Source organism: Castanea sativa, chromosome 8, assembly GCF_040712315.1.
Source record: "Castanea sativa cultivar Marrone di Chiusa Pesio chromosome 8, ASM4071231v1".
Lineage (NCBI taxonomy): Eukaryota > Viridiplantae > Streptophyta > Magnoliopsida > Fagales > Fagaceae > Castanea > Castanea sativa.
In genome coordinates, this window is record NC_134020.1 from 8,989,199 (window position 1) to 9,061,287 (window position 72,089).

The 72,089-nt window shown below is 38.1% G+C and overlaps 2 protein-coding genes and 2 pseudogenes across 2 annotated transcripts; 3 read left to right on the top strand and 1 right to left on the bottom strand.

Moving 5' to 3' along the window:
* Positions 1 to 4,434: 4,434 nt before the first annotated feature.
* On the bottom strand, positions 4,435 to 5,044 carry LOC142605832 (uncharacterized). The gene is made up of 2 exons (XM_075777263.1): positions 4,618 to 5,044; positions 4,435 to 4,574 (listed from the first exon to the last, which is right to left on the bottom strand). Exons 1-2 carry the CDS (start codon positions 5,042 to 5,044, stop codon positions 4,435 to 4,437), a joined length of 567 nt encoding a protein of 188 aa, XP_075633378.1.
* A 13,966-nt stretch (positions 5,045 to 19,010) lies between these two features.
* LOC142605833 (serine/threonine-protein phosphatase 7 long form homolog) lies at positions 19,011 to 20,534 on the top strand. The gene is made up of 3 exons (XM_075777264.1): positions 19,011 to 19,109; positions 19,235 to 19,556; positions 20,374 to 20,534. The coding sequence occupies exons 1-3, from the start codon at positions 19,011 to 19,013 to the stop codon at positions 20,532 to 20,534; spliced, it is 582 nt and encodes a 193-aa protein (XP_075633379.1).
* Positions 20,535 to 23,312: 2,778 nt separating this feature from the next.
* LOC142605834 (DNA-directed RNA polymerase II subunit RPB1-like) lies at positions 23,313 to 30,288 on the top strand (annotated as a pseudogene).
* Positions 30,289 to 35,505: 5,217 nt separating this feature from the next.
* LOC142605835 (mitogen-activated protein kinase kinase 3-like) lies at positions 35,506 to 37,400 on the top strand (annotated as a pseudogene).
* The last annotated feature ends 34,689 nt before the right edge of the window (positions 37,401 to 72,089 follow it).

The following is a 72,089-nucleotide window of genomic DNA, read 5'->3' on the forward strand; positions in this document are numbered from 1 at the left end:
TTAACCGTCCGGCCGGCTTCCAACCTCGCTCATTGCCTTTTTTATGGGATGGTCCGTCGTGACGTTGATGACGTGAGCTCGAAAATAATGTCTCGCCTTCCCGGAAGCCGTGACTAATGCGAAGGCTAGTTTCTCCATCATCGGGTACCGTCCTTCTGCCCCTCTCATCGCGTGGCTTGTGTAATAGACCGACTTCTGGACTCTTCCCTCTTCTCGGACCAACGCTGAGCTTACTGCGTGTGGGGACACTGCCAAGTACAAATACAACTCTTCCCCAGGTACAGACGGACTCAACAACGGGGTTGTCATTAGATACGCCTTCAGGTCTTGGAAGGCCTTTTGACACTCGTCCGTCCATTCAAAAGCCTTCCTGAGGACCTTAAAGAAAGGTAAACATTTGTCAGTAGCTTTCGATACAAACCTCGTCGAGGGCGCGACTCGTCCAAGAAGAGACCGGACTTCTTGATATTTCTCGGTGGCTCCATGTTCGCATCGCCCGGATTTTATCCGATTCGCCTCAATTCCCCGTGCGACACCATAAACCCTAAGAACTTACCCGACGAAACTTCCGAAAGCACACTTGCTCGGATTTAACTTCACGTGGTACCGTCGCAATGTGTCAAAAGTCTCTTCAAGGTCTTCAAGATGTTTATCCTCGTCCTCGGCTCTTCACCAAGATGTCGTCCACATAAACCTCCACATTTCGCCCGATTTCGAGGACTCGAACATATGGTTAACCAGCCTTTGGTAGGTTGCTCCCCGCGTTCTTCAAACCGAAGGGCATAACCTTGTAGCAATACAACCCTTGACTTGTGACGAATGAGGTCTCTCCCGATCCACTTCATTCATCCGAATCCGGTTGTACCCCGAGAAAGCGTCCATGAAGCTAAGTATCTTGTGACCGCCGTCGAATCCACTAACCGGTCAATGCGTGGCAATGGGTAGCTATCCTTGGGCAAGCTTTGTTGAGACTCGGGAAGTCCACGCACATCCGCCACTTGCCATTGGCTTTTCTTTCGACCATGACTACGTTCGCCAACCAGCCCGGGTAGTGAACTTCTCGGATAAACTTCGCGGCGACCAACTTCTCGCACCTCTTCCTTAACGGCATTATCTCGCTCGGGAGCAAAAACTCTTCTTCGACGCACCGGCTTCGAATAGGGACACACATTCAGGCCGTGGGTAATGACGTTTGGATCAATTCCCGGCATGTCCTCATGACTCCATGCGAAGACATCGAGGTTTTTCCTCGAAACCGACCAAAGCGTGCTTCGCCCCCTCTTCCATGCTCGCCCCAACTCCGGTAGACTTCTGCTGGTCATCGTCCAAAGGGACGTCCTCTAATGCTTCGGGCTCACCACAACCCTTTTTCCGTCCATGCTCATCGTCCGCATATGCTCGTCCATGGCCGCATGGCTAGGTAGCATTCTCTCGCAGCCACCGGTCTCCTTGTACCCGGCCTACCCCGTGCTCGGTCGGGAATTTAATGGACAAGCTGTAGGCAGAGGTTACCGCTTTCCACTGCGTTTCAAAGTTGGCCTTCCAATTATTGCATTGTATGACGATGCACAATCAACAACAAGGAAATTCACCTCTTTGGTTATCTCGCGGATACGTCCCAACGATTACCGGCAACATGATGGTGCCCACAGGTTGCACCTTCATTCCTCCGAATCCCACCAACGACGAGTTCACCGGTCGGCTTCGGCCTCGTCCTAGCTTCATTTGTTGGAACGCGGGGTAGTAGAGAATGTCCGCAGAGCCGCCATTGTCTATCAATACCCTCCCGGTCATGTAGTCGAGATGAGTAGGGTGATGACTATCGCGTCATCGTGTGGATGGTGAATTCGTCCGCTCCTCGTCCGTGAAAGTAAATGTTACCGTTGGTCAACCTCCTCGTCCTAGTAGGTCGTTCGCACCGTTGGATGTTCTGCACCACCCTCAGTACGTCTTCCTTGATTTGGACGACCGCACCGTTGAGCTCCCTCCTATAATTACCCTTATTTCTCCAAGGGGGGCGTGATGATTCTTCCACCTTGGCCTTCATTTTCTCATCTCTCTCGGTCTCGTCCAAGGAAGTTCCTCAATTTCCCTTGTCTAATGAGATTTTCTATCCATGTTGCTTCAAGTCAAAGCACTCGTCCGTATCATGCCCACGGTCCCTATGAAAACGGCAAGACTTCGCTCCTATTACGCTTGTCGGGGTCCCCCTTCAATTTGTCCGGCCACTTCAAGGACGGATCATCCTTGATCTCGCATAAGAACCTCGCTCTAATGGCATAGTCGTGGGCGTGTATTGCCGATTCCTTGCAGGAACCGGCCTTCTTACCATCCTTATCTTTTCTCTCGTCTACCCGAACTTTCTTCGACGAGGTCCTTGGTCCCGGTAGCGATGGTGGCCCCCTTCCGAGCGCTCTCGCCCTTTTCTTTTCTTGGCTATGATGGCATCTTCAAAGATTCATAAAATTCTCGGGCCGAATGGACAAGCTCGGCCATAGTCTCGTGGTTCCTCGTAGAGCTTATGGATAAACAAGTCGAATTGACCCCATCGTGGAAAGCGGCTAGCAATAGCTTGTCATCCATCTCGTCCACCGTTAAGGCTTCTCTCGTTAAAACGGGTGATAAAAGATCGCAAACTCTCATTGTCCCCTTGCTCTATGGTCGCTAGAGGAGGAACGCTGTGACGCCGTCCTCCAATGAAGTTGTTGACAAACAAATTTACTCAGCTTCTTCAAATGATCCCACCGAGTTCGGGGAATCTTGCAACCACACTCGCGCCGATCCCTCGAGTGTGGTGGGAAAAGCTCGCACATGATCTCGTCTCGGGGACCCCCGCATGCATGGTCATCTTGAAAGTTGCAATGTGATCGCAGGGGTCGCGATTTCCATCGTACGAGTCTAGAGAAGGCATTTTGAACTTCGGGGGTAGGTGACCGCCGACGGAGGCCGTGGAAAGTGGAGTCTCGTTCGTGGACCATATCATCTACCGGGTTTGTTCGCCTCATGTTTTCCCTCATTTCATCCATGGCTTTTCTCATCTCGGTCCATTTCTTTTTCTAAGTGCGGCACCCTTCTTGAAGCGTACCCCTTGTTTGATCTTCGTACTCCCACATTCTCCCCTCCTCCTTCCTAACTCGGGGCCCTTCCCTCCATGTGTACTTGACGCCGCCTCCCCGAAGTTGATCTCCTTATTCAATTCCCCGGTTCTCGACGCGCGCTCGCCATAGCAAATGCCATGGATTGTATGTGTTGCATAGAAGGCGGTTGCACTACATGTATCGATCTACTCTCCCCGTGGGCCCTGGCCGGTAGCCCTTGATCTTGTTCGAACCATTCAACCTTTTGTCTGGGATAGAACAACAAGTTTATTCTTTCCCACAGACGGCGCCAACTGATGATGCCAAGAAAATCAGTAGGTTGGATGCTTCGGACTTGAAGGGACTACTGGTTCTTTCTACGGCCTGAAAAAGAAAGAAAAGCGTATCAAAGGCGACCGGGGCTGCCGGCCAAAAATCCTCCGATGGTAAAGTTAGTTTTTCCTCTAAGTAATCTGAGTTCCAACTTTTTTGGAGTAATAAAATGAACATACCTTGGCCTTGTCTGAAGTACTTATATAGTGCTCTTATAGACGGTTATTGAGATGGGAACCTCTCCCGGATTCGAGGCCGAAACGTAACCGCCATAACCGTCCAGAGTTACATTTCTATTTCACAACGGATACATGACCGTTATGCGTGGGATAAGGGATTGTCACATTTTATTCGGAGATTCTCCCAAGTATGGTACCCTCGTCCTGAATTTCCTTCGTCGTGTGCACCTGCTGATTCCAAATGTAAAATCCTAGTCCATGGATCTTCATGTGGACGAGTCTTCTCAGGGTAGGCTGTGCGCACCCCACCCCACGGACGAGGGATGTAACTTCGCTCACCCTCTGGACGTCCTTGTTCGTTACCCTCGTCCTGAGGATAACTTCTGGACGGCTGCCGAGGTGATATCCATCCATGGACGGGTTGGGTGGTTTGAGTGTTTTCATCCCACATCAAAAACAATGCATGGAACCAAGATCAAAAGAACTCTAGTATGTGTGGAGAACAAAGGAAGTAAACCTATCCCTACTATATCCATGACCTAAGTATCTTGAGTAGTCAAGGCGTACACTCTACCCTGCACCCTTTTCCTATCATCATTATTCTTAACAGACTGGGGTGTGGAAGAGGAACCCAAGCCCTTGGTAGTTGGGCATTCTCTAGCAAAGTGTCCGGGTTGCTTACAAGTGTAGCACAACTTTTCTCCCAAAGTACAAGGTTGACCCTCATGGTTCTTACCACAACGAGTGCAAGGCCACTTCTTACCAAATTGAGGAGAGGCACCCTTGCCTTGCCTATTATAATGACCCCCATTACTGGACTTCTTAAAGAAACCCTTCTTGGAATTTCACCATCGACCTTTTACATGCAGAAAACCAGAGGGTTCTTGCTTCTTTTCACCCTTCTTGGAACTAGGATTGCACTTAAAGTCCTCTTTAAAACTCATTGCCCGCTTCACAGTCTCAGTAATATTGCCCACTCTAGAGGCTATAATGTGGGGGTGAATCATTAAGACTTTTCTGAAACTTACTTACTTTCTTGGTCTTATCCAGAATCAAGTAAGGAGTAAAGTGAGAGAGCTCAACAAACGTTGTAGCATATTCTTCTACATTCATAGTCCCCTGAATCAAATCAAAAAATTCTCTTGCCTTTTGGTCCCTCACTATAGCGGGGAAATATGTCTCATTAAAAACTTCCTTAAACTTCTCCCAAGTAATAGAAGTATTCTCTCCCAACTCCATCCATAACAAGCACTCAGTGCCCATCCACCATCTCTTAGCAGAGCCCTGAAGAGCAAAAGTGGCATACACCACCTTCTGCATATTAGTGCATTTGAGGGCTCTCAATAATTTTTCCATCTTAAGTAACCAATTCTCTACTGCCATTGGGTGAGACTCACCATTAAAAGTTGGAGGGTTTTGCTTATGGAACTCCCCAAAGGAACAACCTTCCCTCATTCGCTCATCACCTTAGACTGCTCTAGCAATCATAGCATAGATCCTATTTGCCACCTCATCAATCTCACCACCATTAGGAGTGATAGATCTCTCATGCTCTTGGCGTTGCCTCGAACCATGTTCTGGAGTTGTAACCTCATCTACATGCCTTACTTTACATGCTTTCTTTTTAGGAGGCATAGTGTATAAAGGTACTTATACCTATACCCAAGAAACAAAGTAAGTAAATCACAAGGCAACATAGAAGGTTAGCATAGGCAGGCCAGATAAGGATAAAGGAATTGCATATGGAAGCTTCAACAAATGCATCAAACAAATGATTCATTAAACCCCTAATGATTTGACTTATATTAAAATCAATTCCAATTTCAAAGTCTACAAAATCATATCCTGAGCTCTGATACCATAACTGTCACGCCCCGAACCCAAGAGGGTTTTCCTTTTGATAATGGACCCTTTTATAGAAATATATTGTCACACCCCAAACCCAAAAGGGTCCAAACATGAGGAAAACATCTCAAAGGTACCTATAGGGTTTTCCTTTTTGACAATTCAATCCAAAATTCATTATCAAAGCACCGACATCAAGAATTATCATAATAACTTCATTAATGATACTCTGAAAGTAAGTCAGAACTCTATGAAATAATTACAAGGACCATTGGCCACAAAAGAATAGAGGTCTGAATAAATATAATTACATATCGTTTAACTTGTCTCATCAGTGGAAATAAAGAGATAACCACTATTAGATACAAAAGAATGAGTCAAGCCTACTCTAGGATATACATCATCTAAATATTTCAATCACAAAAGTCTAGCCTCCATTAGTTGTTAGTCTAACTACTGCTAGCCACAAAAACTTTTCTCAAAATGATCATTTCCTACTCTGAAAAAGTTGTAAAAGAATGGGATGAGATAGAACCCAATAAGTAGCATAATTAATGAGGGTGGAGGAAATGCAAGTTTCATGATGATTATATTATAAACATGCACTAATTTGGAATTCCAATTTGATTTTTGAAAAATCAACATGACAAGATTGATTTAAATAGTTTATCACAAAGCTTTTTAAAATGTTTACCATGAAACTACGTAATATCTATATATACTATGAGCAGTAACAATACCATTCCAAAATTTAAGAAGTTTAGCCCAAGGCCACAATACAAGCCTTCATAAAGGCGTTAAGTATGTCACAAAGACATCAAGTTATGCCACGAAGACATCAGGTTATGCCACAAAGACATCAGTTATGCCACAAAGACATCAATCTGCCACAAAGATAGGGTGCCAAGACACCAATGTCACAAAGACTACAACATTTGGCTGGATAATCATTGGATAATTACATGTCATAGCCCATGGATAAAAACATAAAGAGCTCACAGTTTACATAAAATCAAAACACTATTCCATTTCAAGTAATTTCACAGGAACCTTTGAAGTACCCAATATATTCACAAGTTTCTCAAATTTTCCAAAATCATTTCTTGTCAATAAGATTTTCTATCAATTTTCCAAATATCACAAGTTAAGACAAAACATCTTTAGAATTTGCAAATAATGCAATAAATCCATAAATCCATTCCCAAGAATTTCATAAAAGATGCTTATCATTTTCAAGCTAACAAATCATGCATTTCCCCATTCGCATTACCAAATATGATGCACTGTTCATAAATAGTCATATATAATAGGGTCACATCACAATACTTGTTAGGACATATGTGATTGGATGTTAGGAGCATATGTCAACATTTTATGTAATTAGCTAATCCTTTGACAAAACGCACTTTACTTGTAATTGGGTAGATTTAGGATGTGTCTAATACTTCAAGAAACAAGAGTTCAAATCCAAGTATTGAAGCCATGCAAGTTTGTCCAAGATTCAAGTGTGAAAAGTGCTAATCATTAAAGCTTGACAGCTAACATCTATCGAGATTTAAAGAGCTGTTCAAGCCCGTGGCTCGATAGTAGCTTGACAGCTAGGGTAACTGTCGAGGCTTATGAAATTCAGTTTTTCTGGACTGTTTTTCATCCAATTCGTGATTATGTGTTTGGGCTTTCTTTTCTCACAATCCTAAACATATATAAGGATTATTTTAAGGGCTGTTTTAGGTTACACAGCTGATAGCACAATTGCACAAGAGCATAACTCCATAAGTGTGACCGAAAACCTAGTTGGCCCTAGTTCTTGAAGAAGTTGCTGTGTTTGTACACCATAGGGTTTTGTGACCAAGCAACTTCATGATCTTCATCTGTAGAAGAGTAGAAGAATTTTGCAGCCAACATCCTTTTCAAGTTGGTGATTGAAGTCACGTACTGGGATCCGCGCAATTGGTTAGTCACATACTAGGAGCCGCGCAATACAAGGAGAGATTGTCACTACAGAACAAGTCCAAATGGGTATTGGGGTAAGGGTTCAATTGTAGGTTGGTATAAGGTACTGGGATTCCTTTACTTGTAACTGCTTGTTTTGATAATAGTGGATTCTCGGGAATGGTGACCTTAAAATCACCCGGTGGGGTTTTTGCCTTGGAGGTTTTCCCTATTCGTAAACAAATCACCGTGTCAATTTAATTTCTGCTGCATTTAGTTATTTGGTGATTTGTTTGTGCTACCACGCTCATTGCATGTAATTGAACCTAATTAATTGGTTAATTTATCACAAGGAGTCAATACATTTTTGGCCTATCAATACTTTTAAGAAAACATAGTTCCACAAATAATTTTTTAAAATCTGTTTGACCCAAAAACAACATTTATGCAACATGATTATTTTCCAAAAAAAATCCATTGAAAAGCTACTTACCTTACAACTCGCAAAAGCCTATATCCAAAGCTCCAAAGGAGGTTAGCTAGGATCTAAACCATGTCAAGCAAACCTATCATGATAAGTATCAAGCTTGATATTGCATCTAGCTATGAATTAGAGATCATTAAATAAGCAATTAATTAGGCAAGCCTAAGTACTTAATCTCACAAGTAATGTATCCCACTTCTAAAGTTACCCAACAATTTAATTTACAAGGCATAGACTCTCATTTTTAAATTTAAGTCATTCAAGATATTATCTCCAACATCAAAACTTCAACACCTTATAAGTACTTCCCGCAAGATTTACACCACATCAACAAGAGACCCAGGATGCCAAAAATCATAATATCTTCCAAGACAAAAAATTTGAATCTTTAACTAGCTCCAAATCATCAATAAAAATTATATTCACCATTTAAATTGATTTTTAAGGGAGTAATACCACGGTGGAAGTCAAGAAAAAAAGAGAGCCCATCACTGAAACGCTCAAAGAGAGGTTCTCAAAGGAAGAAGAAAGCGAGAGGGATTGGAGAACTCCTATCAAGGAAGCCCTGTTATGGGATGAAGCTATAGAAGGATTGAAAAGTGAAAAGGACCACGTCCTAATAAAAGGAGAGCTATACCGCAAAATGCCAGGAGGAATCTTGTTTAGGTGCGTAAGGCACAGAGAGGCCTAGAGGAAATTAGACAAAGTGCACAGCAGAACTTGCAGGTTCAGTAGAGAGGTCAGTTTGTACTACAAATTGTAGAGGGCGGGCTTTTACTGGCCAGATATGCACAAAGAAGCAGATCAGATTCAGAGTCAATGTAAAGCCTGCTAGCTTACTATGGACAATGAAGAAAGTTACGTGGTGTTTATTATGGAAGATTGGAGAAGTGCATTCATTGAGAACCTGGCCAATGACACCTTACTGCAGAAACACAAAGAGAGGTATAAGCTTAAAAGATTGGTAACCTGCTACTTCTTGCACGAAGAAATCCTTTTCAAGAAGGGATATGATGGGGACCCACTATGGTGCCTAGGGCCAAAGGAAGTCAAGGAGATATTAAAGAAGGTACACTTAGGTGAATGTGGGGAACATCAAAGAAGGAAAAAGCTATATAGGGATCCTGTAGATGGGATATTACTGGCCCAGCATGAAGAAAGATGCAGTGAAATTTGTGAATAAATTTCATGGATGTGAAGTGCAAGCAAATTTGATCCACACTCATCCTCAAAACTTACAGGAGCATGATCACCCCATGACCATTTCATACCGGGGGGCTCAATTTGGATTCTTGTGTCCATAGAATATTTTACTAAATGAATGGGGGACGTGCCACTTCATAGAGCCACTAGAGGGCCCGTGGCAAATCTCATCAAAGAAAACATAATTTCAAGGTTTGGGGTACCCCACAGGGTTATAAGTGACAACGAAACACCTTTTGTAAATAAGAAAGTTAAAAAAATGTTAGAGTATTACCAGGTAAAGCATCATTGATCCTTGCCATACTACCCATATGGGAATGGGCAAACTGAAGCAACAAATAAGACACTCATCAGCAAATTAAGTCATGAATAAAGTGGAGGATGGGTCACATACCTAGCAGACATGTTATGGGCTTACCATAGTTCACCCAAGTCTGCGACAGGATTTTCTCCTTTCTCGTTGGTATACCGGGTAGAGGTTGTTAGCCCAGAAGAATTGAAGATACCCTCTTTAAGGGTCCTACAAGCACAAAAGAAAGAAAAAGAGAAGAACATCTTCGTGGTTGAAAGGTGTGAAGATTTGGAAGGGTTAGTTGAAGAGAGGGAGGAAGCCCTAGAGCACAGCCGCAAATATAGGCAAAGGATGATGGAGGCCTATGGCAAGGCCATAGAAGAAAGGGTGTTTACAAAAGGTTAACTGGTATTGAGGAAGGCAGACCATGTCAGAAGAGGATTGGCGGGTCCATCTAAATTCTCACCAAAGTGGGAAGGACCATTTGTGATAAGGGAAGCCAATGCAAGTGGGTATTATCGCTTGGCCAAAATGGATGGAAATGATCTCACAGACCCTAGCAATGGAAAATGGCTCAAGTGTCATTACACCTGAGAAGTTTTACGTAGTTTTTATTTTTATTTTTTATGTCCTACTTTTCTTTTCCTTTTTGTATTTCCTCCAAGTGACTACCTTTGCAAGGGATGTTATGTCACAAGAAAGTGATTTAGTCTTTGTAATCGTGATGAAAGAAAAAGATCAGAAAGTAATACATGAGGTATTAACAGAAATATGTGGTATTATAAGACATGATAAGTGTTGTAGCCGAAATAGCAATAAGTTACACAGCAAAAGTATAAGTTATACTAGACTTAGTAGAAATAGTCATAAGTATCAAGCAAAATAAGCATATTGTAAAAAAAAAAATAAATAAAAAAGAAGAAGAAGAAGAAGAAGAAGAAGAAGAAGAAGAAGAGAGAGAGAGAGAGAAAAACTATAGAATAACTGAGGTAACCAAATACATGGTAGATAATCAAAGGCTAGTAATAAGGGGCTTTTTCTAGAAGTGGTCAAGAGCAGTCACACTAGAAAGGAGGTGCTCACAATGCGCCTTCAAATCTGCTGTCTCCTTCTTCAAGCTCTCAATACGGGCATTAATGGCATCAACTGTGGGCTGAATCTTCCTCCTAAAGAAGACTCAAGCAATCTCACACAAATGCTCTAGCAGAAATCCCACTTTGAAATCAACATGGATTTACTCTTGAACCGCTGCTCACCATTGCAGAATCTTCTCGGTAGAAATTGTATCCACTTTGTGCTGAATATCATTCATAATACATCTCAAAAACCTGAGGAAATGCTCTTTAGTAGAATGGCCAAGGGGAAATATCTGCATAAAACCCCCATGGTCATGATGAACAGCTTGCAGATGCTCCAAGCAATCCTGAGGTACCCTGAATCCATGAAAGTCCACATAGGGAGGCCTAGTGCCCTAAAAGTCCACCAGGTCAAGATCATTTCTCTCCACTTGCTCGAAGCAAAATAAAAAATGAAGTGGCCTCCTTCACGGGGTCAGTGGTAGTGGCAAAAAGCTCTTGCTCCCAAATACAACACCCTGGATACATTCAGTGGGCAACAAACCTAGAGACCAGTAGCACGTGAGCCTTAAGCAAAGAAGAATAAAGGAATGAAAATAATGAGTACAAGTAAAAGAAAGAAGACGGAGAAAAGAAGAGGAACAGTAAAAGGTAAATTTACCAGGGCTAGTAGGAGTGGGGGTCGTGGGCTCTGCAAAAACAGTCGTAGCCTTTGGGTCCTTAAGGGCTTCGGTGACTGCATAATATGGTGACATACACGGTAAGAAAGGGAATACACCAAAAAGAAAGTGTATGTATAGTAATAAGAAGAGGAAAAAAAAAGAAGAAGAATAAAAGGTAAGAGAAAAGAGCTTACACCCATGGCCTCAGTGTTATGATCTTCATTAGAAGTGTCCTCAGAATCAGATTTCCTTGTCTTCACAGCTAGCTCGTCATCAGAGTCCTTAAGGATCTCCTCGGATCTCTTATCAGAGGATAACTTCACATCAAGCATCTAAGTGGCAGAAGTAAGGATGGAAGATGAAATGACCACCAACAGGGATCCACCTCCAACCACCCAAGAAAGAGTAGCAAGAGGATTACTAGAAGAAATGACTGGCAGAAATGACTAGCAGAGGGGTAGCAAGAGGAACTCCCTTGGTCTAGGTTGCCATGGGAGAAACACCTCCCTTTGAGGGAGTGGAAAACTCAGCAGAATTAAAGGCAGACTCCCCAATGACATTCTCCTCAATCGAGATGTCCTCCTCGACAGAAATAGGCTTTGAGGGAGGAACTAAAGACTTGGTAGAAACCTCCATGGTAGCAGTAACTGTGGCGGAAGCCATAGCCTCTGCAATAATATCAGCACCATCAAAGAATCCCTCCATGGAAGTGCCAATATGATGTAGGACACAATTTACTGTTTAATTATTGTAATTTATTATTTTTGGTATTTTTATGTAAAAACGTTATTTTAGGTTTAGGTGATTTAATTCCTTGTTTTTAGGTGCATTTAATGCTTTTTAGGTCAAATTTGATTCTAGATATGGTAAGGTATCAATTAGGAGTTATTTTAGAATATATTTTCTTGTCTGTCAAGTTTTATGGAGCCCTTAAATAGGTCCTTAAGTCTGTAAACGTTTTTCATATAATATTATTGAATAAAAATCAGAAAATGTGAGGCTTTGCTCTTCTTTTGGTTCTTCAAGAACTGTGAACTTGTCAGGGATTCTTCCTTGTGGCATTCAAACTTTATACCTTTGGTTTGTGATTCTTTATAATCATTGGGTCAAGGTCAACTTATACCTTTGGTTCGCGTTTCGATTATAAACGTTGGGTCAGGGTTTCTATAAAAAATCTGAATTTTAGCTTTCTTGGGCAAGTATTCCAATATTTTTGTTGGGTCTCAAAGTGTGTCGATTGAGGTTCGCATCATTTGGTATTAAATATTCCAATATTTTTGTTGGGTCTCAAAGCGTGTCGATTGAGGTTCACAGCACAATAGCCATAGGAACCTCCTCTCTCTTAGGGACAGTGCCCTCAGTAGAAACTGTAGTCATGTTAACGGTGGGCTTAATAGAAGTCTCTTCGCTCATGGGAGAGTAAACAGATATGGGCTCAACGTTGATCTAAAGATAACAAGATGGAAAAGAGAATCAATAATAAAAAAGGGAAGAGGAATGATGCAAGAAGGAAGAAAGTAGAATAGATTAAAAAAAAAAAGAACTCACCTCAACCTCGCCAAGTATAATGAGCTGAGTGACCGAAGTGTCCTCTTTATACTTAGATTGCCAAAGAAGGGAAGGATGTATGTGTATAGTTAGCCGCATAAATAGACATCAAATAACTTAAATAAAGACAAGGGAGAAATTAGAGATAACATACTCTCCTCTTAGAAGCGGTAGATGAAATTGGAGGAGATGTCTTTATCTTACTGCCACAGGTTCTACTAGAAGGAAGGGTATTTGAAGGTTGCCTCGACAGGGAAGGCCTAGATTTAGCCACTGTAGACCTTCTGGTAGAATGGGTCCTGGCAGAAGAGGGGGGAGTGCTTTCAATGATTATGCTACCAATAAGATGAATGCCCTCCTTGTAATGGACTATCTTTAAACAAGCCTCAGGAGCATTTGTAGTAGCAACTTTACCTTTCTTGGTAGACTTGGACTTGGTAGATTTGGAGGCTGAGCCCTTCTGCACTAGTAGAGGTAGGTTCACCACCTTCACCTTTTTCTCCTAATCAGAGGGGAACTCACTGCATACAAGAACCACCCCTTTTCCTCCTCCCGCAACTCAAATATGGCAGCCCTGTTTTGCTTCCTGGCATATGCGATCACAAACTTGGTAGGAAGAAGCAACTGAGGATTTGGAGAGATTATAGCATGCAAACCTTGAGGGGTAAAAGGGAGAACTTGCAGCTACCCAAGAGGTATTCACTAAAGGAAGTCATAACGGCCTACTAGTAAGTGTGCATATGAGTAGTACAAAGGCACAGGGACGCAAAAAAGAGTGAACTAAAGTAGTGGAGTCCAAAACTAAGGTAAAGTCATCGAGCACATCCTAGTCGAGTCCAAACCATCTCCTCACTCTATGGACAGAGTAATGTATATACCTTAGCCCCTCTTCAGCTAAGTAAGGCAGCCACTCAGCATTGGTAGCAGCTAGATAAGTGATCCTCCTCTCATTGTAAGCAACCGGGGGAGTAGTGGTGCCAGCAGTGCCCATGAAAGGCCCCATCACCAAATAGGCACAAGTAAAGCTAGAATCAAAACTTCTGCAAGCCCTTTATGAGACGCCTACTCCTTTATCAAAAAAACTCCACAACAGGATGGCTAAAAGGTTTAAACTCGACCCAATGGTATGCCAAAGGGAACTCATTAACAAAGCTCCCGCAGAAATTGGTGATGACCTTGGGGTAGGATTAGAACTTTTCGTTGGCATGGCGGATAAGCTTACACTTAGCCAAGTGCCTAGCACAACACTTCCAAATGAGGTGCTGTAGATTTGTGATATGAATAGAAGAAGTAACTATATGGCATGAACCTGTTTGTCTCTAATCACTATGCACGATATCAAACTGAACATACAAATGGCCCATGAACAAAGGGCCTAACGGCAAACTCACTCTGATAGAAATCTTTATGGCCAACTAGAAGTACACAAGGTTTATAGCATAATGGGGATGGGAACCAAAAGAAAACTTACGTAGCTAAAATACAATGAAGAAGGCATGCCAAATTGTAGTAAAAGCCTCTGAGAAAGCCCCAATCCAATTGGAAAGCTTCATGTTCCCACCGCTAAGCCCCTTCCTCAACTTCGCCTCTACGGCTTTCTCTTTGGCAAAGAGTTGGATGTTCGAAGGGTCCATGTCACCAAGAATGGGAAGTAATAACTAATTTGCCACATCCTCTAAGGTCATGATGAGTTCACCGTAAGAAAGAAAGAAGGTATGGGTAGCAAAACACCACCAGCGGACCAAATGGTGAAGGTTGAACGAGTCGCGGTAGTTGTACAAACACCACAAAGAGATAATAGCATTCAAGACACTAGCCCGTTGGAGTGCCTCCATGAAACCCATGTCAAAAAGCTCCTTGTCAACCCTCTCCTTACAACCCAATGACGTAATTGACGTAAATTTGAAGAGGATAGGGATAGGTAAAATCTCCCCATGACGAATGGCAAGATCAAGGATGGAGGGGAGGACACTCACTATCGGGCCACGAGTCATTTCTTCATCCTCTCTCACCATCTGCGAGTGGCTCATCAACAATGGCTTCCTTTCCCTTACAATGAAAAGAGCCTTTGCTTTTCTCCAATGACATTAAAAAGGGATTGAGTGATGTGTACGATTAATGAATGTGGGAGAATGAGTAAAGAAATGGTGAGGCGAATAAGGAAAGGGAAAGAGGTATTGTGAAAGAGAGAGTAAATGGATTGAGATAAGATAAAAACACTTGGAAGGGAAGTAATAGAATAGTCGTCAAAAGAGGCAACACATTAAATGAGGAGGAGGCATTGTTTCAGAATAATTGATAAACAAAGAAATTTGAAAAGATAAGTTTGTTCATCATAGAAAGTAAGCAAGGTGGGGACTGTTGTTTAAAAAGCACGCGAAAGAAAATTGCAGAGGTATTCGTATATGAATTTCATAAAAAATTCACATGCTTAAGTGGTAGAATGTTGATACCCATTTTTGGCAAAAGACCAAACAACAAAAAAAGCCCAATGGTGAAGCAAGATGACAAAGGAAAAGGATGAAAGAAACACGATAGAAGCAAATAGGCCACAGGAGCCCAAGAAAAGAGGTATATGGGAAGAAGTGATAGCTAGCAACCCTATGGGCATAAGAAGAGGTAAAAAAAATGGGCCATAAAAGCCCAATGAAAGAGGTAAAAGCTCAACTGGCCAATGTGGCAAGAAGTGACAGCCAATAGGCCTATGGGCACAACAAGAGGTAAAAGGAAAGCAAATAGGCTGTGAGACCTCAAGGAAAGAGTAAAAGCCCAATGGGTTAATAAGGTTAAAAAATGATAGCTGGCAGGCCCACAGATATAAGAGGTAAAAGTAAAGTAAATGAGTTATGAGATCCCAAAGGAAGAAGTAAAGCCCAATGGGCCAGCAGGTCTATGACCACAACAAAAGGTGAAAAGGAGGTATGATGTGCAAGCTAGTGGGTTGTGAAGGCCCAAGGAAATAAGAAAAGAGAGCAAAAGTCCAACGAATTGGTTTGGCAAGAACTTATGCCAAGCCAACACGCAAGCCCATGAAGGGATGAAAAGAAATAAGACAAACCTAAATGCCCATGCCCTCTTCTATAGAGGATAAGCTTGAGCAAAAGAGACACGCAGTAGAATGGAACAAGGATAGTTTGCTACGGTAGAAACAGTGTGGGAATGGATGAAAATAAAAATAGAGGATGGTAGAGCACGCAGCAAGAGCTGGAGCAACACCAACTTATACCCAACCAATACAAGGGTGGTGGACCCATGGTCAAGGGATTCAGAGGGTGTGGTTTGGTGTTGGGGGGGGGGGGGAAGAGTCTATTTTGGGTTTCCAGCTATAGCTTCTTTTAGGAAAATGCCTTGTTGGGATGGCATTTTGTCCAAAAGAGGTAGTAGATGGCTGAGACCACCTGATGCATGTCATGGAGGTAAGTAGTGGGAAACCCAAGTCCTTTTCCATTCAGGCAAGGAGGGAAAGGCTAATAGCAAGATCAAACAATGTGAGATCTTATCGTGGAATGGGTAGTGGAAGAAAGAGAATGCACTGGGTTTACCCAGTAATGGCCGAGCAACCAATGGATTGGTGGGCAGTCTTGAAGGGATGTCCACAACAAACCAAAAACAGTTGGTGAAGCCCTAGGGGTGAAAGAGAGAAATCCTATGGAATCAACCCACTATAAAAAGGGGTAGTAGCCATAGATGGAAGGGGGAAGGACCCACAGCAAGAAACTTGTAAAAGATTGAGAGAAAAAGAACTGAGAAAAAGGAGAAAGAACGTAAGCAGTAAAAAGAGGAGAGAAAACACGGCAAAAATAGGGCCTACATCAATAGACCTTTTTTTTCCTCCCTCTTAGTAAACCCACTCTTTAGAATCCTAAAAGTAGTAACAAGTAGTCATTTAGGCCCATCCTAAAAAATGCACAACTTTGACGGCAGAAGCCAATGACAAGGTTGATAATCTTACTCGTTAGAATTTATTATATTTGCCATATTAGTTGTTTTGCCGTGGAAACTTTTGTTATATATGTTGTATTAGTTGTTCTATCGTGGCACCTTTCGTTGTATTTGTTGTATTAGTTGTTCTGCTGTGGTACATTTTATTGTATTCGCTGTATTAGTTGTTCTGTAGTGACACCTTTTGTTATATTTACTGTATTAGTTGTTCTACCATGACACCTTTTATTGTATTCATTGTATTAGTTGTTCTACCATGGCACCTTTTATTACATTTGTTGTATTAGTTGTTCTGCTATGGTCTTTTTTATCATATTTGTTGTGATATTTGTGCTGCCGTGATGTCTTTTGCTATATTAGATATTTTTCCATTTCATTTCCTTCTGTTGTAGTTGGCCCACTTGACCACGGTCCAACTTTTGGCCTTATTTGTTTTGTCGTTTGTATCCATAAAGTTCTTGGCTTGTGCTCAAACTAACCGGCCAAATCGGCCCAATACCACCTTTTTACAAAATTTTTAGGCAAAAAACACTATTTCAGAAAATAATTGGGGATATACCACTTTTTCCAGTACTCGAGCTCACGAAACTCGAGTACTAGATTTTATAGTTCCGCCGTGGCATGCCAGCATGGCATTTCGGATTTAAAAAATGTCACTTAGTACTCGAGTTTCGTGGACTCGAGTACTGTATATTGTGGTACCCGAGTCCATTAAACTCGGGTACCAATCTATGTATTTAAAAATTCCCCTTGGTACTCGAGTTTCTTGGACTCGAGTACCATTTTCATCGTACCCTCTTGCCCACACTTAAACTCTCTGAACACCCACCCACACCACCCACACTTAGCTTACTCCCTTTCTCAGTCTCCCTCTCACTCTAACTCTCCCACACGCTCTCAATCTCCCTCTCAGTCTCGCTCGCACTCTCATTCTCAGTCTCCCTCTCGCTCTCATTCTCAATCTCCCTCTCGGTCTCGGTCTCCCTCTCATTCCTGGTCTCGCTCTGTAGTCTTCCTCTTGCTCACGGTCTCTACTCTCACTCTCGGTCTGCATCTTCACAAGGTATGTCTCCTTATCTCAATATTTGTTTGAGCATTGGGTATTTGTGGGTATATGTGGGTATTTGTGGTGTAATTTTTGAATGTTTTTTTTGTTGTTGTTGTTTTTAATGAACATTTTCATGTGTTATTAGAGCAATTAGTCATTGTAGGACACAGACACAGCCACCAAACGGAAACAACTTATAAAAGAGTGTTTGGATTATAAGGAAATTTCTAATACCACTGCATTTTATTTTGTTTTTCTCTCATATCATTTGGGTTTGCACTGACCACTTAGTGAAAGTTGTTTTAGTTGATAGCTTGATGAAACTTCCTTATATTACCATTTGACTTCTTAATTTCACAATGCAAAAAATGGGCATATACTGCATATTTTCATTTCTCATACCCAACAACATGTTGAATTTAGATTTAAATTCAAACTATGCCCATCAAGAATGCAATTATTTTGACAAGGGTTGACATAAATTTTCAGTTTTAAGAATAAATTATGACCTTTTTTTTCGGAAACAAATCATTATTCGAGTCCCCTAGCCAATGCAATTTGGTTATACCAATTATGTACAAAAATTCCTGACAATGTAAATTCTCATAAAATCTTGCTTCATACTCATAATTTCCCAAAATTTTGGACAATCTGATCTAGTCCTCCATATTGTTTCCAAAAAAAAAAAAAAGATCTAGTCCTCCATACTGATTTCATAGCAATTAACTACACCAAAAATTAACTGTGTACACTGACACTGAATTAATAAGTTTATCAACCAATTCTACCACCACTTAATTGGTTTGGCGAGTAAGTAATGCAGCAATGGACATGCTGGATTCATGACAATCCATATGTTCCAGCAACAGAAAGATGGAAAAATATTCATGTAATATATTAAGTTTAGTTTACTTACGATTTAGAGATAAGTCTGGATAAGTGACAAGAGCTGGCTTGTCCTGATCCCCAAACACAGCAACAGACATAGAACCGTGACAAGTTTTTACAAGATGCTCCTGCAAGACATTTTTCAAAGTGCAAATACAAATTTTAGTCATATTTTGAAAAAGGTTTTGCCAAATCTGAAAGGGCTATTTCCAATGAATAATATGCTTTAGATCTAGGATGACCTTAATGTAATAATATATAGAATATATAGAGGATCCATAGCTGAGCCTAAATTTTTTTGGGGCTTGATGTTGTTGAATAATGAGTAGGATTCTTGGACTACTTAACATTCTAAAGTTTAATTCATTTTTTCTTATGATATGAGTGAAGGCTGCATTAGATATATATTATTGCCATTTTCAGTCAAATATGTTTATAATTAAAAATAAATATATTATTGTCACTTAATGGGCCATTAATCACCTTTAATTTATACTAGATATGGACCCACATCGAGCGGGACCCTCTATACAAACTGTCTTGACGAGGCAGACTGTGCATTGTTCAAGTTTGCTTTGGGATGCTTTCTTGGAAGGCGAGGTATGCATTTGTCCAAAATCGTAGTCAATATATGTAGTAGAAAGATTGGAGGCATTTAAGTTTGAAGCGTAATTATTACGTGCTTAGTGAATGCTATTATTAATACTAAGCTGCTCTGTTTGCAGGAAGTGCCAGGTGTACTGGCTTGTCGTCACCGAGAGAAAGGTCTATTTGAATGTGGGTTAGATCCACAGATTGCCACTTATATCACAGATGCGGGGTTAGATGGGCTACTTCAGGTCCCACATATGGACCTTGACCATGCACTAATCACGGCCTTAGTGGAGAGATGGCGGCCAGAGACGCACTCATTTCACTTGCCCCACGGTGAGATGACCATCACCCTACAAGACATAGAGGTCATAATGGGGGTACCTGTACATGGCTTGCCAGTGGTGGGATTTACCTATATGGACAAGTGGCGTGACTTTTGCATGGAATTGCTAGGTACCCCCCTCCACCGGACAGACTAGTCGGTACGAAAAAGAACACTGTAGTGTTGGAAGGGCCAAGGATAAAAGCCAAATGACTCGAGGAGCAGTTTCGCAACCCTCTCCCTGCTTACACCACTGAGGTGCGTGTGCAGCAGTATGCTCAGTTTTACATACTCCAAATGTTGGGTAGTATGCTGTTTATGGACAAGTCTGGCGAACGGCTCTCAATCATGTATCTACAATTTTTCAATCCAATTAGCAATGGAAAGAACTATAGTTGGGGTAGTGCAGCACTGAGTTGGCTATATAGACACCTCTGTAAGGCATCAGAGAAGACAGCCAAGCAAATTGGCGGTGCACTGCTGTTAGTGCAGTTGTGGTCGTGGGCGAGGTTTCCACACATATGTCCTGTGATGAGGCAGCCACACCAAGCACTGCCCCCAGGTCCACTTGCTATCAGGTATGTAGGATCTTAGCTAGTTACCGTTTTACATTTTCGCATTAACTTTTTCGCATGGGAATTATGTACGTAACTAATATGAAGGTTATTTCTGTATTGTTTGCTAGATGAAAAGGGGCTAAGATAACAACTGAACATCCAATGCACGTCCTACACGCCTATCGTGTGTCACTTGCTTCACTACGGCCAAATCAAGTATCAACCTTTACAAGTGGGAACTGCTTTCACATGTAGTTGTTGTACTTACAATTCGCTTTGGAATGAATAAACCTAATACCTTTCAGAGTTAAATATTGTTACCATGTATTGTTCACATTCGTTACACATTTTTTCTAATTATATTGTTAATATGGTTGTTTGCATCTGTTAGGTCATTATAGATTGTCTGGGAACCATATAGAGATTATTTGGGTTCCCTGCCCGCATATTGTACAGCAGGCCAAGACATATGGAGGTCCATCGTTCCGCTTATACATTTTTGGGTGGTTAAAGGCCATCACCCCGAACGTGTTCTCCGACAGTTTGGGATGAAGCAAGACGTACCGGTCAATGTCGATACTTCAATTGAACTCCACAGATAACACTCCAGGGCAAGCAAGAAAAAAACTGGGCTCAAGAACATGCCACGCATATTGCTAGATGGGCTGCGCACGCCATAATTGCCGAAGCACCGCCCTTTCATGGGGTAATGAGCTACAATGACGAGTATATGGTATGGTATCGTCCCATCACTGTTCAACATATTACAAAAGAGACCTCGTACTGGGACACTTTGGTAAGTTTACAACGACTGTTCTGTTATAAATGTACAACCTTCAAACTTTGGTAAGATTCTAACACTACTCTTGTATACTTGTGACAGGTTGAATCACAGTTGAGGATTATGGCGAAGTGCGAACAGGGTCCGAGATATACACCAAATGTTGAAGAGATCGGTCGGTTGACCTTGGACGATGCACGCACTGCGGGCAATACAAGTGAACCGGCTGTAGGGCGTGGTCGGCAAGCAGGCTGACGCCAAGGGCATGGACGTCGTCAATCTAGTTAGCGTCATACATCTAGTCGGCGTCCCACAACTGGTCGCCGTCACATATCTGGTGGGCGTCACACACCCGTGCATGACCACACCATGGACGAGGCAAGTCAGACAGCAGATGAGATGTGTTTCGACACTGGTTATGACATGGGCTCCATGGCACATGATGATGCGGGTCCATCCCATACATTTGCCCATGGGGAGGCATGTCGTTCCCATCCATGGTTCGTGATGATACCTGCCCACCCATATCCTCTATTACATCTCCGTTGCCCACCACCCGTACATCTCCCCACCGACTACTGGCACTGGCCCCGCAGATGTACATGGTAGAGATGAGATGAGATTCATGCCCACGCCTGGGCTACCCACCCCTAGTGCCATCCAAACAGAGATACCCACCACCCCACCAAAGGCTTCACACATTGAGGATCGGCTGCGAAGGCCGCAACGGACACGGACACATCCTCCTGGCTGTGGGACTGGACATGGTATTATTCATCGATTTAATACCTATTACATATACATCTCTTTATGTAATATGATTTGATTATTAGTATTTGCTTGTGTTCTTTTCAGGCAAGGTGAGACCAGTCAAGGAACCAGTGAGGAGAAGAAAACGGGGATGATTTTCGATGGTCAATTCGCAAAGGGTTTTGACTAGACCTTGTGACTGCCCTACCCCTTCCACAGGTATGTAGCTAGTTTTCTGGGTGAATCAATAGCAGATGTTTCTAGAGTTGAAGATAAGGTAGTAGACTAGTAGTACACCTAATTTGTCTTTAAATCTCTAAGAAGTGACCCATCTGTTTTAATTTATTGTTCTTTCCCTATTTGTTTTATTTGTTTTTATGGCTTATTGATTGGTTAACTATCTGTAATTAGCTAAATTTCCCAACTTTTTGTTGTTGTTTTGAGTTGTCATTGCATGCTTTAGCTTGAAAATATGATGGGAGAGACACTCACAGTTGGGAAATGTATGTTTTATGCACAGATGGGAGAGACACTCACAGCTGCCTCAAAACCATGGATGTGTCTGCCTCAAAACCTGGTATGCATTTATGGACCTAGAAGAAGTTCAAGGGCTGCAACAAATTAAGGCCGGGTTTTATTCATATTTTAATGGTCAACAGCATGGAAACAGAATTTGGACTGGGTGAGATTTCTTGTTTATATATACTGCATATTTAGGTTGAGCTATTGATCAACTTCAATTATACTTAGGAGTAGTTGTTCGGAAGGAAAATCAGGAAAATCAGTCAGAAACTGCATTCTAAATTGCGCTAATAAATATTTAGACTCTTCATAATGTTCTTACACTTTATACTCATTTTGCAGTGTTGTCAGTGGCATTGGAGTCTCTTTTATTGAACCTTTGTACTACTCATCATTTTTCAGCCGTGAGAAGGTATATGGCTACTAGGATGACTTTGAACGGTTAGTAGCTAATTTCTATAACTTTTTTTATTTCATATCTAGTGTTTTGATTGTTGGCATACTCTTGTATACTTCCCATGTATTTGGTTGTGCCCCTTTTTGCACATTTATAAATGAATACATTATAAATATAAGTTAATAAAATTGTTTCTTTTGGCAATCAAAGAACAAAATACGTCTTGTGAAGATTTGGGTGCATTAGAGAGTAAAGACAATTTTTATGTCATATTAAACATGACACACCAAATTGGTTAAGTGCACATGCTAAATTTTAGTTGCATGATTTTGGTAGTTCCTATAGGATAGAACACAAGCACTACTCTGGTATAAGCATTATTGTACCAATTTGAAAACAGTGCAAAGAAAGTAGTTTATGACAAATTTTAAAATTTTATGGTTTAGAATCCAGCACACTCTTTGTCCTGGTAACCATCACCATCAGTGGTTCCATAATCCCAACCGTGGGCCTGCCCTTTCTCCAGCTTTTCCATTACTCTAATTAAACTACTGCACATGCTGGAAATCTCTCAACACCATTACCCCACCCTCAATACATGCTGCCCCATAAACTGTGGAAAACTGTCTAACAGTTTTTGTAGATTCCATCTAACTCAATAAAAAAAGACTGAACTTTTTTTTTTTTTTAATTTCAATTTGGAATCATACTCTTATAAAGTGAATACCTTATTCTGGTCTTCAACAAGGGAAAACACAAGAAAGGTCACTGTGAAGGGTCAGTTGTTCAAGGCACTTTACTTATTTACTCTCTTTGAATGAGACACCAAATCTTGTGATGGTAATGAGAGGAGATTAAGTCCTTTAGTTTTACTATAATAATGGATCTTCCGGTGCAATTTAATTATTTCAGCCTATCTGTTTAATGCTTTCAGATTTACGTATTTCTCTCGTTCTTCATTGGACTATATTGTAAAATCTGGAAAGCAGCCTGATGTGCTACACATACACAACTAGGAGACTGCTATTGTTGGGCCACTTTTCTGGGATATACATGTTAACCAGGTGCAATTTGAAATTGCTTTTCCTTTTCACATATTAAATTATTTGATTTGGCATGCAGCTGCAGCATGTATATGCTATTACTCATTTTGGATATTTTTTTTTCTCATTGGATCAATATAAAGTTGTGTTGGCACCTTGAAGTCAGCTTTGCTTTTCTTTATGAAGGAAATTTATCTTATTTTCCCCCCACCAATATTTCAACCAATATTTATCTTTAAATAAATAGTTGATGTAGGTTCAGTATAATAATTCGGTAAAGTTACTTGAGTGAACCATCATGCTAATTGGAATATAGATTAGCAACGAGTGTACAATTTTACAGACACTTTGCTTGGAAAAAATGGAGACATTTTTAAAGCCTCCTTTCTCTTGTGGATGTTTTATCAGGTCGGATGCTTCTTTGCAGAACTATCAGATATTGGTATGGAGAACCTGAAGGCAGTTGTTCAGAATGCAACCTGGAGAGGTGTCCAGGTTCTTGCTTCTATTAGAGTTTGTGGTTACTTTTTCCTAAGAAAATGCATAGCTTAGTGGCCGAATTTAACTGAAATCCCTTACGAGCTGATGTGGTAGTGAGTTTTTGTTTTTGTTAGAACTAGGTTACAATTTGTTGATGGTAGGGGAAAATGTAACGCGCCACATTATTTGTTAAGACTGGATATATATCTAGGTTTTAATTTAATTCTTTTTCCTTTGGATTTCTCATTGATGTGATTGTTAAGTTGAATCCTACAGGTTATCTTAGTGGAAATTAGCAAAAGTTCAATCACAAATACGAAATTGGAATCTTTTCAGGAACTCCTCAAGGTACAGGCCTCACTTCCTTTTGTTCTTCATCTTCTTTGACATCCTTCAACAACTTATCATACACAATAAATAGAAACAATTGCATTCAAAACTTTGTTGGTTTTAGGCCATATTCCATAATCCTATCATATTCGAGCTGACAATGACTTTTCTGTTCTTAAATGCATGCTATTTACACTGTTTATTTCGAAATTAAAGTTTTCTGGAAAATGAGTCATTTTCCAAAGAACATTTTCTAGAAAACTATCTCATTTCCTTGAAAATGAGCTTGAAGATGTGAATCTTTACTTCTTTGTTTCATGTGGTGTGAGATAGAGTTGTTTTTCATAAAAATTTAACAGAAAACAATCTCTAAAAAATAAGTTTTCCGTTGGATGAATATTCAATTGGTGTGGTATAGTTGTTTTTAATAATGCTTCTGATGAATATTCAATTTTTTAGGTTCCCTTGGAACTTCATTTAAATAATTATTTCTTTTCTACTTATTTTATTCAGACCAGCGAATATGTTGAACACAATGATGCTATTTTGCTAGTTGTAATTCCTGCAACTCAGGCGCCAGAAATTTCATCGTCTCGAGCCCTTAAAATAGTGAAGGAATTTGATGCAGAAAGTGGGTTTTTTATTGTTAACCTTGCATTTTCTAATTTCTTTAAAAAGCATCATTTATTTCAAGTTTGTTTTCTTTTGCACATCCTTTTTTAATGATATTTTATTAGTTTTTATTTTTATCCCCTTTTATTTCTGGGTTGACTGTAATCACTAGAACGGTTGGCATAATTAGTAAAATTGATCAAGTGTATCCTAGATAAAATTACACAAGTGTATCCTAGATACATGATTTTAGGTATTGGATAATGATTTTCCTAACCATACAAGCAACCCAGAGATCAAGGGGACCTATTAAATCTATCTGTAGTAGGCTTAAAGCAAAGGAAGGTCGAATCAGAGGTAACTTGATGGGGAAACGTGTGGATTTTTCAGCACGAACTGTTATTACCCCTGATCCAAACATTAATATTGATGAATTGGGGGTCCCATGGAGTATTGCTTTAAATCTCACGTATCCAGAGACTGTTACTCCATATAACATTGAAAGGTACACCGTTTCGTACATATTCGTATGTCTACCCTTGTATTATTCTTTGCTCTCTTTATATTTTTGGCTAGTTGTAAATTAAATTTTTTCCTCCATTTTCCTGTTAATGAAACAGGTTGAAGGAGCTTGTTGAGTATGGGCCACATCCTCCACCTGGCAAAACTGGTGCCAAGTATATCATTAGGGATGATGGTCAAAGGCTAGATCTCCGTTACTTGAAGAAAAGTAGCGATCACCATCTAGAGCTTGGATATAAGGCATTGTCTTATATTCTAAATGGTTTTATGTTATAGCTTTAGCTTTTTACCACTAGTCTCAAACTCTCTTTTTTGTGGTTGCAGGTGGAGCGGCATTTGAATGATGGAGATTTTGTACTCTTTAATCGTCAACCTAGTCTCCATAAAATGTCTATTATGGGGCATAGAATCAAGATTATGCCATACTCAACTTTTTGTCTGAATTTGTCTGTTACCTCACCATACAATGCTGATTTTGATGGTGATGAAATGAACATGCATGTTCCTCAATCATTTGAAACTAGAGCAGAGGTGTTGGAGCTAATGATGGTGCCTAAATGCATTGTCTCTCCTCAGTCGAATAGACCTGTTATGGGAATAGTCCACGATACGCTTTTAGGATGCCGTAAAATCACCCACAGGGACACGCTTATTCCAAAGGTAATAGTGATGCATAAGTTAAGTCTATTTAACAATATCCTTTTCTTAAAATCTTCTGGGAGTCTAAGCTCCACTGGTTTCTGCAGGATGTTTTCATGAACATCTTGATGTGGTGGGGGGATTTTGATGGGAAAATTCCTGCTCCTGCAATTTTGAAGCCTGGGCCTTATTGGTCTGGAAAACAAGTTTTCAATCTTATTATACCCAAACAGATAAATCTTGATGAGGGTGATTTTACAAGTTACTAATACCTTAAGAAGGCTAACGGGAGTATCAAGACCGTCAGCTCTTGTCAATAAAACGTCTCCTTTTGGCGTCCATGGCTACACCTCATGTCTGACGGCGTTGGGCTGAAGGAAGAAAAGATGACAGAGTCAAAGCTGAAGATCCTATGCTGACGACCTTGCTGGTGGCATACATAGGCTGACGACCTTGCTGGTGGCATACGTAGGTTGGCGACCTCACCAAATACATACGTAGGCTGACGACCTTAATAAGTAAAAGCTGAAGGGAATAACCCAACCTTCATCCATAGCTTGTTCTGTCCACCATGTGCGTGCATATAAGGAAAGTTCTTGCGCTACACGTTTGGCCTTAGTCAAGAAAATTCATATAAGGAAAAGAACTCTAAGAGATACGAAATTCCACAAGTTACTCTCCTAGAAGGAAATGACTTCTTGACCAAGGCGTGAATTTCGGCCCTACGCTACTATATATACCCCAAAACCCTCACAAAGCAAGGTACGCATAATTAACTCGACTCTGGCATTCTAGGGTTGTAAACAAACTCTAACTTGACCTTCGGAGGGTTTTTGGCCGACACCACACCGGTGCCCTTTGTTGGTCTTGTCTGTTGTTGTGCAGATGTTGTTTCGAGTAAGGTGAGGACCACGTGACAACTGGTGGATTTTCGTTCGTCATCAAATCTCATACAAACTTCTGCCTGGCACTCAGAGTCAGAAACTGGATCCATTACTCCAGGGGACACTCAAGTGAGAATATAAAAGGGGGGAGCTACTTGCTGGAACTCTTTGCAAGAAGACACTTGGAACATCTACTGGAAGTCTGATACATGTTATTTGGTATGCACGGTTAACATATAGTTATCCACTCACATTTTTAGGTGTGGTATTTTTATGCACTCATATAGCTTATCTTGTTTGAAACTTTAACAGTTTCTGGTTTACAGCCAAAATATGACAAGCCCATTTATTTTTTAATGAGACTTCTCAAAATTGGAAAATTTTATACTTTTGTATCCTATGATGAAAACGTAGTTGTTGGGAAAGAAGATTAGTCATTGATAAAACCAATAGTTAAGATTTATTTCCATCTATTCTAATGAAACATGATTTTGCACCTGCTATTGAAGGATGAACTGAAAAACTGAAGTCACACAGTGGATATCAGTTGTTATACATGGGGCTCTGCTCTGAAATTTTTTGAAGTCCCTCTTTGATTTTATTCTGTGTTTGAACAGGGAAGAGGTTGGTCCTGATGCGGCTCGTAAATTTTTGGGTCACGTCCAGTGGCTTGTTAATTATGAGCTTTTGCAAAATGGTTTTAGTATTGGGATTGGAGATACCATTGCTGATGCATCAACAATGGAGACAATTAATGAAACTATTTCTAAAGCAAAAAACGAAGTGAAAGACCTTATTCGGAAAGCCCAAGCAAAGGAGGGTTCTATGAAGCACGGGTGCGTTTCAGGATTCGGATGTGGGTGCGGGAGCAAGTGCGGGACTCGGAAATTTTTGAAAAAGTAGGGTGCGGGTGCGGCGGGGTGCCGCGATTAAAAAATTATTAAAAATATTTTTATTTATATTTTTAATATATTGCTAAACATACTTTTTTCACATTATATAAACATATACCAAATTTAAGAGCAATAGTAAATAAGAACTAGAATACAACTCCATCATATAAACAGTCCATGATGTTCGAAAATTAAAATACAACTCACAAGTTTGAAACTAAAACAAAAGTGAATGCAGAGAATGGGAGAGAGCCTAGCTGAAGAGTGAAGGCGGAGAGTGGTAGAGAGGCGCAAGAAAAATGAAGATTGAAGAGGCAGAGGGCTGGGTCTACTGAGAGCAAAAGCGGACTGAGTGAAAAACTGAAAATTGAAGAGAAATGAAATAGTTTTGGCTGAGAGCTATAGGGTTTTAATTTTTTTTCCATACAGTGCGTTTGCACCTTTTTTTTTTTTTTTTTGGACAAGTGAAACGATGCGTTCCACAACTGTTGTTGTTTTTTTTTTTTTTTTTGAATTTCAGCCGTATCGGCCGATTTCACTAGTATCGGCCGTATCGGTGTTGCGCCCGATACGGACCGATTCGCAGGCAGCGGCGTCGCCTGCGCGTCCCTGCATCCCGCTGCGTCGGACGCGGGTGCGGTGGCCCAAACGCCGCACCCGTGCTTCCCAGCTAGAACCTGAACCTGGACATACCATGATGGAGTCATTTGAAAACAAAGTGAACCAGGTGCCAAGTGAATTTTCTTTTTCCAGATTCTCCCCCCCCCCTCATTTTTTTTTTCAAATACTAACTAAATTTACCTGTTATTTTTCAGACTTTGAATAAGGCCCATGATGATGCCGGAAGTAGTGCCCAAAAGAGTTTAGATGACAGTAATAATCTCAAGGCTATAGTTACTGCAGGATCCAAAGGTAGTTTCATCAACATAAGTATGGTATGATCCGGATGCCATGAGCACAATTATTGATGAGGTCATTAATAAAAGGCGTCCTAGAACTGGCAAAGGAACCATCTCATTTATGTGTTGATGAGGTACTCTGATGTACTTTGGGGTTTATTCTTGTTTCTACTCTATCCCTAGTTGTATTCTCCCTGTATACTTGGGTGACTCCTTTTTATAATATGGGCAATATTTACATTACTTATCAAAAAAAAAAAAAGTTTTGTTAATGTTTGCAAATGTTAGGCTTATGCCTAGCATATGGTGTCGAGGACTGCATGTTTTGTTCCTATTTGCAGCTTTATGATCTATTGTTAGGAGAGGTTTGGAACTTTGGAAGATATATGAGGGGTTAAATGGGCTGCAAGCATATGCAAGTCAACTCACTGACTTGGTGGTGTTTTTAAATTACTTTATACAATGTGATAGAGGTGCCATCATAGACTTTCATGTGCTTGGTTTTTGGTATTCTCATATTGCATTAGGATTCATAGGATCTAGATCCAAATTGTGATTAGTTGCATTAGGATTCTATTTATGATCAGTTGTGAGTTGTGGAATTTGTGTTAAAAAATATAAATTTTTTTTCTATTTGGACTAAACTCTTTAGTTTTGGCCTAAAAAGTAAAAATAAAATAGATATGAGCCCTCAATAAGCAATATGAAAAAGCATTTAATGCTTCTTAGCATGTGTTGGTAAATTACAGGGTCCCTTTTTTGAAGTTTTACAAAATGACACTCCCTTCCAATATGGACATAATGAAACTCATCCCTTGTACAATGGAGGTTGTTTAGAAAATAGTATTATTTTCAAGTCCCACCAAAAACAATGATGTTGGATTTCCTAAACCCGGACCAAAATAATAGATATTTGTATAGAGTGTTCGTATGCTTTTGCTCCGATGGCGTTTGAGACATCTTGTTGTAAGATACAATTTAAAGTGGTACCAGTTGAGTAGCCTTGAAAGAGTTACCAATTCGTTTAATAAGTGATCTCTGAGAAGCAGTATTTTATTGAAAATGACATCCGTTTATTCTTACTTCTATAAACTCGAGAGTACCCAAAAAAAAAAATCCTCTATAAACTCGAGACTTGCATTAAAAAAAAAAACCATGACAGTACATACCCGAGCCATACTTGAGCTTACTTTACTTGGGTACTTCTAACACAGTACTCGAGTTCTGTAAACTCGAGTACCAAGTTCCAAACTTACACCTACCTCCTGGCGGCAACCACTACAACCAATATAATTAATGCATAATGAATGGTACTCGAGTTCAAGGAACTCTAGTACCTCTTCACAAAACGTGCCCCATCAGCTTTCAGCTATTTTTAGTAATCTTTGTCACTCATTTTTAGTTCCAACTCCATGTGACGAGTCAGAATGCTATGTTGACGTAGAAGCTACTAGTAGTTGGGTCTCCATCTGCAAGTCTTTGAGTCTCAGTGTCAGTTCTCCCTTCAGTGATCTCTGTGTTGTCCATTTAACCTTTGGGTCAAGCCTCTTGTGACCTATATGTAATAGTTAAATGCTTAGTTTTAGTTTGCATGTGGTTCGTATGAGCTTTTTATGCATAAGGTGTTTTTGTACCCCCTAGTTTTTCAATATTAACTACGTACAACTGCTGATATTTACACATTCGAATTTAAGTTTGAAGAGCTTGTCTTCATGGACATAAAATTCAAAATTCAAAAGTAATAAAAAATTTCAACAAAATGCTGAACCCATGAATGATATTTTCTGACATAGCAAATAGGACTGTCATATTTTATGTTGCATCAGCTGCATATATATATATATATATATATATATATATATTTTTAAATTTAATCCGCCATATGTAGTGAGCAATAATGTATGAGTTGTTTTGCACCTATTCACAATTTTTATACGTTAGAAATAGTTGCAATTGGTGATTTAATTAACTCAACTAATATAATATTTTATACTCAAATAAGAAATTTTGAACGTTTGGATTTTATCTACACCAAAATATAAAAACTTAGTTAACCATGTCTTGGACACGTTTGGATTTTATTAAAACTAGGTTTATACTTTTAATAAACTTACATTCTATATACTTTATTTTAATCTTACTTAACCATGTCTATAATAAAAGTCTTGGCCTAATAGCAAAGAATAAACTCATGGAATAAGGCATATAGATTGTAAACCGTAATGTATCTATAATAATAATAATAACAACAACAACAACAACAACAACAACAACAACAACAACAATAATAATAATAATTGCAATTGTACTCATCTTTAATTACTCATAACACAATGTTATTTTAACTTGACTTTTATTTTTTAATTTAAAATGTAAATATGATTGTAAATGAATTGTTCGTTTGATTATGGTTCTTAATTATGTCTCAACACTAATAATTTTTTTTAGACGTGATTTGATTTTAAAAACCATTATTTGACAATAAGATATTTTATAATTATTTTTATGAGAGAAATTTTATAAATTGAGTTAACTAGAACCCACAACTCGATATACTATTAATTGTTTTTATAAATTCAATTATTCAATTATTTATATGTATATGATTGAGTTTGAATATAAATTGTTTTTATGATACGCCAAATTTATGTAAGTGGTTATAGATTATGACAACTTTTATATTGTTAATAATAGGTCGGTGATGGATTTTCACTTTTTCTATGTGCACTACGATGGAGAGATGAATTATCATGAGTTACATGGGTTGTCATACCAAGGGTCGAACCGAAAGCAAAAATGTATTAGGGTGAAGCGTGGGATAGGCCTTATGAATTTGCAATGAAGACTATTGAAAGTGATGGGGTTAGACCACTCAAGGCATAACATTTTCATCATGTATCGAGCACCTCAACGGGTTCTAGCCACCCATATTTTCTACAATTCACTAGAGTTATCGAGTGGCGCCCAAGTGAAGATGATGTGTGAAATTGTTGAACAAATGGTGGTGAAAGGATTCATTGCTTCGAATCTCTATGTCACTGTTGATCCCACCATAGTAGAGGCTGGAAAGGGTTCACAACATACTGTTGTGGATGGAATTGTAGATGACCACATTCAGTCAATACCATTACAGTCTTATCAAGGGTGTACAGAAAACACAGGAGATGGGTATGGCAGTGAACCGTGGCAGACATTTCCCCATGCTTCACACATTGAGGAGGAGCAAGGGCCCCAGGAAGTGCATGAAGGACTTAATTTATCTCATGATGAGCTGCATGGGGGCACATCCGAAAATGAAGATGATCACGGACTTGGTGATGATGCAACCCATATTGATGTTACTAGGGATAAGTTTGAGGAGCTTCTAGATACCATGGGTGAACATGAGGATGTTGATCATATCAAGGATGTGGTTGTAGATAAGAATAGAGACATATGCCCTGGTCCCGATCCTACGCCGGAATGGTTCACCAAAAACACTTGGGATAATATGTTTGATCCATCACCGGTTATGCAAGCGGAAGTATCAAGTTGGATGCCTGGGGAGCAGCTAATGAAAGGAATGGTATTTGCGACTAAATTCGCGGTGCGACATGCGTTGACTTGGTACGCACTGCGAGAGAATTTTAGGTTTAAAACTGAGCATTCAGACTCAGAGAGGCTTATGGTGAGTTGTGAGGATGATTCCTGTCCATGGTCAGTCCGTGCGATCTGTTGCAAGGGAGACAATGTCTGGAAGATCACAAAATGCAAGGGCCCCCACACGTGTGACAAAATTCAGAATGCTCATGATGGACGGATGATTGATTCGGTGTTCCTAGCATACGTACTTGAGCGCTATATACGAGAATACCTCGCGTATAAGATAAAGAACTTACGCCACGTTGCTTTGGCAGACTTAAAACATGAAGTATCTCACTACAAGGTATTCTTTAACTTGCATTCTTTTTTCAATACATGGAAGTATAAGCATGATTGTAATTCCCAAAACCCATGAATACCTGATGTTATGAAAAATGAAATTGAATTGAAAAAAAAAAAAGGAATAAAGAGAAAGAAATATTATCTTCATCTTATAGCCTTACAAGTCTTGATTTGTTTTCTTCAACTATAATTATTTAACTTGTATTCATTTCTAACATAATCATTATGGTTCACATACAAGGTTTGGGATGCCAAACAAAAGGCCGTTGCAGCTATATACGGGGATTTTAAGGAGTCTTATGCAGAGTTGCCGCGTTTTTTGGCAGTACTTAAGGATACAAGTCCGGGTACAAAGTATAAGTTAAACGTGGACGATAATTATAAACTGGGAACCTGTACATTCAAGTCCGTATTTTGGGGGTTTCGTCCATGTATTATTGGGTTCAAGAACTGTAGGCCTGTGATTAGCATTGATGCAACCCACCTCTATGGAAAATATAAAGGGAAATTGATGATTGCAATGGCGACAAATGCTAATAATAAGATTTATCCACTAGCCTTCGCCGTTGTCGAGAGCGAGAGCACAGAGACTTGGGGTTGGTTCTTGGCTTGTATAAGAAGGTATGTTACTAACTGAAGACACCTGTATGTCATATCTGACAGACACCCTGGGATACAAGCTATTTTCAGAGACACTAATCGAGACTTTTTGCAGCCTCCCATGACAGAACATCATTACCGCCTTCGTCATCTTTGCAGTAACGTCAACACTAGATGGAACAATGAAATTTTAAAGAATCTAGTATGGAGGGCAGCAAGTGCAACCCAGGAGCGAAAGTTCAATGCCACCTTCGATTTAATTGAGAATGTGAACCAGGATGCGCACCAATATCTGAAGGATGTGCCCAAAGAGAAATGGGATCTAACTTTTGACAAGGGTTACCGTTATGGGGCGATGACTACAAACGTCTCCGAGTGCTTCAATGGTGTTCTAAAGGGTGCTCGTAGCCTGCCCATTATAGCAATGGTGAAATACACATGGTTCAAACTGAATTCTTATTTCGATGATCATCACACTAAGAGCATAGAGCAGTTGAATTCAGGAAAAAATGGTGTAAATATGCCTTGGATATCTTCATGAGAAATAAGGAGAAGGCGGAGCATCACAGGGTGACAAGATTGAGTGCGCAACAACAATCATATCAAGTAGATACACTGCATAATCCAGGGACTGCTGGATATGGGGATCACACACATGGAGTTAATCTGTTGCAAAGAACTTGCATATGTCAGAAATGGAAATTGTATAAGATACCATGTTCACATGTCATTGCAGTTTGTATTAGGTATCGACATGATGCAGAGCAGTACATTGACCAATGCTATAGCGTGGACGCACTGTTCCGGAGCTATGCTCCCGTTTTCCCTGTGTTGAAAGATAGATTATCATGGCCGGATCCTAAAGAAACTTGAAGGGTCCTCCCTAAACCTCGATTGATTCGAGAAAAAGGTCGCCTTGTCTCAACACGAATCAGGAATGAGATGGACGAGGGCGGGAAACGGCCTAGAACCACACCATGGAAGGAGGGGGGGAGGAAGGTGCAATGCGGGTTGTGTGACCAAGAGGGGCATAACCGAAGAACATGCCTTAAGCAGAACGAGGCCTCGACGAGTGGTGGTCTCGCGGACTAGGTACGCTAAGTTTGAACCATGGCATCCTTCTAATTATTGAACATGCAGAGTACAAACATTTTTTGACTACTCGATATGTACGTGCATCTTTTATCTAAAATGACATACTTCTGAGAAATTTTGGTTTGAATTTTAATTCATTATTGTCTTATCAAAAGGTGACCAAATTCCCAAACTTTTAAGCTTTTTGTTCCAAATGTTTTACTTAGGAATTTGTGTGAAGTACTTATTTTTCAAATTTGTCCTCAAACTTTTTATTTTGTTATGTAAAATATGCCTGAGTAGGAGCTGAAGAAGCTAATAATATTTTTTTTTTCTTTGAAACTTATAAGTTATACCATAGTCTTTATAGACCATGATTACTTCCTTTTTTTAAAGCACAACAATTGGGAGCTACAATATTGACCTTAAAGTTTGCAGCAAACACTTGAAAAAGGGATTCAACAAAAAGCAAATGCCAGAAGGTGTATTTGGTTGGAAGACGTGGACCAGTCCATGTAGCTTGTAATGCTAAAGAGCTACGCGAAGTTCTTGGTAATTCTTGAATTTACTTGTTTTGGCACAATGTTAACCTATGTTCATTTCCCTTTTCTATATTACATTGCATTTATTTTTTGGTGTAACACTAAGATAAATTATCTCATGGAGAGTTTTCTATACTACTAGTTTTTTTATCATTCATGGATAGTGACCTGATCAGTTTAAATCAAGTTCCACTGTTTGGTTTTTATCCACTGTTTTTTATCATTGTCCTCTAAGTAAGGACTAGAGTTCCAACGGATTGATTTAAATCTATCTTTTCCTCTCTCTCTCTCTCTCTCTCTCTCTCTCTCTCTCTCTCTCTCTTTCTCTCTCTTAACCTTACCATGCTCATAATCATCTACAAATCATGTACTGTAAGTATTTGCATTGGAATAGAAAATTTGAGAAAATTTTTAAAAATCAAATTTTAAAAGAAAACAAAAGGGTCTTCTTTCTTCTTTTTATTTTTTAATTTGATTGTTAAGTTACACTAGATAATGGGTTTTGAACCCAAGAACACGGGAAGTTCCATTTGAGCCAGAGCTTTTTTTTTTTTTTTTTAATGAATTTGTGGTTTTTGTGAAGCTATCGGATGGTGGGACTGTTAATTTGTTGAGTAGATCGTATGGAATGTACAATATTAATGAGATGGATGAGACGGATGGTAGTGAAAAGACATACCAATGTGCTTCACATGAGATGAGGATATTTGGTGTAATCGGTAGTGGAGCAAGCAGTGTAGTTCAGAGAGCTATACATATTCCTAATCATAGAATTTTGGCCTTGAAGAAGATCAATATCTTTGAGAAGGTATTTTTTTTTCTTTTCTTTTGGGGATGAAATAAGAAAGTATTGCTTGCTAACTATGTCTTGTTGCTTTGTACTGATACAATGATGTGAGAGTTTGTTTGTCATGAATTAAGATAAAGAAATTGGACAGTTGATTTACCTATTGAATCACAATCGGGGGCAGTTTAGAGGTGTGTTTGTTAAACAATTTTGCCGTTTGATGTGATGGTTTCTTCATTGGAAGAGGAAATTATAGTGAATTGTGGGCTAAAATTGATCATATTTGGCTCATTAGTCAGTTATTTGAATATTTCCATGAAGAAAGAGAGCATATTTTTCTTCTTCTTTTTTCTTTTTCTTTTGGAACTATAAGGGATATTCTTAATTTGGTCTACTCGCTTCTGAAGTATCTAAAGTTTCTTTGCACTAGTCGCATTTTTGAGTTCTCATAATCTACATGTCCTGTTTTGCACAAGAAGGCACACCAACTTTAGGTTGATTATCATTAAACTTGTCTACTTGCCTCTACTTTAGCGTATAGATATTATTCCTCTTCTAATGATCTTAAATTGAGATAATCTGTTCTAAAATAACAAACTTCCAAAATCTTGATCCAGAAAAGTTCAGCTTAAAAAAGTAGTATTTGGTAAATTGTACTATTCTCTTATCACATGGTCTTACATAAGTACTCCCTCGTCCTTACTAGGAGAAAAGGCATTAGCTTCTTACAGAGATACAGACATTATGTGAAGCGCCTTGTTATCAAGGTCTCGTAGAATTCCACGGGGCATTTTATGTTCCCGATTCTGGGCAAATAAGCATAGCTTTGGAGTACATGGATGGAGGGTCATTGGCAGATATCTTAAGATTGCAGAAAAGAATACCTGAACCTGTCCTCTCGTCTATGTTTCAAAAGCTCCTTCATGTAAGAATATCTTTAATTCCAGCTAGATTTTTCTCATTATACGCTTCCCATCTAATCAGAACATAAGCATTCTTGTTATTAACATTTTCTTTTTCATCCTAGAAGGGGTTAAGCTACTTGCATGGAGTTAGGCATTTAGTACACAGAGACATAAAGCCAACAAATTTGCTTGTGAATCTGAAGGAGGAGCCAAAAATAACAAATTTTGGTATATGTGCTGGCTTAGAGAATTCAATGGCTATGGTTAGTGATACTTTCTACATCAATTATATAAGTGTTGGTTTTATTGTTCTATGCTTCTTGCTTGTTAATAAATGTCAATTTGAAACGTGTTATCTACTTGCTAGTTACTTTTTTTTCATGATTTTCAAATTGTAGATTTGTTACTTATCTCTCAATGTTATATGTCAGTGTGCTACTTTTGTTGGAACTGTTATGTACATGTCACCTGAGAGAATTCGAAATGAGAGCTATTCTTATCCAGCTGATATTTGGAGCCTTGGTCTTGCTCTCTTTGAATGTGGTACAAGAGAATTCCCATATTTACCTAATGAAGGACCAGAAAAAGAGGAGCACAATGTCTTCATTTTTTTTTTTAATAGTGAAGACATTGTGCTTCCATCTATATTACAGACACATTTTGCATTCTTATGCATTTTATTGCCTAGGTGTCGTTTCTTTGTTCAGCAACTGAAATTTCTTGGTCTAGCAGATCTTGGATGACCCATCGCCATCACCATCAAAACAATATTTTTCAACAGAGTTCTGCTCATTTATCGATGCTTGCTTGTAGAAGGATGGCAGAAATTTGTGACATGGTACATGCCAATGCTAGTGAATCATAAATCGGTGGTTTTAATTGTTACTATTTTGTAATTTCAAAAGAAAGAAAAAATCTAAATTTTGGTTAATTTTAGTTTAATTATTAACTTTATAAAAAAAAAATTAACCTTTGTTGATTATTATCAAGAGATGGTTTTGATTCTCCTTTCACTTAGAACATGTATCTGCCATTGTAGATATAAAGTTTTTAGTTCTTTTTATTGACTTGGACTTCTCCTTGTTCAATTACAATGCCACATCTTATCCTTGCCTAATGTTTTTGCAGACATGATTCTGAAAATCATTGTGCCACTTTTCATTCCTTTTTAATGTTTTTTTTAACATCTTGAGGTACTTGTTAAGTAAAGACACGCTCAATTCAACACTGATTTGAGTCTTACTTTTTCAGGAGACAGTCGGGGAACGATTGTGATTAGTAGTCGGAACATAAACGGAAGTGATCATTCGTGTCGTGTATTGCCATTAAGCTTAAAAGGGGAAAATAGTTGGGATGCTGAGAATTAGAGTTAAATGGTTAAAGTGGAGCTCTGCATTTTGAGTGTTGTGTAATTATGTTATTATATCGATAAAGCCATACGAAATACAAAATTCCAATTTTTCAATTTAAGAAGCTTGTTTAAAGTTTATTTATTTACTTTTATGAGGATGCTAAGATGTCAGACGCTAAGGAACAAAGTCATAGTTATATCACATTCTGTGGCTTTATCTGGGTAATTTGGCAGGAATATTACATATCTTTTGCTAGTTTGTTATGTTGATTGGCAACAATGAATGGATGAATGGGCTCATTCCTTTTGTAATGTAGTTGCCGTGAAATTTCTCTCTTCTGTTTGGACATGGCATTCAAATGCCTGCACTTGTTGAGAAGTTTAAAATCTAGTTTTTTCATTTGTGATAGATATAAAATCAGTTGTTCATAGTTGCATCCTCACCCGTGCATAAAGCAGAAAATGTCAGGTGCAAATAATGAGGATATAAAGGAGCAGGAGCTTACTGATAATACTGTAAATAATCAAGTTGATGGTGACAGTTCCGTGAAACTCGAGTATCGGCATGATGACTCAACAAATTCGGGCCAACATAGATTCATACTCGAGTTTCAAGAACTCGGGTACTGTTAACACAGTACCCAAGTCCATGAAACTCAAGTATCAAATGGCATTATGCCCTCAATAGATGGCGGCCAACCCAGATTGGTACCCGAGTTTAGTAGACTCGGGTACCACAGTATACAGTACTCGAGTCCACGAAACTCGAGTACTAAGTGGCATTTTTTAAATCCGAAATGCCATGCTGGCATGCCACGGTGGAACTATAAAATCTAGTACTCGAGTTTTGTGAGCTCGAGTACTGGAAAAAGTGGTATATCCCCAATTATTTCCGAAACGGTGTTTCTTGCCTAAAAATTTTGTAAAGAGGTGGTATTGGGCCGATTTGGCTCAAATTGACCTATAGCATGGTCTTGCTAAGGAATTAGCCAGCCCCAACTTCCTGACCCATGACTCAATGGGCCAGAATATAGCAAAATGGGCCCTGACCTATTAACACAAAAGGCCCCCACAATAGTATCAACTGGTATCGAAATGTTTTGTTTCCTTGGTCAAACCGAAATATTTTAAGTTCATTTGGTTTGTGGTGTATTTTTGTATTAAAATCACGTTTCCTCTCCCTTGTGTGTATGTTTGTTTCTAGGAAGAAAAATTAAAATCATACTAAATAATAACTAAATAACATCTTAATTACGTGCCCTTGATGCTCCTATCAAAATTTATAAAATATTTAATAAATAATGTCACAAGGACAATATTTTCACAACAAAATTTAAGTAAAATTTTTTTAATGTTAAGAAAAAAGATATGTTAATTGTTGACCTAAACAAGAATAAATAATATTTTGCCATCTCGATTTTGTTATGAAAATATTGTGTTCTTGATACTGCTCCCATTTTAATATTGTTTGTAGAATATGTGGCCATCAAATGTCCAAAACCATTATAAGAAAAAGAGAATGACTAAAACCCTTTTTAGTTGTAGTATTTAAATATTTTTTATTGGGGAAAAAGTGACGATGAAAGCGAAAGGAGAGAAGGGGCGGCCAGGAAAACAAAAGAAAATGATATGGGGCCTGCAGTTGTTTTGGACTGTGACGTGTACAATGAGATGAGAGTAATCTCAATGGACTATATTTGAATTTGGCTTACATTGATTTCTATATACAAACAATTCGCTATTTTATGTACTTCTTTAGTTTATCATGAAATGTATCATATACTCCTCAAAATCACATTCAAATCATCAGAACATTATCTACTTCTCTGTTTAATAAATTAATTAAATCTTCAAATTGAGAATTGCCTGCATTTATAAGTCATAACTGAAGTACTTAGTTAAAAACGTTGTAGCTCAACTAATACTTTTTTGTATTTTTAAATAAAGACCTTCATGGTTGGAAACTTCAAATTCTTCATATTCTAACTATATATTTTCTTTTTAAGAAACGTCAAAAGTCTAATGGTGTGTAATCTTGACGTGTGGATTAAAGAATTTGGCCCTCTCTTTCAATTTCAACGTGTTTTTTATTTTTTATTTTTTATTTACAATTACATTTAACTTTGACCAAATAAGTGGGTACATCCAAATCCAAATGTATTTTCGAATTTCGAGTCTTTAGTTTTTCTAAATTGACCATTTCAATGTGACAAGGATTGTAATATGGCACGAGTTCATGAATATCAATAAATAATGTACCTAGTTGCAAAAAGGAGGGGAGAACATAATGAGTTCTACGAGGTTGCCCTCATAGTAGAGGGGCTCTAAATTTTGACAGAGTCAAGCTAGATTTGGATCTATCTTTTTAAAAGAAGAATGTTCGTGGAACCTTAGAATTTGAAACTTTCTTGACTCTTGATTTTTAGGCTAATTCTAGTAGTACATAAAGAGTTATAATTTTTGCTATAATTAATTTACGTGATAAATTTTGATGAATTTTTGTCACTTTTATATGGAATCAAAATTTTCTCCCTACTATTCACAATATGCTATGTCAATAGTTATAGTATTTTATTTGATCTCAGAATTTTTGTGTGTTTTTTTTTTTATATCTTTCCCTTTGTTTTTTTTTTAAATAAAAAAAAGTATGCAAGTTTTTAGAAAGCAATGAAATCACACTGTTGAAATTTCTATTTTAGAAACAACAGCGTAGCCAAAAGAAGAAAAAAAAAAAAAGGCCGCCCATAGGGCTGCTTTAATCATAATGAATAATAATATTCCTTAAAAAAAATAATGATAAAATCTCTATGTTGTACTAGAAAACTAAAATTAATTGTTGGGTTGTCCAAGAGACGGTCGTCAAGTTTGCGGTGTGAGGAAGGTAGTTGACTACTTGTCTGCTGTCTCTATCGCATAATAAGTGCCCACTCGCCTCGTGTAATGACTGTAATCTAAATAGAGAAGTGATTTGTTTAAAAAAAAATAAACAAACAATTCTAATAGAGTAGTTTGACAACTTTGATGATTATATGTTGAAACTTTTTTCTTGAGAAGAATTATATATTGAAACTATAAATTAATAATGTAATCAAAAGAATTTCAGGAAAAATCTCTAATTATATTATGGCAACCTGTATCTAATTATTTTTTTTCCATACCATTCAAGGGAGAAATATATTACAAAGGTGCAATTACAAAAGTGTAGAGCCAACAGGGAAACAACAGCAGTTTGTTAATATGATTATTTTACCCCTACAATGTGATTTCCTTGTTAAAATAAAATTAGCTATCAGGTTTTAAAGATCTAAAGCTTTGTTTGTTTCAACATTAATATTTACTATTTTTAGATAAATGAATAATTTTTTTTAAAATATTTTCAAGAAAATTATCTCATTTTCTTTTATTTGATAGCAATCTTAAAATAAGTTAGAAAACTTTCGTGTGAGATAGAGTTATTTTTCTTATTCAGCTTCGCATGTAATAGAGTTGTTTTCCAAAATAACTATATCTCATGTTAAGCTAAGTAATGGAAGTTAAGAAATAGTTTTCATTTAAACATTTTTTTTTAATACTATGTGTTTGTCTAGGAATTACTTATCTAACTTTTTGTTGAAAGTGTATGTGGTGGGTCTTTTTTGCAACTGTAGGTCGGGCTGCCTCTCGCCACGTTATGGCTCAATGGGTCTGGGTAGGAGAGTCAGGATTAGCTTGACTGGAACACACTCCAAGCTAGCTTGTGCACAAGTTAGAGCCCTTTTACTAAGACCTTGGACACATGCCCATGGTAGAGGAAACTGTCACAAAAGAAAATTGTGGCAGGCAGGTGTAATATGACAACAACAACAAGAATACGCTTACTGTCAGCAAGAAAACAGAAAATACTAAATCATGATCTTAATAAAGGAAGAAGTAATGCAGTAATATAAATGCAACATAATTAAGATGATAACAATAAGGAAAAGGAAATCACACTAATGCTTGATCAATAAAATAAAAAAGGGAGAATGGTTAGTCTGCCATGCTTGATTTCTTTACAGAGTTAAGTCCAGGATGGGAACCACTCTTCAATTTGGGCAATCTCACAGGGAAATCTTGCCATGGAAATTACCCACTTTGAGAAAATGGGCCTAAATGGCTTATCCTCAAATTCCTTTAATCCTCACTAGAGAGTAGGCTTTTAGAGGGAGAGAAGAGAATAGCCTATTGGTGCATGTCCACTATCACGCTCTTGCTTACTCTCTGTTTTTCTTTTTAATTCCATTTTTTCTTTCTAAGTTTCTGTTCTATCTTTCACTCCCTTTCTTGTGTCCTTTTCTCTCTATTTTCTCTTGTTCCCCTTCGTTGTTGTTGTTATTGTGCACGGCTGAGGCCCTCTTATACTGCCTGTCGTGACGAATTTTTACTATTTTACCCCTTAATCGCTTTTGTCCTAGCATAGGTGTCCTTCCCAGACCACCCACTAGTCTGTCAGCTACCCAGCCATCACCAGTTACCTGTGCTGGCCATGCCACATCCCATTCCCAGAAAAAAGAGTCCCATTTTGTTTTCTTGCTCACCGTGGCGTTCCTATCCAAATAAGGGTGGGCATTCTCTCTCACTATCCCTCATGGCATCCCCTAGTGATTCAACTCATCTTTCCCTATTTTGGGTGGCATGTCATCCTAGCAGGACATTTCCCCCAAAAGAGCTTGAGCGAGAACCCCAGAATAAGCTTTCCTCTTCTCCCCACTGCCAGACCATACCCTCTCTTCCCTCTGACCCATGGCCCATGCCGACACCAGGCCACGAACGGCTGGAAAACCGCCAGGCCTTCATTCAACCATCTGCCATGGCGACGCTCCCGCGTGCGCGGGGCCTATTTGAGGCCCCTCTTGATGATGATGGGTGTGTGCGCGTGTGTGTAGTGTGTGGCATGGTTCGCACAGGGCTTTAGGTGCTCGCTCTTTCAGTGGAGGAAGGTAGGTTTACCTTTTGCGTTATGGTAGGAATCTGGGCCAAATTTTAAGAGATTACCAAAGGTAAGTGGAATCACAACCAATCATTGGGTTTTTCTAAGGTGGGATTGGTCACTTGTTTCTAGTTGATTTTATCACCAATCCTAGGCTAAGAAAAATGTCATTTTCCCTAATCTAATGTGGATGACAAAAAATCTTAATTCTTAGATCCTGAAGTTTGGTTACATGTGGGGAAGGTCTTAGGAACTCAACAATGACTGTTCAAGGAAAGTCCTTTGTTTTGATAAAACCTTAATTTTCGAAAATTGGCAGTAAAAACATGATTTTGGTATTGGCTTTCGGGGCTTTTCATGCATGGGGGCTTTGAGGTTTGGCTTTTCAATGGGTGTGGTCCAAATCTACGCTTTCCTAAGGCATTCGAGCAAAGTGCCAGATTTCCATGGTGAAAATCTAGCGACAAGTCACCTTACTTTTGCGGTGGAAATTAGGTATCGCTTGCCTTAAGTGACACGGATTGTGACAATCACACTGAAAAGGGTGAGCAGGTATATATATCATGCATCACATAGAGCAATCACACAGAGCAAAAAAGTAAATGCCTACATCCTTAGAGCATGACCCAAAATATAAGTGCAGGAAACTAAATAGGGGTCGCCATACTCTAGAGATGAGGACAAATGGTACACGGCATGATATACCTAATACAAACCATCTAAGAGAGAAATGGAGGAGGAAGGAAGGGGTTTAAAAGAATACATAACCAAATGGGAGAAGCTAGACCCTTAAAACTATTGTACACAACCGCTTGGCTCATATCTAGATGCTTGAATCCGCACCCTTTTTTCTTGTGCCTGGGAGACTATGCCCTAGCTCCAAGCGTCCTTGCTCCATGTGTATACATGTAAAGGCAAAGACAAGAAACCAGCAAACAAGTAATGGAAGGAAAAGATGAAAAGTGCATGTGAAGGAGGCATGAAGCAGATAAACGTGATAGACATGGCAAGCATACCATGTGGCAAGAGACATGACAAGCAACAAGATAAACAGACAAACAAGAAAGCTAATAAGGCAAGAAAGCAAGCAAACAAACAAAAGGTGGTGTCCACGAGGGAAAAATGTAGGTTTGGATCGGATGTCCATAGCTTCATTGTGTTGAAGTATGGATGACACACTAGCAAGCAAGACCCATGCATGGACATGTAAGCAAGCGTGTAAAGATGCATATAAAGCCAACGGGTGGCACAAACAAGCATGGTAAGCATATCATTGCATAGAGTGGAAAAGGGAAGGGTACGCACAAAGAAAGTCGGCATTCGGAGTTGCCTCCCAAATGGTTACATCCGAATAAGGCCCCATAGGCATCAGATGTAACAACACAAGGTCAAGCCTACAGAGGGCCCCAAGCATGGCAAAGCCTAGAACTAGAGAGGCTAACACAAGCATAAAACATAGAAGTAAGAAAGCATAAACATGCAAATAGGATGATCCATACCCTTTGATGTGGGCCTTGGTGTATGGATAATGACAAAGATCATAGGGTCAAGATCAGGTCCTAACCATTAGGCCAAAACACAAGAAATAAAAACAAAGCGACAAAAGGGCTACAATAGCACATGGTATGACAAACATAGCCTAGGTCTAGGCACACAAACATGGCATGGAGCGCACAAGCACATGGAAGATAGTATAAAGCATGTTAGGAACATAGATCCAAGCACACAAGCATATGAACACCTAGATCTAAGCACATAGGCATAGAAACACGCATACAAACAGGTAGATCTAAGCAAGGTATAACCATAGACATGATATCAAGCATGTGAGCAAGTAGGTCCAAACATCAACATAGAACAAAAAGAGGAACAAAGCATAGGAAAACATGGCATAAAGCATAAAGCATGTAGGAAAGGCAAATAGACATGTAAACAAACATTGGACCATGTGGATCTAGCTAAACAACACATGGGAAAGATAGATCTAGGCAAAAACACATGGTATGAGACATGGGAGCATGCGGATGTAAACATAAAAACATAGGAAAGGGAAGATCTAAGCATAGAAAGCATAGCATAAAGCATAAAGCATGTAGATCTTGATGGAAAAATACATGTTTGTATCACATACAAAACATATGCAGTAAAAAATTAACAGATCTACTTCATTCGTAATTGATAACATGTACTATGTAAATTTCAGAATATAAGAACAAGAGAGTGTACCTTGGTGTGATGAATTTCAAAACAAAGATTAGAAGTACTCAGGAACACTTTTAATCTTAACTCCGATTCCACTAACGCCCAAGAAGTGTGGTCTCTCAATCAGTTTCTATGAATTTGTTCAAGGGAGAATGAGAGAGTGTCTAACACTCACATACAAACCATTTCATGTTCATCTCTATTAAAATTCTGTATATTCTCTTTATAACTAATTATCTAATTGGGCTAGCCTTTAGGGCCTTTCCAATTGGGCTATAGTATGTGGCTTAGAGTGGGACCAAAAGGGAACAAATAAGACACTAGCTCCAATGGGCCTTGGGTTTTTCTGTCAACTCTTGACAAGTCCAAAATTACCATTAATTATATTTAATACCACTATATAAATATAATTGCACTCTAGGCCTTATTAATAAATTATATCCCCAGACTTTATTGTACATGCAACTCCTTCATAAAATATTCATAGTAATACAAAGTCATAAATGTAGCTCGCCACTTTATAGATTACTACATCTTAATCCTTGTGTACCCGATTTAATCCTTTAAGTTATTGATTAAATATTTATGAAATCTAATTTCACAAATATATATACTTTAGTAACTTTTTACTAAAGTAGTTAGGCCTAACATCTGAATAACAAACTCATTAAACTTATCTCAAGAGAATATTTTGTATCTCCGTTAAGAGACTATGAATTCTATCTTGAGAATATTTGTTTCCTCAACACTAAATGTGGTTGCCCAACATACTGAGGTTTTGACCGTAAGTTTAGATCTCACTCCTGATATATCAAAGCAACCTACACTTCATGATCAGGTCCATTATTCTCTTAGGATTAAAAGTTCATGTAAATATAAGTGGTGAGATTTATTATTCAATTGACAGTCATTAGGAGAATAATAAATCTCACAGCAGTCCAGTTTAATATGTATTAACTCTTAAAACATATCAACATACCAACTAGAAGTCTTCACTTCCATGATCAAGACAAATCATTTTAGTTGATATGTTATACTCTTCGCAAATGAAATGCCCAATTTCATCACCCACTACGAACTACAATTCTGAGTTTACAAAGAACTTGTGATTTATATTTTTTGTGACTTTTCACATAAATCACATACTATGCATTTCATGGAATATATGATTATGTCCAATATTCATGTTACCATTATTTTAGATTATAATTAAACAACTTTATTTGTACAACATTAAGTCATATATAATGTCTTACATAGCATCATACAATAGGATTTGATGGCACTAATATTAACAATCTCCCACTTTCCCTAAAGACTATTGTGCACTAATCTAACTCTCATTCCCTCCAAATGTGACTCAAAAGTCTTTTGAGGTAAGGCTTTAGTAAAGGGATCTACTAGATTATTTGCACTTTCAATCTTTACTACTACTACATCTCCACGAGCAACAATATCTCGAATGATGTGGTACTTTCTCTCAATGTGATTTCCTTTCTTGTGATTTCTTGGATCTTTGGATTGCGCAACCGCTCCACTATTGTCACAAAATAATATGATAGGAACTTGCTCAATTCTTACAACACCAAGATCAGAAAGGAATTTCTTGAGCCAACCAGCTTCCTTTGCTGCTTCACAAGCAGCAACATATTCAGCTTCTATGGTGGGGTCCGGAATACAAGATTGCTTAACACTCCTCCAACTTATGGCTCCACCTCTCAAGGTGAACACACAACTTGAAGTGGATTTTCTGAAATCAAAATCTGATTGAAAATCTGAATTTGTATAGCCAATGGGAATCAAATCCTCACACCGTTAAACAAGAATATAATCTCTTGTTCTCCGTAGATACTTGAGAATATGATTTACAACTTGCCAATGTTTTGGTTCTGGATTTGATTGATATCGACTGACTAATAACAGATATCTGGTCTAGTACAAAGTATGGCATACATGAGACTTCCTACTGTAGAAGCATAAGGGACTTGTCTCATCATATTTTCTTCCTCTTGAGTCTTAGGCCTTTGGTTATCAGAAAGAGGAACTCCATGTCTGAAAGGAAGCAATCCTTTCTTAGAGTTTTGCATGCTAAACCGTTCTAGAACCTTATCTATATATCTAGCTTGTGATAAGCCTAACATCTTATACTTGCGATCTCACTAAAGCTTGATCCCTAGAATAAAGTTAGCTTCACCTAAGTCCTTCATATCAAATGGACTTGACAACCAAACTTTTACTGATGACATTACCCCTACATCATTTCCAATGAGTAGAATATCAACAACATAAAGCACTAGGAACTAGGGTGGTCGATACCGTACCGGCCAGTGCACCAGTACTGGTACACTTCTATATTATTTCGGAAAAAATACCGGCCGTATCGGCCGCGTACCGGCCAATTTCGGGCAATACTGACCGGTATCGAGCGTACTGGCCGGTACAGAAAAAAGATTTTTTTTTAGTTTTGTAATTTTTGAATTTTTGTAAGGGCATAATGGTAACTTATTTACATTAACTTATTAGTATTATTTGTTTTCTTAGTATGCAATGAACAACTAAGCTTTCTATTTTTATATTGTGTTTTTTTTTTCTTTTAATTGATACTAAAGTCTAAAACTATGAATAATTTGTTTTGAATTGAGGTAATGTTTTATGATAAACTTTTATATTTACTATAATATAAGTGAAATATTATATGTTTATAAACATGGTTCTAGAGATTTTGGTGTGTGTGTGTGTGTGTGTGTGTCTATATATATATATATATATATATATATATATATATATATATATATATATAAAATAGTGGTAAACCCGAAATGGTACACCGGTATTGACCGGTATCCGAAATATATCGTACTGGTGGCCAAACCGTTACAGCCTCCGGTACGGTATTGACTTTCTTGCTAGGAACATTACTACTTTGTCTCGATGTCTTTTGTATACACACGGTTCATCAAGATTTTGTTCAAAACCAAATGACTTGATTGCTTGATCAAATCTGATGTTCCATGACCTAGATGCTTGCTTAAGTCCATAAATGCTCAACTTGCATACCATATGATCTTGGTTCTTTGCTATGAAACATTCTGGTTGCATCATATAGATTTCCTCGTCAAGATTGCCATTAAGAAATGCAGTCTTGACATTCATTTGCCAAATCTCATAATCATAATGAGCAGCAATGGATAAGAGAATTCCGATAGATTTAAGCATTGCTATTGGTGAAAAGGTTTCTTCATAATCAATACCTTCTTTTTGTGTATACCCTTTCGCCACTAGTCTTGCTTCAAAGGTTTCAACCTTTCCATCTATCCCTCTCTTTCTCTTGTAAACCCATTTGCAACCAACAGGTTTAATTCTATTAGGCACCTTTACAAGATCCCAAACTTGATTGGAATACATAGAATCTAATTCAAATTTCATAGCTTGGACCCAATGATGTGCATCTATATCATTCATTGCCTCTTCATAAGTGTAGGGATCCGATTCAGCATCTTTTGAGATACCTTCATAAGTTTCTCCTAAACCTATAAATCTTATAAGAGGTCGAACAATTATCCCACTACGACGAGGCACCTGTGTACTAGTCATCTCGTGAGTAATATCTTGTGGTGTATCTAATACAACCACATCATCCCTAGTTTCATCCATTGGTTGTTCAACTACAGGTTCATTCATTTCAACCAAGAAAACTCTACTTCTAGGAGTAAAATTATTCATATAGTCATTTTTCAAGAATTTAGCAATTGTACTAACAAAAACTTTGTTATCCTTACGACTATAGAATAAATAACCTCTAGTTTCTTTTGGATAACCTACAAGCACACACACTTTTGATTTTTGGTTCCAATTTATCAAGCTTCCCTTTTAGCACATGTGCTGGACAACCTTAAATGTGGAGATATTTCATACTAGGCTTATGCCCACTCCACAATTCCATGGGTGTTTTGGGAATAGATTTTGATGGAACTAAATTCAAAAGATGTATTGCTATATTCAAGTATAACCCCAAAAAGAAATCGGTAAAGTTAAGTAACTTATCATGGACGTAACCATTTCTAAAAGAGTCCTATTCCTTCTTTCTGATACATCATTTTGTTGGGGAGTTCCAAGTGCAGTCAATTAGGATACAATCCCATTTTCAGTTAAGTAATCCTTGAAAACCCCAAGAAGGTATTCACCACCATGATCAGATCGAATGGCCTTTATGCGTTTACCTAATTGATTCTCAACTTTAGCCCTAAACTCTTTGAACTTTTCAAAGGTTTCGGACTTCCGTTTCATTAGGTAGACATAATCATATCTTGAGTAATTATCGGTAAAAGTGATGAAATACTCATAACCTCCTTTTGCTTGAGTTGACATAGGTCACAAACATTAGTATGAACTAATTCAAGCAACTCTTGTGCTCTTCTACCATTTGCATTAAAAGGTTGTTTAGTTATTTTGCCTTCCAAGCAAGATTCACAAACTGGAAAATCATCAAAGTCCAATTGCTTTAAGAGTCCATCTTTAATCAGTCTTTGAATTCTGTTTGGATTAATATGACCCAAACGCAAGTGCCAAAGATGTGCTTCATTAGTAGAAAGAAACTTTCTCTTTAATGATTTTACATGAGAGTCATTATCTAATTCAGAATTATATAATTCATGCTTCTTAGGATTTAAAATATAAAGACTACCCACAATATTACCAAAACAGATAAACACTTTATCCTTTTTTATTACAACATTTTCTTTAAGGATAACACAATATCCATGTTTACCTAAATTAGTTGCAGAAATTAAATTCTTACGAACATTAGGTACATACAGACAATCTCCCAATATTAAAACTCTAGATTCAAAACATAAATTAAACACTCCAACAGCTACAACTGGAACCTACTCCCATCAGCCAAGGTAAGAAACATTTCCCCTTCATTAAGCTTTTTGGTCTCCTGGACCCCCTGCAAAGAATTGCAGATATGATTAGTACAACCTGAATCCACACACCAGGAATCCGTGGGATTCTGTACCAAACATATTTCAAGAAAAAAGAAACTTTTCATACCCTTATTCTTGGCAGATCTAAATATTGGACAATTCCTCTTCCAATGTCCTTCCTCGCCACAATGGAAATACTTTCATTTGGTTTTCTTTCCTCTTTTGGCAACTCCTAAGGCAACTTGTTTACCATCTTGCTTGGTGAAGTCCTTCTCCTTCTTCTTCTTACCTTTGCCTTTCAACTTAGGTTGAGAAGTAGAAGCTTCAACCATATTGGCATCAACTCTAGAAGTGCCAAGGATGCCTTCCACCGCTACCAACTCATTCATTAATTCAGACAATGAATAAATCTTTTCGTTCATATTATAGTTAAGTCTGAATTCCTTGAATGATTCTGGTAGTGACTGGAGTATCATATCCACTTGGGATTCTCCATCAATATCAGCACCTAAAACTTTCAATGTATTTAGATTAGAGATCAACCTAAGACAATGCTCCCTCACTAAAGTACCTTCAGACATTTTGGTATTATAAATTTACCTTATAGTTTCTTGCCTTGCAGATTGGCCTTGCTCACCAAACATCTCCTTTAGACTTAGCATAATGTCCGAAGCTAGTTTTACATCTTACATTTGATGCTATAGAATATTTGAGATAAATGCTAGGATATAGCACTTGGCCATCTTATTAGATTTTTGCCAACGATCATATCATTGTTTTTCCTCAAGAGGAGCATCTAATGATGGAAAGCTAGGACATGGTTGAGTAAGCACATATTTGTGCTCTTCAACTGTAAGAACAATGTCCAAATTTCTTTTCCAGTCAACATAGTTGGATCTAGTCAGTTTGTTTTGATTAAGAATAGTAACAAGTGGGCTAAATGATGTCATGATCAAATCTGAAAATAATAAACATGAATATAATAAGTAAATTGGACATTATCAATTTAGCATATAAACATATAGTATGAAACCTTAATAAAACCATTGCAACGACAACCCAATCCCATGTTTAAAATTCCTTGGAAGCAAGTAAATTATAAATACTATGATTGATTGAAAACTATTCTCATTATTAGTACTACCATGATAACTCTTATCAAACACTAATAACATGCAGTATTTCCTTTAGCCTCTAAGTAATAATGACATAGCTCTGAAGGAAGGTTAACATTAAACTTAGTCTAGTGTACACCATTGACTGAATTCTATGTGAGTCACTAAGTAACTCCACAATAGCGTGGTCATTTTTAATGTAAAAACACATACCATCCATCATTAAGAAGTTTAATCTGTAATTACATGAATTAAACACCCTCTGAAGGGAGCAAGGCATATACGCCAAGGCGAGGTCTTTAATCATACTACTATAAACCGATAGTGGAGGCTATGAGATACAACCCTTGTATCTCTCTCCTACTAGATGTTTTAAATTAAAGGTTTTTATTTTATAAACATGTGTAATCTAATCACACACAACCTTGTACTTTATACATTTGAAAACACTTAAAAAAAATTCAAAATTCCCTTCAGAGGCATTTTCGCGAGAACTTTGCGACCAAGCTCTTCCTGCGAAAATGAGTTAAGGGAAATAGTGAAAATACAAAATTCAGATAGAAACTTTCGTGATTGCATCGCGACTATTTCGCGAGTAAAGCTTACCCGCGAAAAATTTTGTGCTTCAGAGGCATTTTTTTGCGAGTAATTTCGTGAGAAGGTAACCCGCGAAAAACCCATGTTTTCAGTTTTTGAAGGGCAGATGTAAACAGTTTTCAACGGTTTTTATGAACAAACAACCCCCATATGAACATAATAAATAGAATTTGATATCAAAATTGAATTCCATTGATGTTATAGCCTTAAAGATTAATTTAACATACTTAAATTCAAATTTAAACAATATCATAACATCAATATCAGTTTTCATCAAAACATAGTTTTTAACATCCATGCAGAAAATTAAATGTATAATCTTCTAACAACATGAAACTATTATCTCTAATTCCAAAACTCACAAAACATGTTATACAGATTCGAAATTGATGACTGCTTTAATACTGTTTGATGGAAAAATACATGTTTGTATCGCATACAAAACATACGCAGTGGAAAATTAATGGATCTACTTCATTCACAATTGATTACATGTACTATGTAAATTTCAAAATATAAAAACAAGAAAGTGTACCTTGGTGTGATGAATTTCAAAACAAAGATTAAAAGTACTCGGGAACACTTTTAATCTTCACTCCGATTCGAGTAATGCCCAAGAAGTGTGGTCTTTCAATCAGTTTCTATGAATTTGTTCAAGGGAGAATGAGAGAGTGTCTAACACTCACATACAAACCATTTCATGTTCATCTCTGTTAAAATTTTGTATGTTTCTCTCCTTATAGCTGATTATCTAATTGGGCTAGCCTTTAGGGCCTTTCCAATTAGGCTCTAGTATGTGGCTTGGAGTGGGACCAAAAGGGAACAAATAAGACACTAGCTCCAATAGGCCTTGGGCTTTTCTGTTAATTCTTGACAAGTTCAAAGTTACCATTAATTATATTTAATACCACTATATAAATATAATTTCACTCTAGGCCTTATTAATAAATTATATCCCAAGACTTTATTGTACACGCAAACCCTTCATAAAATATTCATAATAATACAAAGTCATAAATGTAGCTCGCCACTTTATAGATTACTACATCTTAATCCTTGAGTACCCGGTTTAATCCTTTAAGTTATTCATTATATATTTATGAAATCCAATTTCATAAATATATACTTTAGTAACTATTTACTAAAGTAGTTAAGCCTAATATCTTGAATAACAAACCCATTAAACTTATCTCAAGGGAATATTTTGTATCTCCGTTAAGAGATTATGAATTCCATCTTGAGAATATATGTTTCGTCAACACTAAATGTGGTTGCCCAACCTACTGAGGTTTTGACCGTAAGTTTAGATCTCACTCCTGGTATATCAAAGCAACCTACACTTCATGATCAGGTCCATTATTCTCTCAGGATTAAGAGTTCATGTAAATATAAGTCGTGAGATTTATTATTCAATTGACAGCCGTTAGGAGAATAATAAATCTCACAGCGGTCCAGTTCAATATGTATTAATTCTTAAAACATATCAACATACCAACTAGAAGTCTTCACTTCCATGATCAAGACAAATCATCTTAGTTGATATGTTATAGTCTTCGTAGATGGAATGCCTAATTTCATCACCCACTATGAACTACAATTCTGAGTTTACAAAGAACTTGTGATTTATATTTTCTGTCACTTTTCACATATATCACATACTATGCATCTCATGGACTATATGATAATGTCCAATATTCATGTTACCATTATTTTAGCTTATAATCAAACAACTTTATTAATACAACATTAAGTCATACATAATGTCTTACATAGCATCATACAATAGGATTTGAGGGCACTAATCCAAACAGATCTAAACATATAAGCATGTAAGGATGTATATCTAAGCATAAAACAAGGCATAAGACATAAAAAGCAAGGAGATTTAAGCTAGAAGCACAAATAAAACAAGAAACATGCTAAAGAAAGCCATAAATCATGTTATTCAAGCAAAAATAAAGGATAAAAAGCTTGATGAAGCTTCAAAGAAAAATAGGTATGGATAGTAGCTAAAAAGCTACATCCATACCCCTTAAACCTCAAATCTAAGGTATGGAACCAAGGAGAGGAGGATAAAGGGAATGAACACTACCTTTTATTTTTAGAGGAGAGAAGAATCAATAATCTTTGATGTGTTTTTATTTTTTTTTCTTTGGGAGAGAAATATGGTGAGAAAAGAGAGAAAAAATGCCCAAAAACTCCCAAAACAGCTCCCAAAAACCCAATTTTTCAGTTTTGGTCCAATCTGGAGTGCCAGGGACTATTTATAGCCCTCGGCAAGCTTCCCGAGGCTTGGTGCACGTTGTAGGTCCTCAGGGTCAGGCCAGCGGCCCTACAAGGGCTGTCGTGCTGATGTCATCATGACATCGGCAAATTCGTCCTGTTGTACTTTTTCAGTTTTGACTTTGGACACATATTTGAAGGTCTTCCCGAACTTGGATTGAGGCGATCTTGGTGTGCTAATGCTTGTCACGGTTTTCTTAGTTTCTCATCCGTTTTAACTCTGATTTTGACCCATGAATAGTCATTGGAATGAGAATTTGATTATCTTTGTAATGGAATTAGTTTCAAATTGTTCTGATAGATGGATCAAAATTAGGTTTTCTGGGGCCTACCGGGAGCCAACTCCGAGTCAAACTTGGTCAAAGTTATTAATGAAGGAAAAAATTCTGGTTTTGTATCTCATACAAAAACACATAGCGAAAGTAACAAACAAGGATCTATTTCATTCATGATTGATAACGTGCACTACATAAATTTCAGAATTTAAGAACAAGATAGCGTACCTTGGTGTGGAGAAATTCAAAACAAAGATTAGAAGCACTTGAGAACACTTTTAATCTTCACTCCAATTCCACTTTATGCCCAAGATGTGTGGTCTCTCAATCAGTTTTTCAAAGGGGGAATGAAAGTGTGTCTCACACTCTCTCACACACCGTTTCTTTTTCTTTTCTAATCTCTTCTAATAAAAAATTCTGTATGTTTCTCCCTTTATAACTAACTGATTATCTAATTGGGCTGGCCTATTGGGCCTTTCCAATTGGGCTTTAGTGTGTGGCTTGGAGTGGGACCAAAAGTGACCAATAAGACACTAGCTCCAATGGGCCTTGGGCTTTTCCGTCAACTCTTGACAAGTCCAAAGTTACCATTAATTATATTTAATACCACTATATAAATATAATTGCACTCTAGGCCTTATTAATAAATTATATCCCAAGACTTTATTATACACGTAACCCCTTCATAAAATATTCGTAGTAACACAAAGTCATAAATGTAGACTGCCACTTTGTAAATTACTACATCTTATCCTTGAGTACCCGGTTTAATACTTTAAAGTTATTCATTACATATTTATGAAATCCAATTTCATAAATATATACTTTAGTAATTTCTTACTAAAGTGGTTAGGCCTAACTCTCTGAATAACTGAAACCATTAAACTTATCTCAAGGGAATATTTTATATCTCCATCAAGAGACTATGAATTCCATCTTAAGAATATATATTCCATCAACACTAAATGTGGCTGCCCAACATACTGAGGTTTTGACCGTCACTTCAGGTCTCACTCCTGATATATCAAAGCAACCTACACTTCATGATCAGGTCCATTATTCTCTCAGAATTATGAGTTCATGCAAATAGAAGTCGTGAGATTTATTATTCATTTGACAGTCTTTAGGAGAATAATAAATCTCACAGCGGTCCTGTTCAATATGTTTTAACTCTTAAAACATATCAACATATCAACTAGAAGCTTCCACTTCCATGATCAAGACAAATCATCTTAGTTGACACGTTATAGTCTTCGCAGATGAAATGCCCAATTTCATCACCGACTACGAACTATAAATTCTGAGTTTACAAAGAACTTGTGATTTACATCTTCTGTGACTTTTCACATAAATCACATACAATGCATCTCATGGACTATATGATAATGTCCCATATTCATGTTACCATTATTTTAGATAATAATAAAATAACTTTATCTATCACAATATTAAGTCATACATCATGTCATACATAATATCATACATAGCATCATACAATAGGATTTAAGGGCACAAATCCTAACAATTAAAAATCTCCAAGGAGCTCAGGTTTGATATAAAGCCATGAAAAATGGTATTTTGTGAGGATTTTGACCTTGTTTGACCTTTGGTCAACCTAGGGTTGATCACATTTGATTATCTTGTGTCCAAACGGGTTTCACCACGTCATTCTGGATGTTCTCGTGGCCCCATGAAATGAAAATAACATTTTTGGATTTTTCAGGGTTCGACACGCAAATCGAGGGCAAACAAAATACAGTATCAATGGCTGCCCCTTCTTTATCTGACATCTCGAGTGCAATGAGAGGTGTAGGATAAAGAACGTGATTTCAAATTTTGTCGCCCCCAAATTGTGTGCGGAGGCTACTCATGGATCAAGATCGGTTTTATCTGGTTGGAACGACCTGCTACAGCTGCTTCTAAAATATTTTCTAGACTTCTCTGCTTCTTGATACTAGGCAAAACTTCATTCTTTTTTGCAAATATGTAAGTAGCAATGCAACTAGGAAAGCATGCTAGATTTTTTTTTTTTTTTGGGCTAGGTAGAAAAACATGCAAATGCTGGATGCATGATTTTGATTTCCAGGATTCCATCACCCCCTATGATCTTCTTGTGTCCTTCCATACCATCAAATAAGGGTGGATGAGCCTCTTCTTCATGTTACTGCCAACTATTAGGTCCTTACTAGACATGTTTTCCTCTTCAATGGAGTAGAACTATACCCCCCATAGAAGAATTTGGTGCCATCATAGGTGAACCAAAGATTGAAGATCTCATCTTCCCTACCATGGGAGGGGATCTCCTCTCCTTGCTACAAGTTATGTTGGGCGTCCCTCTTTCTACGGCAAATAGGTGGTGTGTCCTCGGCAAACTCAACCTTAGCTTGGTTTTTTCACACTTTTCCAGTTTAGCCTTTCCCGTGGGTGAGAGGCCATGTTCATACTTTCTTTGTGCCTTTTTCTTATGTGCACTTACAGGGTACTTCTTGGTCTAAAGGTCATATTATGCGGATCTCTGGATGTGCATGGTGGTTTATGAGCTAAAGAGCGATAACCTAGTGGGCTTGATATTGGCAAAAACCCTCAATGGTTTGGATGCCTTTCATAGGAAGGAAGCAAGCTTTTTTATGGGAAGTCTTCTTCTTCTTCAAGTATAATCCCTAACTTTTACCTAGGCACCTCATATCGTCTTTCATCATTATTTATATTTTTTTCACTTATACTTTTTTTTTTTTTCAAAGATATGGCTACAAGAGAGGCTTCAGTTGCTTCAACCTCCTACCATACCCCCTACACATACCTCCCTAGCCATTTTAGGGACCACCAACTTCATCAAAATGAAGCTTTGAGGCGTACATGGAGCTTATGGGTCACATTAAAGAGACTGACATTCAGTGGGTCATGGAGTGATGGTACATCTAAAACATGGTTCACAGTTGCTGCAAGGGCTACTGTGTGCCTTTAGTTGGATTTAGTTGCTGCTCATACTACTCCACTTGTCGTATCTCAAGGAGATTCGGAGAACGTCAAGGAGCTCCTAATGATGAAGGTGCCTTCCACACTGAGGTGTTTACCAACAGGATCTTAGGTAGGCTTTATGAGGCTTGGCCACACCATAGGGCGACTAGAAGCATTACTCCTCCTCAATATATCTATCCCATTACGAGGTACAAGCAATGGTTGGAGGATGATATGAAGTGGATTTTGAGGGATGAGAAAGCTTACATTAAGACTAGGAAGAAAACAATGAGGGCTGAGTGACCACCATGATATGCCCTATATTTTATTTTTCTACACTTTATGATTCTCATGTTTTTGATTTTGAATTTAATAAAGGATTGGAGTGTTCCAAATCTCCTATGAAAACAATCATGTTACCTTTTAATTTAAGTAATGAGAGAATTAATTTTTTATTTTCTTTGCTTATTGTCATCTCATTCCTTTGTTTTTTTTTTCCTTTTTGTTTTCTTTTTCCTTTGCCATGTAATTTTTGCCTATGACATCACTTTGAGAATTTTCACCATGCCCATGGTCTTTTCCCCTAACTTTTTCCTAGACTGCCCTTTCAAATTTTCAATCTAGCAGGGTTCTTTTGCTTTAATTTTTGCCTAGGTCGCTCTTTCGGATTTTCCACCTAGCAAGCTTTTTCTCTTTTTTTTTTTGTTTTATGTTGTATTTCTGGATTCCATGTTAATTGGGTGAAGCATCTCTTCCTTATCCAAATCTATGATCCTCGTAGCACCTCTAGACATGATCTTCTTAATGATAAAAGGCACAGACCACCTTGGCTTCACCTTTCCTCTTGGATCAAAAGTCTCATCTCTAAGCACCTTTAGCACAAAGTCTCATTTTTTAAGGTTTCTCGGTTTCACTTTCTTGTTGAATGCTCTAACAATATTTTTTTGGTACCCTTGTGCATGATATTGTGCCCTCGCTCTCTTCTCATCTATCAAAGCCAAATTTTCATATCTTGCCTTAGCCCAATCCTCTTCTAGGACCTAAAGGAAATATGCATGTGCGCAGCGGAAAAATAACGGATCTACTTAATTCATAAAAGTTAACATGTACTAAATAAGTTTTAGAACTTAAGAACAAGAAAGTGTACCTTTGAGCGGTGAATTTCAAAACTGAAGATCAAAATCGCTTCGGAACAGTTTCAATCTTCACTCCAATTCCACTAACGCCCAAGATGTGTGGTCTCTCAATCAGTTCCAAAGGGAGAATGTCAAAGTATCCAATACTTACATACACCACTTCACAATGATGTTCTTCCAAAATTCTCTGCAGAAAATTATGTACGTTTTTCCCTTTGTGTCTAACCGATTATCTAATTAGGCTGGCCTTTTGGGCCTTTCCAATTGGGCTTAAGTGTGTGGCTTGGAGTGGGACCAAAAGGGACCAATAAGACACTAGCTCCAATGGGCCTTGGGCTTTTCTGTCAATTCTTGACAAGTCTAAAGTTACCATTAACTATATTTAATACCACTATATAAATATAGTTGCACTCTAGGCCTTTTCTATAAATTATATCCCAAGACTTTATTATACATGCAACCCCTTCATAAAATATTTGTAGTAACACAAAGTCATAAATGTAGACTGTCACTTTGTAAATTACTACAACTTATCCTTAAGTACCCGGTTTAATCCTTTATGTTATTCATCATATATTTATGAAATCCAATCTCATAAATATATACTCTAGTAACTATTTACTAAAGTAGTTAGGCCTAACATTCTGAATAACAAACCCATTAAACTTATCTCAAGGGAATATTTTGTATCTACGTTAAGAGACTATGAATTCCATCTTGAGAATATAAGTTCCATCAACATTAAATGTGGTTGCCCAACATACTGAGGTTTTGACCGTAACTCTAGATCTCACTCCTGATATACCAAAGCAACCTACACCTCATGATCAAGTCCATTATTCTCTCAGGATTAAGAGTTCATGCAAATATAATTCATGAGTTTATTATTCATTTGACAGTCTTTAGGAGAATAATAAATCTCACACCGGTCCAGTTCAATATGTTTTAACTCTTAAAACATATCAACATATCAACTAGAAATCACCATTTCCACGATCAAGACAAATCATCTTAGTTGATATGTTATAGTCTTCACAGATGAAATGCCCAATTTCATCACCGACTACGAACTAAAATTTTGAGTTTACAAAGAACTTGTGATTTATATCTTCTGTGACTTTTCACATAAATCACATACTATGCATTTCATGGACTATATGATAATGTCCCGATATTCATGTTACCATTATTTTAGACAATAGCAAAACAACTTTATTAAGCACAACATTAAGTCATACATAATAAAATACATAGCATCATACAATAGGATTTAAGGGCACATATCCTAACAATCTCCCACTTGCACTAAAGACTTTTGTGCACTAATCTAACTCCCATCTCCTCCAAATGTGACTCGAAAGTCCTTTGGGGCAAGGCTTTGGTAAAGGGATCCGCTAGATTCTTTGCACCATCAATCTTTGCTACTACCACATCTCCACGAGCAACAATTTCTCAAATGATGTGATACTTTCTCTCTATGTGCTTTCCTTTCTTGTAATTCCTTGGATCCTTGGATTGTGCAACCGCTCCACTATTGTCGCAGAACAATATAATAGGAACTTGCTCAATTCTTATAACACCAAGATCAGAAAGGAATTTCTTGAGCCAAACAGCCTCCTTTGCTACTTCACAAGCAGCAACATACTCGGCTTCCATGGTGGAGTCCGCAATATAAGATTGCTTAACACTCCTCTAACTTATGGCTCCACCTCCCAAGGTGAAAACACATCTCGATGTGGATTTTCTGAAATCTAGATCGGACTTAAAATCCAAATCTGTACAGCCAATAGGAATCAAATCCTCACAACGGTAAACAAGCATATAATCCCTCGTTCTCCTTAGATACTTGAGAATATGCTTTACAGCTTGCCAATGTTTAGGACCTGGATTTGATTGATATCGACTGACCATGCCAACTGAATAACAAATATCCGGTCTAGTACAAAGCATGGCATACATGAGACTTCCCACAATAGAAGCATTGAGAACTTGTCTCATCATGTTTTCTTCCTCTTGAGTCTTAGGCCTTTGGTCATCAGACAGAGGAACTACATGTCTAAAAGGATGTAATCCTTTTTTGGAGTTTTGCATTCTAAACCGTTCTAGAACCTTATCTATATATCCAGCTTGTGACAAACCCAACATCCTATTATTTCGATCTCGCTAAAGCTTGATCCCTAGAATATAGTTAGCTTCGTCCAAGTCCTTCATATCAAATTGGCTTGACAACCAAACTTTAACTGATGACATTACCCCTACATCATTTCCAATGAGTAGAATGTCATCTACATAAAGTACTAGGAACATTACTACTTTGTCTTGATGTCTTTTGTACACACATGGTTCATCAAGATTTTGTTCAAAACCAAATGATTTGATTGCCTGATCAAATCTGATGTTCCTTGACCTAGATGCTTGCTTAAGTCCATAAATGGACCTTTTCAACTTGCATACCATATGCTCTTGGTTTTTTGCTATGAAACCTTTTGGTTGCAACATATAGATTTCTTCTTCAAGATTGCCATTAAGAAATGCAGTATTGACATCCATTTGCCAAATCTCATAATCATAATGAGCAGTAATGGATAAGAGAATTCTGATAGACTTAAGCATGGCAACTGGCGAAAAAGTTTCATCATAGTCAATGCCTTCTTTTTGTTTATACCCTTTCGCCACTAGTCTTGCTATAAAGGTTTCAACCTTTCCATCTATCCCTCTTTTCCTCTTGTAAACCCATTTGCAATCAACAGGTTTAATGCTGTTAGGCCCTTCTACAAGATCCTAAACTTGATTGGAATACATGGAATCTAATTCAGATTTCATAGCTTAGACCCAATGATGTGCATCTATATCATTCATTGCTTCATCATAAGTGTAGGGATCCGATTCAGCCTCTTCTGAGATAGCTTCATAAGTTTCTCCCAAACTTATGAATCTCACAGGAGGCTGAACAATTCTCCCATTACGACGAGGCACCTGTGTACTAGACATCTCATGAATAGTATCTTGTGGTATATCCAATACATCCACATCATCCCTAGTTTCATCCATTGGTTGTTTAACTACAAGTTCATTTATTTCAACCAAGAAAACTCTACTTCTAGGAGTAAAATTATTCATATAGTCATTTTGCTAGAATTTGGCATTTGTGCTAACAAACACTTTATTATCCTTGTGACTATAGAATAAACCTCCAATTGTTCCTTTTGGATACCCTACAAAGAAAACCACTTCTATTTTAGACTGTAACTTGTCAGACTTTCCTTTTCACACATGTGCTGGACAACCCTAAATATGGAGATGTCTCATACTAGGCTCACGCCCATTCCATAACTCTACAGGTGTTTTAGGAACAGACTTCGAAGGTACTAAATTCAGAAGATACATTGCAGTACATAAGGCATATCCCCAAAAAGAAATTGGTAGAGTTGAATAACTCATCATGGATCTAACCATATCTAAAAGAGTCATATCTAAAAGAGTCATTTTGTTGTGGAGTTCCAAGTGTAGTCAATTGGGATATAATCCCATTTTTAGTCAAGTAATCCTTAAAATCACCAAGAAGGTATTCGCCACCTCGATCAGATCGAATGGCCTTTATGCGTTTACCCAATTGATTCTCAACTTCAGGCCTAAACTCTTTGAACTTGTCAAAAGCTTCGGACTTCCATTTCATTAGGTATACATAACCAAATCTAGAGTAATCATCAGTAAAAGTGATGAAATACTCATAACCACCTCTTGCTTGGATTGACATAGGACCACATACATCTGAATGTACTAGTTCTAGCAAATCTTGAGCTCTTCTACCTTTTGTATTAAAAGGTTGTTTGGCCATTTCACCTTCCAAACAAGATTCACAAACCGGAAATTCATCAAAGTCCATGGACCCCAAGATTCCATCTTTGATAACTCTTTGAATTCTGTTTGAATTGATATGACCTAAACGCAAGTGCCAAAGATATGCTTCACTAGTAGAAGGAAACTTTCTCTTTAATGATTTCACATGTGAATTATTATCTAATTCAGAATTATATAATTCACGCTTATCAGGAGTTAAAATATAAAGACCATATACAATATTGCCAGAACAGATAAACATTTTATCCTTCTTTATTACAACATTGTCTTTTAGGATAATAAAATACCCATGTTTACCTAAATAAGTTGCAAAAATTAAATTCCTACGAACATTAGGTACAAATAGACAGTTTTCCAATATTAAAACCCTAGACTCAAAGCACAAATTAACAACACCAACAGCTACAACTGGAACTCTACTCCCATCCGCTAAGGTAAGAAACAATTCTCCTTCATTTAGCTTTCTGGTGTCTTGAAACCCCTGTAAAGAATTGCAAAATATGATTAGTACAACCTGAATCCACACACCAGGAATCCGTGGGATTCTGTACCAAACATATTTCAAGAAAGGAAGTTGTCATACCCGTGTTCTTGGCAGCCTTAAACTTTGGACAATTTCTCTTCCAATGTCCTTTTTCACCACAATGGCAACACTTTCCTTTGAGCTTCTTTCCTTTGTCGGCAACTCCCAAGACAATTTGTTTACCCTCTTGTTTAGCGAAGTCCTTCTTCTTCTTCTTCTTACCCTTGCCTTTCGACTTAGGTTGAGAAGTAGAAGCTTCACCAACATTGGCTTCAACACTAGAAGTACCAACGATGCCTTCCGCTGCTACCAATTCATTCATTAATTTAAACAAGGAATAAACCTTTTTGTTCATATTATAATTCAGTCTGAATTCCTTGAATGATTCCGGTAGTGATTGGAGTATCATATCCACTGGGGATTCTCCATCAATGTCAGCACCTAAAATCTCTAATGTATTCAGATTAGAGATTAGAGATCATTGTAAGACAACGCTCTCTAACTGAAGTACCTTCAACCATTTTGGTATTATAAATTTTCCTCATGGTTTCTTGCTTTGCTGAATGGCCTTGCTCACCAAACATCTCCTTCAGACTATGCATAATGTCCTTGATAAAACCATAACATAATATATGCAACGACAACCCAATCCCATATTCAATATTACTCAGCATAGAGTGAACATTAAATACTATGATTGATTGAGAACTATTCTCATTATTAGTGCTATCATGATAACTCTTATCAAACACTAATAAGATGCCATTTTTAAATTTAGCCTCTAAGTAATAATAGTAAGAACTCAGCATAGAGGATACTATAATACTTAGTCTAGTGTATACCATTGTCTAGAATCATGTGTAGCCACATTTCATCCATTTAATAGGTTTATTTTGTAGTGCCATGATAAAACACCCTCCGCATGGAATGCAAAGCTCAAAGCTAAGACAAGGCGTCTGATCAAACCACTATAAACCAAGAAATCCAATCTTGTAGGACCATGAAATAAATACTCTTCGCATGGAATGCTAAGCTCTAGGCAAAGATAAAGTATATATTTCACACTACTATGAACCAACAATGGATGCCGTGAGATGCAACCCTTGTATCTCTCTCCCACTAGATGTTTTAAGATAGAGGTTTTTAAATTTAAAATATGCATAAACTAATTACACATTGCTTTGCTCTTTATATATGTAAAAACACTTAGAAAAAAAATCTGAATCCACAGTCCTTGATTGATCCTCGACAGATTCTCGATCGATCGAGAATAAGTTCTACGAAGCTCGATTGATTCTCGACAGATCCTCGATCGATTGAGAGATCTTCTGTTAGCTCGATAGATGCTCGACAGATCCTCGGTCGATCGACCATCGCGAATTTTGAATTTTCCAGAATTTTTCTAAGACAGTTTTTCTACGTTTTGATGTACAAAAATACCAACATACGATCATAATGAACATAAATTGATATCAAAACTGAATTACATTGATGCTATAGCCTTAAAGTTCAGTTTAACATACTTAAACTCAAAATTAAACAACATCATAACATCAATATCAGTTTTTTTTTTATCAAAAACAACAATTTCAACAACCATGCAGAAAAATATTTTCTAACAACATGAAACTATTGTCTATAATTCCAAAACTATAAACATGTTAAACAGATATTAAATGAAGATCGCTCTGATACCATTTGAAGGAAATATGCCTGTGCGCTGCAGAAAAATAACGGATCTACTTCATTCATAAAAGTTAACATATACTAAATAAGTTTCAGAACTTAAGAACAAGAGAGTGTACCTTAGAGCGGTGAATTTCAAAACTGAAGATCGAAATCACTTGGGAACACTTTCAATCTTCACTCCAATTCCACTAACGCCCAAGATGTGTGGTCTCTCAATCAGTTCCAAAGGGAGAATGTCAAAGTATCTAATACTTACATACACCACTTCACAATGGTGTTCTTCCAAAATTCTCTACTGAAAATTCTGTATGTTTTTCACTTTGTGTCTAACCAATTATCTAATTGGGCTGGCCTTTTGGGCCTTTCCAATTGGACTTAAGTGTGTGGCTTGGAGTGGGACCAAAAGGGACCAATAAGACACTAGCTCCAATGGGCCTTAGGCTTTTCTGTCAACTCTTGACAAGTCCAAAATTACCATTAACTATATTTAATACCACTATATAAATATAGTTGCACTCTAGGCCTTTTCTATAAATTATATCCTTAGACTTTATTATACATGCAATCCCTTCATAAAATATTTGTAGTAACACGAAGTCATAAATGTAGACTGCCACTATGTAAATTACTACAACTTATCCTTAAGTACCTGGTTTAATCCTTTAAATTATTCATCATATATTTATGAAATCCAATCTCATAAATATATACTCTAGTAACTATTTACTAAAGTAGTTAAGTCTAACATTCTGAATAACAAACCCATTAAACTTATCTCAAGGGAATATTTTGTATCTCCGTTAAGAGACTACGAATTCCATCTTGAGAATATATGTTCCATCAACATTAAATGTGGTTGCCTAACATACTGAGGTTTTGACCGTAACTCTATACCAATGCAACCTACACCTCATGATTAAGTCTATTATTCTCTCAAGATTAAGAGTTTGTGCAAATATAAGTCGTGAGTTTATTATTCATTTGACAGTCTTTAGGAGAATAATAATTCTCACACCGATCCAGTTCAATATGTTTTAACTCTTAAAACATATCAACATATCAACTAGAAATCTCCATTTCCATGATCAAGACAAATCATCTTAGTTGATATGTTATAGTCTTCGCAGATGAAATGCCCAATTTCATCACCGACTACGAACTAAAATTCTGAGTTTACAAAGAACTTGTGATTTATATCTTCTGTGACTTTTCACATAAATCACATACTATGCATCTCATGTACTATATGATAATGTCCTGATATTCATTTAGATAATAGCAAAACAACTTTATTAAATACAACATTAAGTCATACATAATGTCATACATAATAAAATACATAGCATCATACAATAGGATTTAAGGGCACACGTCCTAACAAGACCTTGGTTTGCACCAATACACTCAAAGATTTTATCTCCACCTCAATAGGAAGCACTGCCTCACTACCATAAACCAAAGAGTAAGGTGTTGCCTTAGTTGACGCACATATAGAAGTTCTATAATCCCATAAGGCAAACAGAAGCTTCTCAACCCAATATTTGTATGTCACTACCATCTTGGCTAAGATGTTCTTCACATTCTTATTAGCTGCTTCTGTGGCCCTATTAGCTTGTGGTCAATATGGTAAAGACTTGTGATGCTCAATGCTATTCTTCCATGACTCTCCAAACTTCACCCTCAAAGTGAGAACTGCTATCAGAAATAATCTCTTGGGGCACCCCAAAACAACATATGATGTTGTCTTCTAAGAACCGAGCCACATGCTTAGCCTTCAATAAGGAGTAGGAGGCTGCTTCCACCCATTGGGTGAAATAGTCAATTGCCACCAGGATGTATTCATGCCCATTTGAAGCCTTAGGAGCTATCCTTCTGATCACATCTATGCCCCAAACCAAGAATGGCCATAGAGAAGTCATGCTCTACAATTCACTAGGTGGTACATGGCTCAAGTTGGCGTGTGTCAGACAACCATGGCAACTCTTCACGTAGTCTACATAATCGGTCTTCATCGTATTCCAATAGTACCCTATCCTTAGGATTTTCTTGGCTAACATTCTTTCATTCATATAAGGGCCAGAAATCCCTTGAGGAACTTTTTCCATTACCTTCTTGACTTCTTCCTTCTTTAAGCAACGAAGGTGTATACCATCGTAGGACCTTTTATAGAGTTGTCCTCCACATAGAATGTATTGTATTGCCACTATCCTAATGGAACGAGATTCTCACTTGTCAGTACCATCCAGATATGCCCCTAGTTCCAAGAACTTCACGATGTCATAGTACCATGAAACTTCCTCTTCTTCTATGGTCATTACTGAAGTTTCGGGCTTCCCTTTATGCACTTCCTCATAACTTTGCTCAATCTACAAGGGTTGTGTCCATAGTCCCTCAAGAATTTTAACCATTAAGGCCAAGGTAGCTAAGGTGTCCGTAAATTGATGTTGAGCTCTAGGGATGATTGTGTACTCAATCTTGTCAAAGGTCTTGGTTAAGTCCTCCAAGTATTGTTGGTAAAGCTTCAAGTGTTCCTCATTCACCTTCTTCAACTTTTGTATATGGGTTATAACCAAAGTTGAATCTCCAAAGACTTTAGCCTCCTTTACCCTCAATTCTCAAAGAGCTTCCATTCTGGCAATACAAGCCTCATATTCAGCCATGTTATTAGTTGCTTCAAAGTTCAACTTGATTGCCAAAGGTAAGTGAGATCCCTCGCGAGTGATCAAGAGTATTCCTATCCCATTTCCATATTAGTTTACGACTCCGTCAAAGTACATCTTCCATGTCCCTAACTCAACATCCAAATGTCCTCATCTAGAAAGTCTTCTTTACCATCTTCCCCCTCTATAGGATTCTCGGCTCAAAAATTTGACACGACGCACCCTCTCACTCTCCTCTTACATTAGTTAATACTTCAAGGAGGTTTTACCGCGAATGAAAAAAGAAAACTGGATTCATGAAAGTTTAATTCCTGAATCACTTTCGAATGGTATGCTTCGGATTCATTTAGATAATGAAGATCGGATTCTAGGTTATTGATGGTTTTTCTAGCCACATACTTCAAATTGAATTTTGCCAATAAGATCAACCATCTTGACAATTTTCCACTTAAAGCAAGCTTCTCAAAGAGATACTTCAATGGGTCCATTCTTGCTACCACCCATATTTGGAAAGGTGTGATGATATGTCTCAACTTTTGCATGGTCCAAACAAGTGCAAAGCATGACTTTTCTATGGGAGTGTACCTAGTCTCATAATCATGGAACCTCTTGCTCAAGTAGTATATGGCCCTCTCATTCTTTTCATGGTTTTCTTGTGTAAGCACGCTTCCAACCACATCCCCTATGACGGAGAGGTATAGGAGTGAGGGTTTTCCAAGTTGTGGAGGCACTAGGTTAGGTGGGTGGAGGGGATATTCCTTGATAAGTTCAAAGGCCTTTTGACACTCATCATTCCACGTATGTGGTTCATTCTTCCTAAGGAGTTTGAAGATGGGCTCACAAGTGGAGGTGCAATGAATCGACTAATGTATTGTAATCAACCCAAGAAGCCCATTATCTCTTTCTCACTTATGGGTGGAGGCATCTCCAATATGGCTTTGATCTTGGATGGTTCAACTTCTATCCCTTTATCACTCACTTGGAAGCGTAGCAATTTTTTGGCGGTTACTCTAAAGGTACACCTTTGTGGGTTCAATCTTAACCTATAGTCTTTAAACCTTTAGAAGAACTTTCTTAAGTTTATGGTATGGCTGTCTCTATCCTTGGATTTCACTATCATATCATCGACACACACCTCAACTTCATTATGCATCATATCATGTAACAAGGCTGTAGCCGTCCTTTGGTAGGTTTCCCTGGCATTCCTGAGGCCAAACGGCATCACCGCGTAACAATAAATTCCCCATTTGGTAGTGAAAGTGGTTTTGGTCATATTTTTGGTTGCCATCTTAATTTGGTTGTACCTTGAGAAACCATCCATGAAAGACATCAAGGTACTTCCTGCCATGTTATCCACCAAGACATCAATGTAAGGGAGAGGAAAGTCATCCTTAGGGCATGCCTTGTTCAAGTCCCGAAAATCCACACTCATCCTTACTTTCCCATCATTCTTAGGTATAGGCACGACATTGGCAATCCATTTGACTTGGTGTATGAGTTTGATGAACCCTACCTTTAATTACTGAGTTACTTCCTCCTTGATTTTTAAGAGCCATTTGGTCCTCATTCTTCTCAACTTTTGTTTGACGGGTACCATATGATCATGAGTATCAATGTGATGTTAGGCTATTTCGGGGTCAATTTTGGACATATCTTCATAAGACCATGAAAACACCTCTTGAAATTCCATGAGGAGTTCTTGAAGATCTTTCCTTTCTTTTTCATTTAGAGTTAAGGCAATTTTAATTAAGTGAGGATTCTCATTATTTCCCAAATTAATAGTCTCAAGAGTCGGTTCCATAAATTCAAATTTCCTTTCCAATTGTTTATTAATTTCATTTTCAAATTCATTTGAATCATTTAAGTGCAGAATTTCAATGATATGGGACACATCAAAATAAGCCAATTCAGAATTCATCTTATTAAAAATATTGAAAAGTACATGGGAACATGCATTACAAAACTTTTTCCCTATGTTTTCTAGAAAACCCAACCCAAGTCTAATTATTAATGGGCCCTACAGTAGGCGTGATTGTCGACACCTAGTCTTGATTGGACTGAGCGGAAAAAACCGCTTCTGCTGTGCCTTTGTTCAACCACCCGCCATGGTGATAGCTCCCACATGCGCGGGGCCCTTTTGGAGGGCCCCTCTCAATATTTGCATGGGGTTGCATGTTATTCGTGTGGAGCTTCGAGTGCTCCCTCTCTCGATGGAGGAGGATAGGTCTACCTTTGGTGTTATGGCAGGAGTCTAGGCCACAGTTTAAGGGATTACCAAAGGTAAGTGGAGTCGCCACTAATCATTGGGTTTTTCTAAGGTGTGATTGGTCACCTTTTCTAGGAAAAATGACCTTTTTCTAAGGTGTCCATAACTTCATTGTGTTGAAGCATAGACGATACACTAGCAAACAAGATTCATGCATGGACATGTAAGCAAATGTGTAAAAATGTACATAAAGCCAATGGGTGGCACAAACAAGCATGGCAAACATATCATCACACAGAGCAAAAAAATAAGGGAAGGGTACGCACGGAGCGACCCAGCATCCAGAGACACATCCAAACAAGGCCACCTCGGCGTTGGATGTAACCACACAACCATAACCTGCTAAGGGCGTTAAGCGTGGCAAAGCCTAGAACTAGAGAGGCTAACACAGGCATGAAGCATAGAAACGAGCAACCATAGACATGCAAAACGGGTGATCCAAACCCTTTGATATGGGCCAAGGTGTATGGACGATGACAAAGTTGATAGGGTCTAGATCGGGGCCAAACCAATAGGCCAAAACACAAGAAAGAAAGGTAATGCGACAAAAGGGCTACAATAGCACATGGCAAGAAAAACATAGCCTAGGTCTAGGCACACAAACATGGCATGGAGCGCACAAGCACATGGAAGATTGCAGAAAACATATAGAACATAGATCCAAGCACATAAGCATGTAAAAATGTGGATCTAGTTGTAAGCATGGCGACATGTGTGAACATGATTAAGCTAGCACATAAACATGGAAGAACATGGATCTGAGCATATAAACATGTACAGATGCGATCTAAGCATAAAACATGGCGAAAAGCACACGAACGCATAGATCTGAGCAAAGCATAACCAGAGACATGATATCAAACATGTGAGCACATAACCCTAACATCAAGATAAAGCAAAAAGAGGAACGAAACAAATGAAACATGGCATAAAACCCTAAGCATGTAGATCTAAACATATAAGCATGTAAGGATGTAGATCTAAGCACAAAACATGGCATAAAACATAACAACGAAGAAATCTAAGCTAGAAGCACATAAAGTATGAAACATGCTAAAGAAAGAAATAAATCACATAAACAAGCAAAAAGGAAGTATAAACGCTGGAAAAAAAGTTTTAAAAGGTTAGGGGTGTGGATGATAGCTAAAAAGCTACATCCACACCCCTAAACCCCAAATCCAAGATATAGAATCAAGGAAAGGAAAATTTGAGTGTGATAGCAATACCTTGTGTTCTTGGTGAAGAGGGAAGAATCAAGAGACTTTGGTGTGTTTTTTGGAGTGTTTTTGGGTGTTTTTTGTTGTTTGGAAGATAGAAAAAAATGTAGAAAGGAACTAGGTGAAGAGCAAATTTCAAAAAAATGTGTGTCCCCTCATTCTGATGGGTGCCTGGGGCTATTTATAGCCTCGAGCGCAAATTTCAAGGCGAAGGCCTTTAAAGGGTTGCTAGCCTTAAATCACCTCTGATCAGGTTTATCTTAACACCCTTGGATAGATCTTCATTTTCAGTTTCTAAAATGGTATGGAACTCAAAAATCAAAAGGTCAGATCAAAAGTTATGGCTCTCGGAAGTTTGCGGTGCATCAATCAGTGCGTCACCCCAGTTTTCGCGATATCTCGGCCGTTCTAACTTCGATTTTGAGCCATGAATAGCCGTTGGAATGAGAATTTGATAACCTTTGTAACGGTATTGGTTTTAACCCATTCTAAAATGGTATGGAACTCAAAAATCCAAAGGTCGGATCAAAAGTTATGGCTCTCGGAAGTTTGGGGTGCGTCGATCAGTGCGTCATCCCGGTTTTCGCGATATCTTGGCCATTCTAACTCCGATTTTGAGCCATGAACAATCGTTGGAACGAGAATTTGATAATCTTCGTAATGGCATTAGTTTAACATGGGATCGACTTCAGGTCAAACTTGGTCAAAGTTGCTAAAAATCTCCAAGAAGCTTGGATTTGGTGTAAAGCTATGAAAAATGTTGTTTTGTGTAGGTTTGGACCTCGTTTGATCTTCGATCAACCCTAGGGCCAACCAGGGAAATTCTGGTCATTTTGATTGAAAAAGGCACTTTGGGTGCTCTAGTGCCCAATTAGGTTATGCCATGTGATTCTAGACGTTCTCATGGCCCCATAGAGAGAAAATGATATTTTTTGGATTTTTTCAGGGTGAGGCACGCAAATTGAGGGTGGAAAAAATACAGCATTAACAGCTACCCCTTCTTTATCCGATATCTTGAGTGCAATGAGAGGTATCGGATAAAGAACGTGATTTCGAATTTTGTTGCCACCAAATTTGCGTGTGGAGACTGTTCATGGACCGAGACCGGACCTTACCTGCTTGGCCTGATTTGCCGCAGCTGCTATTCGAATATTTTTCCAGACACGTCCCTAAGCTTTAGGAGAGGGGAAGAGAGAAGATTTTTTTTTTTTTTTTGGGTTTGACCAAATCAACGTTGACTTGGTAAAGCTGCTCGGTGGCCCTTTTAGGGCCGCTAGACCTACCCGATGGCCCTTTAAGGGCCGCTGGTCTCCTACGACTTATAAAAGGCCTTTTGGGCCCTTTTTGGCTCATTTTAACTCTTTCTCTCCACTTCCAAACTCTCCACAAATTTTCCAAGAGCGTTTAGAACTTAGCAGGTCCGTACTTTTAGCATCAGTCTGCTATTTTAGTCAGCTGTTTCTGTCTATTCTGCACTCGAGGTCAGTGTACATTTTTCTTCTTCTCTTATTTTT

Coding starts and splice junctions, on each gene's coding strand:
- LOC142605832 (XM_075777263.1), bottom strand. CDS start 5,044: ATGAGGGAAGGTTGTTCCTTTGGGGAGTTCCATAAGCAAAACCCTCCA. Junction 4,575..4,617: donor GGATAAGACCAAGAAAGTAA/GTAAGTTTCAGA, acceptor CCCACATTATAG/CCTCTAGAGTGGGCAATATT.
- LOC142605833 (XM_075777264.1), top strand. CDS start 19,011: ATGGACCCACATCGAGCGGGACCCTCTATACAAACTGTCTTGACGAGG. Junction 19,110..19,234: donor ATGCTTTCTTGGAAGGCGAG/GTATGCATTTGT, acceptor CTCTGTTTGCAG/GAAGTGCCAGGTGTACTGGC. Junction 19,557..20,373: donor CTTTTGCATGGAATTGCTAG/GTACCCCCCTCC, acceptor TGCATCTGTTAG/GTCATTATAGATTGTCTGGG.